The sequence below is a fragment of the Bos mutus genome, chromosome 23 (genome assembly GCF_027580195.1).
Source record: "Bos mutus isolate GX-2022 chromosome 23, NWIPB_WYAK_1.1, whole genome shotgun sequence".
Lineage (NCBI taxonomy): Eukaryota > Metazoa > Chordata > Mammalia > Artiodactyla > Bovidae > Bos > Bos mutus.
Genome location: NC_091639.1, coordinates 27,499,340 through 27,571,428, shown reverse-complemented (window position 1 = coordinate 27,571,428; position 72,089 = coordinate 27,499,340). Strand labels below are relative to the sequence as shown.

The window sequence follows — 72,089 nt, the reverse complement described above, 5'->3', positions numbered from 1 at the left end:
CTCATCCTTTTCATTGTTGTTTTTCAGTCATTAAGTCATGTCCAACTCTTTGTGACCCCATGGACTGCAGCAGGTCATGCTCCCCTGACCTCCACTATATCCTAGAGTTTGCTCAAACTCCTGTCCATTGAGTCAGTGATGCTGTCTAACCATCTTAACCTCAGTCAATCCCTTATCTTTTCGCCTTCACTCTTTCCCAACATTAGGGTCTTTTCCAGTGAATTGGCTCTTTGCATCAGGTGGCCAAAGTATTGGAGCTTCAGCATCAACATCAGTCCTTCCAATGAATATTCAGAGTTGATTTCCTTTAGGATTGACTAGTTTGATCTCCTTTCAATACAAGAGACTCTCAAGAGTCTTCTCCAGTGCCACAATTCAAAAGCAATTCTTTGGCACTCAACCTTCTTTATGGTCCAACTCTCACATCTGTATAAGACTAATAGAATGACTATATAGCTTTGACTATGTTTTGATTGTTGAGCAATAAAAGCTAACATTTGGCACTGTTTTGAACTATTTCTATATGTTAACTCATTTTATCCTTACAAGGTAGGTAAAATTATTATTTCTTGCTTATAAATGTGGAAACTGAGACATAAGGAGATGAAATAATTTGCCCATCTTGGTACAGTTAATAAATAGTAATGATTGCAATTGAACCCAAGATGTTAGATACCAGAGTCACACCCCTTGACTGCCTTCTACACTGTGTAATGAAAGGTGTGATTAAATTATTTAAATCTCACCAGTGAAAATGTGATATTGCTCTGATTTCTTTCATTGATTATGACATAGCAAAGATAAAAATGTTTGTAAATGTAAAATACTAGAAAATTATGTGATATTATTATTATGAAATCATTGAGATATCTAATCCTGTTAGTATGGCTTTTAAAAAATAATTTTGCTATTTCTGGAATACCTTGGTTGAACTTGTTAAATATTTTAAGTAATCATATTGCACATCATTTCAACTGGTATTCATAAGACAAAGCACAGCACCCATCTAATAATTTAATTAACAGTCTATCACATGTACTGAATAAAAGTACAATAGCAAAGTCTCTTTGTTCTTCAAAAGAAGAAACTTCTATAGGAACCCAAGAAAGTGAGACTGTCTGTGGTATCAGAGTTGTAACATTGATTTCTGATGGTTGAGCAGACAGGATCAAGGGCAAGATCTAAAGACAAAGTAACCTAAAAAACAGCACAAAGAAAGATGTACTTTACTAGGTATCAGCATACTACAAAGTCACAGTATTCAAAATAAGATGATATTTTTAAAAAATTGGTCAATTGATCTGCAGGTCCACATGTATATTCATAAATTTAGTTTCTCATGAATATAGCATGTCAAATCTGTGTGGAAAATGTGGCACAAATGTGGCACAAATGATGTTGGGATCAGCAAACTATCAGAAAAAATGTGCAAAAACCCATGTCTGCTAACATATGCTGAATATTAATAAAATTATATATAATTATATTCTTTAAAATGAAGTATATGTATATCTGTATGTATATTTATACATGCATGCATATAGAATATATAAAAATAAATATGGACATATCTATAATCTTGTCACAGGAGGACTTTCTAATCAAGAAGAAAGGCCTTAATAGTTATACAAAATATAATATTATTTAATGTATACACATTTATAATTTATTTATGAATGAAAATCCAGAAAAGCTTAAATAAAAATACTTACAAAATGTAATAGCCAAAGGGTTATTGTACATAAAAAGTGAGTGCAAATTATTTTAAAACTACAAATCATTCTAAAGAAAATTAAGAGCTATTTATGAAAAAAAGCAAGTCATAGGAGAATAAATGAAAATAGCCAGTAAACTGACCTAAAATATTTAACTCACTTGGAATTAGAAAAATATAAATAAATGCATTTGTGACATGTTTCATAATCATCTGTTCATTTTTTGTTCTTTAAAGAGCAATCAAGACCTGTGGGCTTATTGTGGAAAAACAGGCATGACATCCTGTGTATAAACATTAAAAATGTACTTTGATCCAGGAGTTTCAAAAATTTATGTTCCTCCTACTGACAGTATGCCAATACTTCATGATGTCACCTATATGCAGAATCTCAAAAGCAAAACAATTAAATAAAACAAAATGAAAACAGATTTACAGATACAGAGAACAAATGGGTGGTTACCAGAAAGGAAAAAGAGGTACAAATCTCGAGTTAGTTATGCAACAAATAAATCACAGGGATGTAATGAATAGCACAGGGAATAGTCAATACTACTGTAATAACTTTGTATGGAGATATAAGGTTACTAGACATCATGGTGATAATTTCATAACATATGTAAATGTCAAGTCTTTATATAGTCCACCTGAAACTAATATAATATTGTACATCCACTATATTTCAATGAAAATGGGCATCTAATAAATATCTTTGAAATGGAAAAAAGAACAGGTGGAAAACTGAAATGTCTAGGATAAATGTTCTTATTATTTTCCAACATTTATTGATTGATATCTACTATGGTTACAAGCCTGTTATAAGTTTGAGGAGAGACAAAGTAATAGATACAAACCCTTTCTAAGACTTCATAATTTACTTGAAATCCAGCTGAGGCTCCAAGAGAGTGGTATCTCTCAGAGTCAGAGTACAGTGAAATACGAAAAGCAAGTCAATACACAGTGCTGACAATACCTTGGCTGGAGCTCTAGAATTGGGGATAATGTACATGGATCTTTGTTCTTAATTAAAACACCAAATCAGGCTATTGGGAAATGGGAATTCTGGATACAGATCTGCCACTGACTGCAGGCATGAGTTAAAACTCATTTTCCCTCTCCTCAATTTTCCCAGTCGTGGCCAAGTTTCCTTTCCACTCCCAGTAGTGTTTTTCTTAATATGGAGGTGTTTCTTGGAAATGATCCCCATCTGCTCAATTTCAGGATTTCATAGGAGTAGATTTTCTCAACCCCTTCATATATTGCTAATCACTTCAATTGCCCACTGTTAAAGTGAAAAATCCCTCCTAGATATAGCTGATATAAACAAATCGGTATGCTCTTCTTCCAACAGCAGTCATTGTATGGGACTCCACTTTTCTGCACATCCAAAGAAAGACTGCATTTCTTCCATCTGATTTCTCCCGTTAGATACAGATTTCACAATAGACTTTAAGCTATTGGTGTTTTTTTCCCCCTCCACCCATTTTTATGATAAAGTATGTGGAGATATCTTGTCACCTAGTTTGTTATAATTTTTTCACGCATTTTGGTTTTACTATTATTTATTCTATTTAAAAAAAACTGTGTTGCTGGTACCATCTTCCAGAATCCCTCTCCTCAAAGTTTTAAAGTAAATCTTGAGTTATTTTGCCTTACTTCTTATTGCATTCAGTGTTGTCAACTTGTTACTTATCCTTGAATTTCTTTATATATGTCTCTCTTCTGTTCTCAAATCTTTGAATTGGATACTGTTATCTGGTTCTTGAGCCTATAGAAGTACAGATTCTGGTTAATCTTCTTGCCTCTAATGGATACATTCTACTTGAATTCAACATTTTCCTCTGAGGTACACAACACTTAAACCCCTGGTGGCTATATGAAGTCCATCTTGGTACAAATTCTTTAACGTAGACATTCCCTAGGTTCACCAGATTTTCAATTAAAAAAAAAAAAGGCAATAATCTTGGGCATGTAGTTAAATTAGTTCTAAAGAATATGATGATTAAAAATATGTTTGGGGACATTATAGAATATTGATAAAGGGTAGATTTATCCCTTGATTTTAGCTGAAAAACAAATTCTAGTCTTCACGTTTCTCCCCCAACTTTTAACATTAAAAGACTATTCGTGTTTAGTACTTATGCTGTGCTGTGCTGTGCTTAGTCGTCAGTCATGCCTGATTCTTTGCAATCCCATGGACTATAGCTTGCCAGGCCCCACTGTCCATGGGGGCTAGGTGTTCTCACCCTCCACACAGCCAAAAATCTATATATAATTATAACCTGTCCTTTATATCCACTGTTCTTCTGTATCTTGGTTCCTTGTTATTGGTGGTTCTGCCTCCCCAAGTCCAACCAAGCAGGATGGTATAGCACTGTAGTATTTACTATTGAAGAAAGTTGACATGTAAGTGGACCTTGCAGTTCAAATTTGAGGTATTCAAGGGTCAAGTGCATAAGCATCAGATAATATAAAATAAAATGTCTTTTTGAAAGAGAAAAACCTTGGTAGAAGAGAGAAAAAGCCAATAAATATCTCCATGCTCTACTGTAGCTCATGCATTCATCTCTTACTTAGGTTTCCTGTCTGTTAATCAATAATCAGATAATATTTAAAATAAAATGTCTTTTAAGTATTGGTAGAAGAGAGAAAAACCAATAAATTTCTATAGAGCTCATGCATTTATCTCTTACTTAGGTTTCCTGTCTGTTAAAGTAATCAGTGGGATATTTAGTGACAAACTTACCAGACACAAAAGTTTCTATAGAGATCATAGTTACATTGGAAAGTGCTCAGTGGTATAAGTTTAGGTGAACCACCAGACACAAAAGTGGTCCGTCACTGATGCAAATATAGTACCCATGATAAGAAATTAGCAAAAGATATGCCTCTATCAGGGCTTTCCTCTTGGCTCAGATGGTAAAGAATCTACCTGCAATGCAGGAGACCTGGGTTCAATCCCTGAATTGGGAAGATCCCCTGGAAAAGTGATAGGGTACCCATTCCAGTATTCTTGGGCTTCCTTGGTGGTTCAGACGGTAAAAAATCTGCCTGCAATATGGGAGACGTGGGTTCGATCCCTGGGTTGGGAAGATCCCCTGAAGGCGGGCACAGCAACCCACTCAAGTATTCTTGCCTAGAGAATGCCCATGGACAGGGAGGCCTGGCAAGCTAAAGTCCATAGAGTTGCAAAGAGTCGGACATGACTGAGTGACTAAGCACAGCACAGCACAGCATGCCTCTATCAAACCTTTTAGAGAAAATAAGATAGATCCTACCTCATTCCATTGAACACCTAATTAACATCTATGAAGGAAGATAACAATATTGGTTTAGTTATTTATTACAGAGCTTCTAATTGCATTCCGACATCTCTCTGCACTGGGGGCACACATGATTCCTTTGAGTTCAGTTCAGTTCTGTCGCTCAGTCGTGTCCTACTCCTTTGGTCAGAGGTAAATCTTCCTTTTCAAGATCAATCGTCCTCGAATGCCCTCTCAATGCAGCAAATCTTACTTGGTGACAAACATAGCTCAATTTGCTTTTCATACCTAGCACAGCGTTTCTTACATTGACCATACAATTTTGAGCATCGTTCAGGATCCACCAAGGCTAGAATAAAAGAAGAGTAATTGAAATTACTGATTTTTTAATTTAAGGATGTACTATTTGTGATTATAAAAAGCCCTATGTGTACACTGTAACAAATTTACAAAATGCCAAAAAATAAAAAGACACTAAAATATTATATATCTCCATTATACATGTAAAATTGAAATATTCTGAATTAATACATGATTAGATTGCATGACATATATTGGTCTTCAACAAGATTCAAAAGTTTTAGAGCTACATAATATTCCCTTGAAATTATATATAAGATAATTTATCAATTTTTCAGCTACATAACATTTAGAACTTTATGAGGTTATTTTTTAAATTTATTTTTAATTGGAAGATAGTTGTTTTACAATATTTGCTGACTTCTGCCATACAACCATGTCAGGTTATTATAAACAAATTCATATTACATATCTTAATCTTTGCATAATATATGTTTAGGATAATGGTGAAAGAGTTTGATTCTAGAGTTTTTAGTTTATATATTGCCACCAACAGTGTATGTAAATTTTACATCCCCCCCAAAATGGCATCCACTGCAACTTTAATTTATATGCCTTTGGTTATTTGTTTTGTACAATTTTTCTTGCTTTTTCTTTATTTTACTGCTTATATACTTTGCTTATTATATTATTGGTATAATTTTTATTGTTAATGAAAGAAGAGCTGGCTGCACTTGAGTACCTTCTTGTACTCCTTATCCTCTACTGCTTCCTCGTCTTTTTTCTTTCTACTTCTATTCCTCTTCTTTCATTTCTTGAAATATTGCAATGCAGTCTTCAGTGTGATAAATACTTTGCTTACACTGTTTCTTTTAATCTTTTCAAAACCTTATGAAATTAAATTACCATCCGTTTTACAGTTAAGAAAACTAAAGCTTTTACCACAGCTACAAAGGAGCTCCAGGTCCTTAATGGAAAACCTGGCCCATTTAATGGCAAGCTCACTATACAAACTATTATAGTATGCCATGTTCACTATCCCTATAGATTATTTTATGCTTGCACTTCCCCTAAAATACTGGCCATTCCTTCATGTTTTAATCAACATCAGTATTGATTTCATCATTTCACAACTCGTCTCTCCAGCATGGTATCACTCTGGAGCAAACACTCATCTGACATCCTCACAAAGTATTCACTTAGATTAGACACTTTTTATTGCTTCTTTTTTTACTTTAAGGTTTTATCAATAGTCAAACCACACCATTCTGCAAGTGATATGTACTACTTGATGAACTCTTTCCAAGCCACTCACTTTGATATCTTGAATTGCCTTTCCTGTTTTTTTTAATTTGTTTTTATTTATTGATTGATCTATGAAAGGCCAAACATAGAGCATTCTGTCCATTTCAGCTGGCATTTCATAACAAGAACAAAGTTTTATGTCAGGTATTTTACCTTTTCTACAATTGCTATTGATTCTGCTGTATTTCCTTTGCTTTTTGTTAAGGACATTAAAAACCCACTTAAATTCTCTAAGTGGCAATGTGCACAAGCTATTGAGTAGGGAGTTAGTAATAAAATCCAGATTTTCTAAGTTTGAATTCAGTTCTATTTCTAAATACATGCTGCACCTTTTGAAATTCCAGCTCTCTAGTGCCAAATTAACACACTTTGGGGCACATATTTGTATCTCCCTTGTTAGAGTCTGGATTACCTCAGTGGCAACACATATTAAAAAGAGCATGTAATCATCCCTGGAGCTACATATTTTGATGATTCACTTTTAACTGATTCTAAAACCACTGTTGTATTCCTTTACTAATGCATTAACTAATTCAACTAAGATTTTTAAGGTCCTATTTCTTTACCTGCCTTTTTATTCTCATTGCACCTCATTGCCCAGCATACTTTGAGACTATATCCTGGATCATTTTATAGAGTTTGTTATTGGTATCCCAAGAGATATATACCTATTCTTAGTCTATTCATCTTCCCTGGGGTTCAATTTATTGTGAAGTCTTCATTGATAGAAGATTAAATAAATTATTATATTCTTAATAACTTGAATATCAAAACAAATAAACACTCCAAGAAGAAAAAAATCTCACCTTAATCAGCTTATTTTATTTGCATTTTGATTTTCAAATTGAAATAAAGTATTGGTATAGCACTATTCTAAAATAGAAAACTGAGTTTCAATATCATCAAGAGACTTTTTTTTCAAGAGATTTTTTAATCGAAAGATTTTATTAGAAACCTACACTTTCTAATTTATAATTGAATACTTCTATTTTTAGCCTGGCGCAATAACAACAACCATATGATACATACAATCACACCAGAAGCATCTATTACCTGGTAGAACGAAGGTCGCATAACACAGAAAATGAAAAAGATAATAAAAGATCTTCATTTTGTAGAAAGAAGCTACTGAAAGATTTGCTAACAACTAAAACACTTTCTAGAAAGCCAAGAGACATTTACTATTTATAGTTTTCTAGTGGAAGAAAGGCTCTCTTCTTCCGGAAATTGTTTTAATTTTGTGTTCTTATCTCTGCTCCACTGACTAGAGTTGTGGGCAGAATTGAAAACATTTGATATTAATCAGTCTTTAGGGAAGAATCTGTATGTAGAAGATAGTTGTAACATGACATTCTTGTAACCGATGGCGATCAATTAAATATCAAAACAAAGGATCATGCATGGAGTGGGCTTGAGATAAATATTTACCACTTTAGATGTAAAACAAATGAGCACTACTGTCAGTTAAACTTCTGATTATTTTTCAAAATATATTCCAATTACTAACCTGGTATGAAAATTCATCAATATGTTCATATATCCAAAATTCTACCTTATATCCAGCCATCTCATTAGCTTCCCCAAATTACTCATTTACCAAAGTCTAGATATTACATCTCACTTTTGTCACTAATTTTTATTACTTTTTTTTTTTCAGGTGTGACTTGAATATTTATGAAGTGCTGTTTCTTTCTAGAAAGGCTCAATTAGTTTCCACTTATTTTAAAGTTTTTGGCACAGTAAAATAAGAAATATTGAAAAATAACTTGCAATGAATATAATTTCCTACCTCAATTTTCTAAGTTTTGTGTGTTCTGGTTACTATAAACATAAGAATTTCTCCTTGCTTTGCAACCACAGAGTGTATCTTTTGTCTCCAGTTTAAAAAAAAAAAAAAAAAGAATTTAGACAACTTACACCTTCTTCTGTGATGGCCTTCTCCTCAAATATTTGAAAGTTATATTATTTTTTTTGGTAAATAATCTATAGGAATCTTTAAGCATTTAAATACTTTATCTTTTCCCCACCAACTTTAGTCACAACATTAATTTTTCTGTATTTAAAGTAGCTGTGTTGTCATATGGTTTTACTTTTTCTTGCATATATATCTGAGAATAGGATTGCAGAATCAAATGATTACTCCATGTTTAACCATTTTAGGAAATGTTCAACTGTTTTTCAAAGTGTTTGCACAAATTTACTCATCAGTACTGTGTGGAAGTTATAATATCTTCATATCCTCTCCAATATTTGTTAATGTTGTTTGGTTATATCCTGTTTAGTGGGTGGGAAGTGATAACTCATCATGGTATTGATTTGCATGCCCAAGATGGCTATTGAGGTTAAACATATTTCCACGTGCTTTTTGAGCATTTTTATATTGTCTTTGGAGAAATGTCTATCCAACTCCTAGTCCATTTTATAATCGTGCTTTGTGTTTCTTTTTGTCTGTCAGGGGCGGCAACCGAGAGGAGCTACCCCACGTCCCAGGTCAGGGGCAACGGCCAAGAGGAGCTACTCCACGTCCAAGGTCAGGAGGGGAGACCTCGTCCAGGGTAAGGAGCAGCTGCTGCACTTTGCTGGAGCAGCTGTGAAGAGATATCCCACATCCAAGGTAAGAGAAGCCCAAATAAGACGGTAGGTATTGCAAGAAGGCATCAGAGGGCAGACACACTGAAACCATAATCACAGAAAACTAGCCAATCTGATCACATGGACCACAGCCTTGTCTAACTCAATGAAACTAAGCCATGCTGTGTGGGGCCACCTAAGATGGACATGTCATGGTGGAGAGGTCTGACAGAATGTGGTCCGCTGGAGACAGGAATGGCAAACCACTTCAGTATTCTTGCCTTGAGAAACCCATGAACAGTATGAAAAGGCAAAATGATAGGATACTGAAAGAGGAACTCCCCAGGTCAGTAGGTGCCCAATATGCCACTGGAGATTAGTGGAGAAATAACTCCAGAAAGAATGAAGGGATGGAGCCAAAGCAAAAACAAAGCAAAAACAATACCAAATTGTGGATGTGACTGGTGATAGAAGCAAGGTCTGATGCTGTAAAGAACACTATTACATAGGAATCTGGAATGTTAGGTCCATGAATCAAGGCAAATTGTAAGAGGTAAAACAGGAGATGGCAAAGAATGAACGTTGACATTCTAGGAATCAGTGAACTAAAATGGACTGGAATGGGTGAATTTAACTCAGATGACCATTGTATTTACTACAGTGGGTATGAATGCCTTAGAAGAAATGGGGTAGCCATCAAAGTCAACAAAAGAGTCCAAAATGCAGTACTTGGATGCAGTCTCAAAAACAACAGAATGATCTCTGTTCATTTCCAAGGCAAACCATTCAATATCACGGTGATCCAAGCCTATGCCCCAACCAGTAACACTGAAGAAGCTGAAACTGAACGGTTCTATGAAGACCTACAAGACCTTTTAGAACTAACACCCCAAAAATATGTCCTTTTCATTATAGGGGACTGGAATGCAAAAGTAGGAAGTCAAGAAACACCTGGAGTAACAGGCAAATTTGGCCTTGGAATATGGAATGAAGTAGGGCAAAGGCTAATAGAGTTTTGGCAAAGAAACGCACTACTCATAGCAAACACCCTCTTCCAACAACACAAGAGAAGACTCTACACATGGACATCACCAGATGGTCAACACCAAAATCAGATTGATTATATTCTTTGCAGCCAAAGATGGAGAAGCTCTATACCGTCAACAAAAACAAGACCAGGAGCTGACTGTGGCTCAGATCATGAACTCCTTATTGCCAAATTCAGACTTAAATTGAAGAAAGTAGGGAAAACCACTAGACCATTCAGGTATGACCTAAATCAAGTCCCTTATGATTATACAGTGGAAGTGAGAAATAGATTTAAGGGACTAGATCTGATAGATAGAGTGCCTGATGAACTATGGACGGAGGTTCGTGACATTGTACAGGAGATAGGGATCAAGACCATCCCCATGGAAAAGAAATGCAAAAAAGCCAAATGGCTGTCTGGGGAGGCCTTACAAATAGCTGTGAAAAGAAGAGAAGCAAAAAGCAAAGGAGAAGAGGAAAGATATAAGCATATGAATGCTGAGTTCCAAAGGATAGCAAGGAGAGATAAAAAAAAGCCTTCCTCAGCCATCAATGCAAAGAAATAGAGGAAAACAACAGAATGGGAAAGACTAGAGATATCTTCAAGAAAATTAGAGACACCAAGGGAACATTTCATGCAAAGATGGGCTCGATAAAGGACAGAAATTGTATGGACCTAACAGAAGCAGAAGATATTAAGAAGAAGTGGCAAGAATACACAGAAGAACTGTACAAAAAAGATCTTCATGACCCAGAGAATCACGATGGTGTGATCACTCACCTAGAGCCAGATATCCTGGAATGTTAAGTCAAGTGGGCCTTAGAAAGCATCACTACGAACAAAGCTAGTGGAGGTGATGAAATTCCAGTTGAGCTATTCCAAATCCTGAAAGATGATGCTGTGAAAGTGCTGCACTCAATATGCCAGCAAATTTGGAAAACTCAGCAGTGGCCACAGGACTAGAAAAGGTCAGTTTTCATTCCAATCCCAAAGAAAGGTAATGCCAAAGAATGCTCAAACTACCGCACAACTGCACTCATCTCACACGCTAGTAAAGTAATGCTCAAAATTCTCCAAGCCAGGCTTCAGCAATACATGAAATGTGAACTTCCAGATGTTCAAACTGGTTTTAGAAAGGCAGAGGAATCAGAGGTCAAATTGCCAACATCCGCTGGGTCATGGAAAAAGCAAGAGAGTTCCAGAAAAACATCTATTTCTGCATTATTGACTATGCCAAAGCCTTTGACTGTGTGGATCACAATAAACTGTGGAAAATCCTGAAAAAGATGGGAATACCAGACCACCTGACCTGCCTCTTGAGAAACCTATATGCAGATCAGGAAGCAACGGTTAGAAGTGGAAATAGAACAACAGACTGGTTCCAAATAGCAAAAGGAGTGTGTCAAGGTTGTATATTGTCACCCTGCTTATTTAACTTACATGCAGAGTACATCATGAGAAACGCTGGGCTGGAAGAAGCACAAGCTGGAATCAAGATTGCTGGGAGAAATATCAATAACCTCAGATATGCAGATGACACCACCCTTATGGCAGAAAGTGAAGAGGAACTAAAAAGCCTCTTGATGAAAGTGAAAGAGGAGAGTGAAAAAGTTGGCTTAAAGCTCAACATTCAGAAAACGAAGATCATGGCATCCAGTCCCATCAGTTCATGGGAAATAGATGGGGAAACAGTGGAAACAGTGTCAGACTTTATTTTTTGGGGCTCCAAAATCACTGCAGATGGTGATTGCAGCCATGAAATTAAAAGACGCTTACTCCTTGGAAGGAAACTTATGACCAACCTAGACAGCACATTGAAAAGCAGAGACATTACTTTGCCAATAAAGGTCCGTCTAGTCAAGGCTATGGTTTTTCCACTTGTCAGGCATGGATGTGAGAGTTGGACTATAAAGAAAGCTGAGCACTGAAGAATTAAAGCTTTTGAACTGTGGTGTTGGAGAAGACTCTTGAGAGTCCCTTGGACTGCAAGGAGATCCAATCAGTCCATCCTAAAGGAGACCAGTCCTGGGTGTTCATTGGAAGGACTGATGCTGAAGCTGAAACTCCAGTGATTTGGCCACCTCATGCGAAGAGTTGACTCATTAGAAAAGACTCTGATGCTGGGAGGGATTGGGGGCAGGAGGAGAAGGGGACGACAGAGGATGAGATGGCTGGATGGCATCACCGACTCGATGGACATGAGTTTGAGTGAACTCTGGGAGTTGGTGATGGACAGGGAGGCCTGGCGTGCTGCTATTCATGGGGTTGCAAAGAGTTGGACACGATTGAGCGACTGAACTGAACTAAGATACTCTTTGTATGTTCTTTACTATTACGGTTGGGAGATGGCTGGTTTGCAAGGCTACTGGAATGGGCTGGGATGAGTTGGAAGGTAATAGGCCAGTTAAAATGCCACAAAGATATTTAGAGATTTAGCACTTTTTCTTGAATATATGCTCTTTGGATTTTTTCAAGTCTGTGGTTAATTTTCAGAGGTCTTAAAAAAGTTTATGTTGATCGTTTTATGCCAGTGTTTTGTTACTTTTATCAAAGGGGAAATTTTTGCAGTTATTTAGTAATTTCCCATTTTATTGTTTTCCCATTAGAACAACAGAATGGGAAAGACCAGAGATCTTTCAAGAAAATTAGATATACCAAGGGAACATTTTAAGCAAAGATGGGCACAATAAAGTACAGAAATGGTATGGACCTAACAGAAGCAGAAGAGATTAACAAGAGGTGGCAAGAATACACAGAAGAACTATTCAAGCAAGTTCTTCATGACCTAGATAACCACGATGGTATGATCACTCACCTCGAGCCAGACATCATGGAATGCCAAGTCAAATGGGCTTTAGGAAGAATCACTACAAGCAAAGCTAGTGGAAGTGATGGAATTCCAGTTGAGCTATTTCAAATCCTAAAAGATGCTAGAAGTGCTGCACTCAATATGCCAGCAAATCTGGAAAGCTCAGCAGTGGTCACAGGACTAGAAAGTGTCAGTTTTCATTCTAATCCTAAAAAAGGGCAATGCCAATGGATGTTCAAACTACTGCAAGATTGCACTCATCTCACACACTGTCAAAGTAATTCTCAAAGTTCTCCAAGCCAGGCTTCAACAGTATGTGAACCATGAACTTCCAGCTGTTTAAGCTGGATTTAGAAAAGGCAGAGGAAGCAGAGATCAAATTGCCAACCTCCGTTGGATCATAGAAAAGGCAATAGAGTTCCAGAAAAACATCTACTTCCACTTTATTAACTATGCTAAAGCCTTTGACTGTGTGGATCACAACAAACTGTGGAAAATTCTTCAAGTAATGGGAATACCAGACCACCTGACCTATCTCCTGAGAAATCTGTATGCAGGTCAAGAAGCAACAGTTAGAACTGGACACGGAACAACAGACTGGTCCCAAATTGGGAAGGGAGTGTGTCAAGGCTGTATACTGTCACACTGCTTATTTAGCTTATATGCAGAGAACATCATGAGAAATGCCAGGCTGGATGAAGCACAAGCTGTAATCAAGATTTCTAGGAGAAATATCAATAACCTCAGATACGCAAATGATACCACCCTTATGGCAGAAAGTGAAGAGGAACTAAAGAGCTTTTTGAAAATGAGAGAGGAGAGTAAAAAAGCTGGCTTAAAACTCAATATTCAATAACTAAGATCATGGCATCTGGTCCTATCACTTCATGGCAAATAGATGGAGAAACAGTGAAAACAGTGACCAATTTTATTTTATTTTTTTGGCTCAAAAATCATTGCAGATGGTGACTCCAGAAATGAAATTAAAAGATGCTTGCTCCTTGGAAGAAAAGTTATGATCAACTTAGATAGCATATTAAAAAACAGAGGCATTACTTTGCCAGCAAAGGTCTGTGTAGTCAAAGCTATGCTTTTTCCAGTAGTCATGCATGGATGTGAGAGTCGGACCATAAGGAAAGCTGAGCGCCAAAGAATTGATGCTTTTGAACTGTGGTGTTGGAGAAGACTTTTTTTTTTTAAATTTAATTTATTATTTTATTGAAGGATAATTGCTTTACAGAAGTTTGTTGTTTTCTGTCAAACTTCAACATGAATTGCCCATAGGTATACATATATCCTCTCCCTTTGAATCTCCTTTCCATCTCCCTTCCCATCTCACCCCTCTAGGTTGATACAGAGCCCCTGTTTGAGTTTCCTGAGTAAATACAGCAAATTCCCACTTGGCTATCTATTTTACATATGGTAATGTAAGTTTCCATGTTACTCTTTCCATACATCTCACCCTCTCCTCCCCTCTCCCCATGTCCATAAGTCTATTCTCTATGTCTTTTTATCCAATGCTGCCCTGTAAATAAATTCTTCAGAACCATTTTTCTAGATTCCATATATGTGCATTAGAATATGACATTTAACTTTCTCTTTCTGACTCACTTCACTCTGTACAATAGGTTCTAGGTTCATCCACCTCATCAGAACTGACTCAAATGTATTCCTCTTTATGGCTGAGTAATATTTCATTGTGTATATGTACTGCAACTTCTTTATCCATCCATCTGCTGATGGGCATCTAAGTTGCTTCCATGTTCTAGCTATTGCAAATAGTGCTGCAATGAACAATGGGATACATGTGTCTTTTTCAACCCTGGTTTCCTCAGGGTATATGCCTAGGAGTGGGATTGATGGGTCGTATGGTGGTTTTATTCCTAGTTTTTTACAGAATCTCCATACCGTCTTCCATAGTGGCTGTATCAATTTACATTCCCACCAACAATGCAAGAGCATTCCCTTTTCTCCACACCCTCTCCAGCATTTATTGTCTGTAGACTTTTTGATGATGGTTATTCTGACCCGTGTGAAGTGATATCTCACTGTAGTTTCGATTTGCATTTCTCTAATAATGAGCGATGTTGAGCAGCTTTTCATGTGCATGTGTTTGTTAGCCATCTGTATGTCTTCTTTGGAGAAATGTCTGTTCAAGTCTTTTTCCCACTTTTGATTGGGTTGTTTGTTTTCTGGTATTGAGTTGTATGAGCTGCTTGTATATTTTTGAAATTAATCCTTTGTCAGTTGTTTCATTTGCTATTATTTTCTCCCATTCTGAGGGTTGTCTTTTCACCTTGCTTATAGTTTCCTTTGCCATGCAAAAGCTTTTAAGTTTAATCAGGTCCCACTTGTTTACTTTTGCTTTTATTTCTATTACTCTAGGTGCTGGGTCATAGAAGATCTTGCTTTAATTTATGTCACTGAGTGTTCTGCCTATGTTTTCCTCTAAGAGTTTTATAGATTCTGGTCTTATATTTAGGTCTTTAATCCATTTTGAGTTTATCTTTGTGTATGGTGTTAGGATGGAGTAGGCAATGGCAACCCACTCCAGTACTCTTGCCTGGAAAATTCCATGGGCATAGGAGCCTGGTAAGCTGCAGTCCACGAGGTTGCAAAGAATCGGACATGACTGAGCGACTTCACTTTCATTTTTCACTTTCATGCATTGGAGAAGGAAATAGCAACCCACTCCAGTGTTCTTGCCTGGAGAATCTCAGGGATGGGGGAGCCTGGTGGGTTGCCATCTATGCGGTCACACAGAGTTGGACATGACTGAAGCCACTTAGCAGCAACTTAGCAGCATGGTGTTAGGAAATGTTCTAATTTCATTCTTTTACATGTAGCTGTCCAGTTTCCCCAGCACCATTTATTGAAGAGGCTGTCTTTAACCCCATTGTATATTTTTGCCTCCTTTGTCAAAAATAAGGTACCTGTAGGTGCATGGGTTAATTTCTGGGCTTTCTATCTTGTTCCATTGGACTATATTTTTGTTTTTTGTGCCAGTACCATACTGTCTTGATGACTGTAGCTTTGTAGTATAATCTGAAGCCAGGAAGATTGATTCTTCCAGCTCCATTCTTTTCTCAAGACTGTTTTGGCTATTTGGGGTCTTTTGTGTTTCCACATGAGCTGTGAAATTTTTTGTTCTAGTTCTGTGAAAAATGCCATTGGTAATTTGAAAGGGATTGCATTGAATCTGTAGATTGTGTTTGGCAGCATAGTCATTTTCACAATATTGGTTCTTCCTACCCAGGAATATGGAATATCTCTCCATCTGTTTATGTCATCTTTGATTTCTTTCATCAGTGCCTTATAATTTTCTGTGTACAGTTCTTTTGTCTCCTTAGGTAAGTTTATTCCTAGATTTTACTTCTTTTTGTTGCAATGGTGAATGGGATTGATTCCCTAATTTATCTTTCTGATTTTTCATTGCTAGTATATAGAAATGAAAGTGATTTCTGTGTATTGATTTTGTATCCTGCAACTTTGCTAAATTCCTTGATTAGCTCTAGTAATTTTCTGATATTATCTTTAGGGTTTTCTATGTACAGTATCATGTCATCTGCAGACAGTGAGAGCTTTACTTCTTCTTTTCCAATCTGGATTCCTTTTATTTCTTTTTCTTCTCTAATTGCTGTATCTAGGACTTCCAGAACTATGTTGAATAAAAGTGGTGAAAGTGGACACCCTTGTCTTGTTCCTGATCTTAGAGGGAATGCTTTCAGTTTTTCACCATTGAGAATAATGTTTGCTGTAAGGTTATCATATATGGCCTTTACTATGTTAAGGTAGGCTCCTTCTATGTCCATTTTTTGAAGAGTTTTAATCATAAATGCATGTTGAATTTTGTCAAAGACTTTTTCTGCATCCATTGAGATTATCATATGGTTTTATCTTTCAATTTGTTATTATGGGGTATCACATTGATTGATTTGCATATACTGAAGTATCCTTGCATTCCTGGAATAAACCCAACTTGATCATGGTATATGAGCTTTTTGATGTGTTGCTGAATTCTGTTTGCTAAATTTTTTTGAGGATTTTTACATCTATGTTTATCAGTGGCATTGGCCTGTAGTTTTGTTTTTTTGTGTTGTCTTTGTCTGGTTTTGGTATCAGGATGATGGTGGCCTTGAAGAATGAGTTTGGAAGTGTTCCTTCCTCTGCAATTTTTGGAAAAAGTTTTAGAAGGATAGGCATTAGATCTTCTCTAAATGTTTGATAGAATTCTCCTGTGAAGCCATCTGGTCCTGGGCTTTTGTTTTTTGGGAGATTTTTGATCAAAGCTTCAATTTCAGTGCTTGTAATTGGGTTGTTCATAATTTCTATTTCTTCCTGGTTCAGTATTGGAAGATTGAACTTTTCTAAGAATCTGCCTGTTTCTTCCAGGTTATCCATTTTATTGCCATATCGTTGTTCATAATAGTCTCTTATAATCCTTTGAATTCTTGGATTGTCTGTTGTAAGCTCTCCTTTTTCATTTCTAATTTTGTTGATTTGATCCTTCTCTCTTTTTTTCTTGATGAATCTGGCAAAAGGTTTGTCAATTTTATCTTCTCAAAGAATCAGCTTTTAGTTTTATTAATCTTCACTATTGTTTCTTTCAGTTAATTTTCATTTATTTCTACTTGGATTATTATGATTTCTTTCCTTCTACTAATTTTGGGTGTTTTTTTTTTTTCTGTTCTTCTTTGTCCAATTGTTGTAGGTGTAAAGTTAGGTTGTCTATTCAATCTTTTTCTTGTTTCTTGAGGTAAGATTGTATTCCTATACACCTCCCTCTTAGGACTGCTTTTGCTGAATCCTATAGGTTTTGAGTTGTCATATTTTCATTGTCTTTTGTTCCTAGAAATATTTTGATTTCCCTTTTGATTTCTTCAGCAACCTGTTGGTTATTTGGAAATGTGGTGTTTAACCTCCATGTGTTTGTGTTTCTTACATTTTTTTTTCTTCCTGTAAATGATATCTAGTCTTATAGCCTTGTGGTCAGAGAAGCTGCTTGATATGATTTCAATTTTCTTAAATTTACTGAGGTTTGATTTGTGACCCAAGATGTGGTCTATCCTGGAGAATGTTCCATGTGCACTTGAGAAGAAGGTATATTCTTCTTCATTTGAATGGAATGTCATGAAGAGATAAATGAGATCCATCTCATCTAATGTATCATTTAAAGTGTGTTTCCTTATTAACTTTCTGTTTTGATGATCTTTCCATTGGTGTGAGTTGGGTGTTAAAATCTCCTCCTATTATTGTGTTACTGTCAATTTCTCCTTTATGTCTGTTAGTGTTTGTCTTATGTATTGAGGTGCTTCTATGTTGGGTGCATAGATATTTACAATTGTTATGTCTTCCTCTTGGGTTGATTCCTTGATCATTCTGTAGTGTCCTTTCTTATCTTTTGTAATCTTTTTATTTTAAGATCTATTTTGTCTGATATGAGAATTGCTACTCCAGCTTTCTTTTGCTTCCTATTTGCATGGAATATATTTTTTCATCCTCTCACTTTCAGTCTGTATGAGTCTTGAGGTCTAAACTGGGTTTCTTGTAGACAGCATATATATGGGTCTTGTTTTTATATCCATTCAGCCTGTCTGTGTCTTTTGGTTGGAGCATTTAATTCATTTACATTTAAAGTAATTATTGATATACATGTTCCTACTGCCATTTTCTTAATTGTTTGGGGTTAATTTGTAGATCATTTTGCTTCTCTTGTATTTCTTGACTATATAAGTCCATTTATCATTTGTGGTAAAACTGGTTTGGTGGTACTGAATTCTCTTAACTTTTGCTTGTCTGAGAAGCTTTGGATTTCTCCATTGATTTTCAATGAGATCCTTACTGGATACAGTAATATTGGTTGTAGATTTTCCCCTTTCTGTACTTTAAATATATCCTGTCATTCCCTTTTGGCCTGCAGAGTTCCTGCTGAAAGATCAGCTGTTAAGCATATGGGGTTTCTCTTGTATGTTACTTGTTGCTTCTCCCTTGCTGCTTTTAATATTCTTTCTTTGTGTTTAGTCTTTGTTAGTTTGATTAGTATGTGTCTTGGTGTGTTTCTCCTTGGGTTTATCCTGTATGGGACTCTTTGTGCCTTTTGGACTTGATTGACTCTTTCCTTTTCTGTGTTGGGGAAATTTTCAACTATAATCTCTTCAAAAATTTTCTCATACCCTTTCTCTTTCTCTTTTTCTGGAACACCTATTATTTGAATGTCGGTGCATTTGAAATTGTCCCAGAAGTCTCTGAGACTATCCTCAGTTCTTGTCATTCTTTTTACTTTATTCTGCTCTTCAGAAGTTATTTCCACCATTTTATCTTCCAGCTCACTAATTTGTTCTTCTGATTCAGATATTCTGCTGTTGATTCCTTCTAGAGTATTTTTAATTTCAGTAATTGTGTTGTTTGTCTCTGCATGTTTATTCTTTAATCTTTCTAGGTCTTTGTTAATTGATTCTTGCATTTTTTCCATTATGCTTTTTTTTTTTTTTTTAATCATCTTTACTATCATTATTCTGAATTATTTTTCAGTAGTTTGCCTATTTCCTCTTCATTTATTTGGACTTCTGTGTTTCTCATTTTTTCCTTCATTTGTGTCATATTTCTCTGCCTTTTCATTATTTTTTTTTAAACTTACTGTGTTTGGGGTCTCCTTTTTCCAGGCTTCAAGGTTGAATTCTTTCTTCCTTTTGATTTCTGCCCTCTAAGGTTTGCCCGTGGTTTATGTAAGCTTTTTATAGGGTGAGATTTGTGCTGAGTTTTTGTTTGTTTGTTGTTTTTCCTCTGATGTGCAAGGCTGAGTGAGTTGGTCATCCTGTCTGCTGATGACTGGGTTTGTATTTGTGGTTTGTTTGTTGTTTAGACCTGTGCACAGGGTGCTATTGGTAGTTGGGTGATGCCTGGTCTGGTATTACAGTGGTTTCCTTTGTGTGAGTTCTCACTATTTGATACCTCCTAGGGTTGGTTGCTAAAGCTGAAACTCCAATACTTTGGCCACCTCATGTGAATAGTTGACTGATTGGAAAAGACCCTGATGCTGGGAGGGATTAGAAGCAGGAGGAGAAGGGGACGACAGAGGATGAGATGGTTAGAGGGCATCACCGACTCCATGGACATGAGTTTGAGTGAACTCCGGGAGTTGGTGATGGACAGGAAGCCTGGCATGCTGTGATTCATGGGGTCGCAAAGAGTCGGACACAACTAAGCGACTGAACTGAACTGAACTGAGGGTTGGTTCTCTGGTAGTCTAGGGTCTTTGAGTCAGTGCTCCTACTCTAAAGGCTCAGGGCTTGATCTCTGGTCAGGAGCGAAGATTCCACAAATGGTTTGTTATGGCATTGCTGCTGCTAAGTCACTTCAGTCGTGTCCGACTCTGTGCGACCCCATAGATGGCAGCCCACCAGGCTCCCACATCCCTGGGATTCTCTAGGCATTAAGTGAGAGTAAAACAAATATCCAAAAATGTGAAACCAAAGATGAACCCCAGACAAATGGCAGTTACAAAATCAGGCAAATAATAACTAAAATAATGGAATATACAAATACACATGTACATCCATGAGCAAAGTGAAAATGTTACAACAAAAATAAAGTACAATAGATTGACCCTGTGAACAAAGGAAATCAAGAATTATATTTGCCAGTTAAGAACAAAACTAACTAAAAGCACAAACTGGAAAACAAAGCTAAAGCAAGGTGCCAACTGGGGAATAAAGCAATGAAAACAAAACTAACAAATATGTGAGAGGAAAGGAAAGACAGAAAAGAAAGAAAGAATAGATATGCAAAGTTAAACAGAAGTAGATGAAGAAGATTTATGTATATTAAAGATAAACTGCAAGGGGAAAAGAACTGTAGGAAAAGCAAACAAAGGAATAAATGTACAAAAATGATAGGTTTAAAAAATTAAAATTAAAAAAAAGAGAGAGAGAGAGAGAAACAAAATAACACTCCTCAGAACTGTAAAAGCCCAACATAGAGGCAGAGGTTTATAACAACAATAAAAGACGTGATTGAGAAAAAAAGAAAAAGAAAAAAGCTCAGAAGCTTAGTTAGAATTCATAGTGCCAATAAAATCGACAACTACAACAGAGGGGGGAAGAAAAAGAAAAAAAAAAAGAAAAAAAATCCAAAAGAATATACAGAACAAGTCAAAACATAAGAATAATAAATGTTTTTCTTTTTTATGAGTACTTTAAAAAAAAACTTTTAAATAAATGTTTTTCTTGAGTCACTGCTGTCAGAGTCCTTTCCCTCGCTGGGAGTCATAGTCCACTTCACTTCCATAGAATGCCCTCTTACACTGTGCTGATCTCTGGACCTGCTGTGAGAGCAGCTGATTCTGATCTGCTCCTACTCCTCTGTGTTCTCGTCTCCAGTGTCAACAGCTATCAGACCTAGTGCGTTTTCTTTTGTGGGAGCTCTCAATAACCTTTTATATATAACTCAGACACAGATCTGCTTAGTTGATCATGAGCTGGTGGGAAGGTTTTGGGTTTTCTTAGTCACACACCCCTGGGTTACAATTGTGGTTTTATTTCCACCTCTGGATATGGGTTGTTGTCCACTGGGGTTTGCTCCTGAGGCTGCCCTGGAGGACTTAGGTTTGCCCCTGTGAGGGCCAGATGTGGAGGTGGTCCAGCTGCTTAAGTCACAAGGGTTCTGGCAGCACCAGGTATTCAGGGGAGTTGGCAGCTAGGGCAGCAGGAAATATAGTGCTCTAGAAGGGTATGGCAACCATTATTGGCCAATACACTCCAGGACTCTTGCCTGGAGAACCCTCTCCCTGACAGAGAAGCCTGGAAGCCCACAGTCCACAGGGTCGCAAAGAGTCAGACACTACCAAAGCGATCCTCTGTTCATAGGCACAAGACTTTTTTGCCTGTTGCAGCTCTGTCCCAGTGAGAGTTGACCATGAAGCTAGTGCAGCTGCTTGGCTTGCAGGGACCCTGGAAGTGCCAAGCATGCAGGGACACAGACTGCCTCTGCGGAAGGAGTTATGGCCCTATCAGAGTCTTTTTTCAAGCCTCTTGTAGCTGGTGACCAGAAGGCCTCTTTGACCTGTCTTCTCCATAACTTTCCCTGTTCAGGCAGGCCCCCTTGCCTGGGGTCCTACTCTGTTGATCAGCGTGTCAGGCACTTAAAGGAGCACCCTGGGTGGGGTCCTACTTTGTACTTCAGTGCATCAGGCATTTGATGGGCCAGCCTCTTTATTGTTCAGCAGCCAGTGCTGGCATGTGGAGGGAGAGAGGCTATGGTGATGGCTCCACCACCTAGCGTGACTCAGCAGTATCGCCTTGCTTCCATGGCTGCCCGGCTTTCCTCTACAAGCATTTCCCACCACAATCTCCTTCCTCACATCCCCTCGATCCATCTCTCCACAGTCAACAGCAGCCCTCGCCCTTGAATTGCTCCACAATCCCTAAAATCCAGCTCCCAGCCACTGCGCCATCTAGGGTATGTATGGCTGCAGCAAGGACTGTCTGATTCTCATTCCATTTAGGCTGCCACAGACCAGCTGTTTCACGCTCAGCCTTAAATGTTTCTCTTTTGACTCAAACAATTGCCCCGATGTGGGGATTGGACCCTTGCTTCAGTTCCCCCACCCACTGAGGGCAGATCCAGTCCTACTAACACTCCCGTTTTCCCCCCCTAATTCCTTCATCCTACTGAGTTTTGTGTGGGTCTATATTTTCTTTTCTGCTGGTCAGGTACTCTGATTTGCTCTCAGCTGGTGTTCCCCATGCACGTCTGTATCTGAAGGTATATTCCTGATGTATGCGTGGAGAGAGATGTATTCCACATCCACCTACTCTTCCACCATCTTGTTTTTCCTTGGAAAGGACTCTTAAGAGTCCCTTGGACTGCAAAGAGATCAAACCAGTCAATCATAAAGGAAATCAATCTTGAATATTCATTGGAAGGACTGATGCTATAGCTAAAGCTCCAATACTTTGGCCACCTGATGGGAAGAGCTGACTCATTGGAAAGGATCCTGATGCTGGGAAAGATTGAAGGCAGGAGGAAAAGGGGACGATGGAGGATGAGATGGTTGGATGGCATCACTGACTTTATGGAGCTCTAGGAGTTGGTGATGGGCTGGGAAGCCTCGTGTACTGCAGTTCTTGAGGTTGCAAAGAGTTAGACATGACTGAGTGACTGAACTGAACTCAGTTTCATCATTTCAGAATTCCTGGCTGTGATTCATTACGTATTATTTCTTTTTCTTTTTTTTTTACACTTTTGTTTTGTTTGGAAGTTATACACTGGTTAATATTGGTGTACAACAAATTACTCTGAAACTTGATGACTTAAAACAAAAACCATTTTACTATGTTCATCAATTCTGTGGGTCAAAAATTAACACAGGGCATAATAGGAATCACCAATAATCTTGCCTAGAGAATTCCATGGACAGAGGAGCCTGGTGGGCTACAGTCCATGGGGTCACAGAGTTGGACATGACTGAGTGACTAACACACACACACACACACAGAGTAGGAATGGATTGCCTCTTTACTTCTTTGTCTGGGATATTATTATTTGGGAAGGCATGAAGCCTGGGAGAGAGTTCTCACTGACTAGCTTCTTCTTACTCCCCCTTGTAGTTTCCAACTTTTTCTTAACATACCTAAATGTTATTGCTTGAAATTTCAGACTTTTTCCTTCTTAATTTTTCTTTAAGTGATTCCCTTAAGTGATTTTCTCATTGCTTTCAATATATATTTGAAATATCTCAAATCTATATTTGAAGTACATTTTTTCTTTCCTGCATTTCATACATGTTTATAGTAGGAAAATCTAAACTCAAAATGTCAAAGTTTCCTTTAAATCTGTAAATTTTACTGTATTTCCTAATGAATGTGTTGTTCATCAATTTCTTCAAGTAAGAAAGCTGAGATCAGTAACCTCAGTTATGCAGATGAAACCACCCTAATGGCAGAAAGAGTGGAAGAGCTAAAGAGCCTCTTGATGAAGGTGAAAAAGGAGAGTGAAAAAGTTGGCTTAAAACTCAACATCTGAAAAACTAAAATCAGGGCATCTGGTCCCATCACTTCATAGCAAATAGATGGGGAAAAAATGGAAACAGTGGCAGATTTTATTTTCTTGGGTTCCAAAATCACTGTGGACCATGACTGCAGCCATGAAATTAAAAGACGCTTGCTCTATGAAGAAAAGCTATGACAAACCTAGACAGCGTATTAAAAAGCTAAGACACCACTTTGCTGACAAAGGTCCAAATAGATAAAGCTATGGTTTTTCCAGTGTCTATATAACAATGTGTGAGTTGGACCCCAAAGAAGACTGAGGACCAAAGAATTGATGCTTTTGAACTGTGGTGCTGAGAAGACTTCTGAGAATCCCTTGGACAGCAAGGAGATCAAACCAGTTAATCCTACAGGAAATCAACCTGAATATTCCTTGGAAAGACTGATGCTGAAGCTCCAATACTGTGGCCACCTGATGCAAAGAGCTGACTCATTAGAAAAGACCCTGATACTGGGAAAGGTAGAAAGCAGGAGGAGAAGGGGACAACAGAGGATGAGATGGTTGGATGGCACCACTAATTCAATGGACATGAGTTTGAGTAAACTTAGGGAGATAGTGAAGGACAGGGAAGCCTGGAGTGCTGCAGTCCATGCAATTGCAAAGAGTTGGACACAACTGAGTGACTGAACAATAGCAAACAGAAAGTTGAGACTTACCATTTCTTCTTAAATCTCAAATTAACTAAACTGTTTTCATTTGCTCTGACCTTTTTCTTCCAGATGTATGCTCTGCTGTTGCTGCTAAGTCACTTCAGTCATGTCCAACTCTGTGTAACCCCATAGACAGCAGCCCACCAGGCTCCCCCATCACTGGGATTCTCCAGGCAAGAACACTGGAGTGCTTTAGCTACATGTAAAAAATACACTCAGTGGAGACTTGAGATTCTGAATATCAAGCATTTACTGATGGAAAGATTCATAATTCATAAAACAGTGTATGTTAACAGCTTTACAATGTGATAAAATTAATGTGGAATGTGGAAAACTGGAAACACAATAGATTTATTGAAGACAAAGATGAGGACAAACATATTAAATACAGAATTATAAGGTGAATGAATTAAATAAACTCTTATGAACCAGGAGAGAAGACTCATGTATTGGCTCCCTATGTTACTGATTATGAGAAATAGTGGCACAGGATGGCAGAATTAGAAATGATTTTTATCTTTAAGCATTTCTGTGATTTTCCAAATGTTGTTACTATCAGAAAAAAAGTATATCTTCTAATATTTTTAACTTGCTCTTATTCTCATCACATTTTACTCCTTGTGAGTTTTGTTCGTTGCTCTTTCTCACAATTATATTATCATATGATCTTATTACATGACTAAAATGTGTAAGACTTTATGTCCAAGGCCCAAGTGCATTTTTGCTGAAACTGTGGAAAGGTAGCATAAACCATGATTGATAGCTGATACTTAAAAGATCTTGTGAAAATAACTAGGCTATTGCACAGGCCAGAGGTAAAGAGAAGTATTAAGTGTGGAGGGTGTTTGCCATGTGGGTGGAGAAGAACTTCTGCAGGTTTAATGGAGAGGGTGCCACTCTTCTTTATTTCTCTGGTACTAACCTAACATTGAACTCACTAGCTGTCATTATATAGTTGTATATTCCAGAAGTCTAGAAAACATGTGAAAATAGATTTATAGAAGGTAGAAAGTTCATTTTTATTAATAATATTGTTATAATATAGTGTTATATAGTGGAATTATAATTTACACTGCAGTACTAGACAGTGTAGTAAAATTATGATTTACATCTGTACTATTACGTACTATGATGCAAGTCATTATAACTTGCATTGGTAGTATGTAGTGTAGCAGAAGTATAATTTACATCTGTAGTATTAGGTAGTGTAGTAGAAGTATAATTTACATCTGTAGTATTATGTAATGTACTAGAATTATAACTTGCATTGGCAGTATTATACAGTATAGTAGAAGTGTAAGTTACAGTTTTATAAGATTTAGTGATAGCGATGGGTTGAACTGGTGGTACGTATTCCCGTGCAACACAGCAGGGCTCCAAATCGCAGTCAGTATATTTGTATTCCCATTGGCCACATGACATCTTGCAAGCACCACGAACAAGGTAACACTGTCTTTTTCTTTCTTCAATTTGTTTCGTTTTTTCTCTTGTTTTCCTCTGTAAAACTAGGAAAAAGTGTCTTTGATCATGAATCAAGGTTTAACCATCTTGTGTAGGTAGATGGATAACTAGGTAGATAGATAATAATAAAGTTGTTTATAGAGTTAAATAATTTTGATTCTGAAATCATGTCCAGGCAACTATATTAAAAAATATGGATTTTATTGCCTATAAGATTGAGGACAGGAACAGAAGAGGGCAACAGAGAATGAGATGGTTGGATGGCATCATTGAATGAATGGATGTGAGTTTGAGCAAACTCCGGGAGATAGTGAAGGACAGGGAAGGCTGATGTGCTTCAGTCCATGGGGTTGCAAAGAGTTGGATATGACTTAGTGACTGAACAACAAACAACATAAGTACTTATTTACCCAACAATATTTCCTTTGCCATTAGCTTTTTTGTTATTGTAAATAGAATATTCATAAATAATCTGTGCACATTTTCTCAAGAGTAAAGACAAAATGATGTGGATAAAATAGTCTACATACTTTGTGTTCTAAATAGTTGTCCACTCCAACACCTCTCTCCCTTACCACAAGTTACTGGACCAGTAGTAGAAAGCTTGGGCTTCCCAGGTGGCTCAGTGGTAAAGAGTCCACCTGCAATCCAGAAGTAGTGGATTCTATGATTGGGTTGGGAAGATTCCCTGGAGAAGAAAATGCAACCCACTCCAGTATTCTTGCCTGGGAAATCCCATGGACAGAGGAGCCAAATGGGCTACAGTCCATGGGCTTACAAAAAAGTAAACAACAACAATAGAAGCAGAAAGCTTAATTTTGACAAAAACTATAATATCAGTTCCTTAGACTGAATTTAAAAAGACAGAGTATTATGAAGTATATAAGGAGTCATAGTCTCATCAAAAACAGCAATGAACAGATTTAATTGTACCATGTTGGTAACTGGTTTCTTTTATATTCTCAACTCTCAGCTCCACTAATTTCTTCTTCCACACAAAATAATTAGTGAATCACATTGTGAATTCATATAGGATCTCCTAACTATAATTTGGTTTATTTTCCAGAGTAAAGCACTTGTTAAAAAAAAAAAAAACAACACAACAGTTGTCCTTCCCTCTTTTCCCATGTTAAGGAAAATTACCTGCTGGACCACAGGATACGGTCAAGATAAAGGTCAGGAAAATACAAAGTATCTTCATTGTTGATATTGTTCCTTGAGTGAAGTTGAGGCAGAGCTCAAATGACAGAGGTGTGCTATTTTTTGATAAAAGAAAGATGAACTCTTGTTTTTATAGCTTTCTCGGAGTGATTACTATGCTGATTAATTCTGCCATTCAAGATTGAGCAGATATTCATTAAGTATTGTGAAACAGCAAAAGGAAAATAGAGGACTTCTCTTATGACCTCAAAGAACCAAATGTGAACTCATTTTCAGCTATACAAGCCAATAATGAGGTTAAAGCCTTCTTTATTCTTTAATTGAAAGCACATATCAACATTTTCAGCCACATGCTCTTTTGAGTACTTACATGCTAGGCAGTGTTCTAAGCACTTTATAGGGATTAATGAGTTGAATCCTCATAACAATTTCCATGACATAGAAACTTCTCATTTTGCAGCTGAGGAAACTGTGGCACAGAGGGATTGTGTAATTTCCTCAAATCATACATGTGATGATTGGTAGAGTAGAAGTGGACTCTTAAGTAGTGTGGTGCCAGGGTCCACACCACCAAATCCTGATCTTCTTCACTCTCATAACTAAGTAATGAGTATGCACCATGTAAAGTCATATGGCCTGAGATAGATACTATTCATGGATTTTTCTATAAGCAGAAAATATTTCTAGAACACAGTTCTAGTACTGTTACATTAAAAATTATCATAGCTATACTATAAGAATAGTCAGTGTGATTCTTTATATACCATATAATGACTCATCCATAGGAATAGCTCACCCATAGGGGAAAGTAGTGCATTAAAAATGGAAAGAGATACAGAGAACTAATCTTGAGGTCTGGCTCTTCTGTTTACTAACTGTATAATTGGGATAAATATTCACTAGATGAGCCTCAAGACTTTCTCTTTGAAGACTGGATTTGTAGGACCAATCATACTTAGAGGTTTATACTAAGGATTAAATAGGTAACATATGTGAAAAATATTATCTAAATATATTTAAACAGAAACCATTTGGCTAGGTGTGAAAATAAAAAAAATGTATTCTTATAACTGAATGAATTATGGTTTAACTTCCTGGGGCATTGAGGAAAAACAAGTTATTAGGGGATTGTATAATCTGAGTTTTAAAAACAGTAGTCTAGTATCATTACTTTTGTGCTCCATTCTTTATCTCAAAGTTGCTTATATACTTATAATCAAGGCATGAAAAATCATTTCCTTAATATCTCTATAAAACATCAAAAATAACCCTTTAAACAGATGGAGATTTAATAAGACCTATTGTATGTTAGTAGAACAAATTAACAAGTATGAAAAATACAAAAAAAGATTGTAAAGCCGGGTGTTGTTATAATGGTACAGGTAAGAAGATGACCTAGAACCAAATAAACCACTTTGCTTCAGTGTAGCTGTATCCATCTCACCCATACAAAATAAGCTGATCCTGTCAAGTCGGATTCTATCAGGCTGATGCTGGGAAAGATTGAAGGCATGAGGAGACGGAGGATGAGATGGCTGGATGGCATCACTGACTCAATGGACATGAGTTTGAGTAAGCTCTGGGAGTTGGTGATGGACAGGGAAGCCTGGCATGCTGCAGTCCATGGGGTCGCAAAGAGTCGGATATGCCTGACTGATTGACTGAACTAAACTGATCAAATTGGAACATCAGTTAAACTCATAAATTGCATGACTTTTTCTCGCTTTGCTTAAATGTGACATTAGAACCAGTGACATCTGAATCACCCAGAACAAACATAAGGATATGAGTGATTCTCATCTCAATTCTCCTGAGGAAATGACATAGTAGAACAAAACTGGATACATAGGAGACAAGTTAATTTATTGATTTATTGCTTAAAATGGATGTCATAGTGTTTCATATGGGAGCAATTCAGATTCTAGATTTCTATTATTAAATAGCTTTTTAGAGGCAAAGGCAAAGAAAATGAAAGGTGGAAAATGGAAAAGGATGAGATTACAAGTAGTGATTAAGAAAGAGAGAGAGAGAGACGGCAGGGAGGAACTTTTTAAAATAGTGGAGAACTGACCTGAAGTATATGAACCAATTGATGCGTAAGGCTTCATACTTCCATTTACTTGAGTCAGGATTTTGGATTTTTAGAAAATGTTTTAACTTTCTTCCTATGAAGTTAGATGGTCACAGCTAATAATTATATCATTCAGAAATACAGGTAAGGACTCTTGGAGTTATAAGTTCTGGTTCAGAGAAGGTGGTAAGACTTTAGTGATGTTGGACTGAGATATGTCTACCTAGGGAGCTTTCCCAGAAAGACACAGATGTTGGGAATGCTGGAAAAGTATAATGCTGAGAAAGAGTATCAAAAGAAAATACCAAGTGTAATGCTATTCTCTTACAAGTCTCCAGTTAAAATCTTGACACTTTCTACTTTCTGCATAAAGTCTTCATTGGTCTGGCACTGGGTTTTAGGTTTCACGTTTTAGAATTAAGAAAACCAAAATAACATAATGATCTACTTTTACTACAAAATCATGATGCCATTTTCATTCCTCTTCACTATTAGAAGCAATGCACTATTTCAACAGTCCCCTTAAAACTTTGTACAATTAAATGTACCAATGTAAAGCTTTAAAATTAAAAATGAAGAATTCATATGGGATTAATTTTATGTATCAGTACAGGTTAATGGACACTTTTAGCAAGTTTCAAGTTGGAAAGGATCATAAAACTTTTTATAGATGAGGACATTGAGTATTAAATTGTTAAGAAAACCAAAGCATGCATATATATCAGTGGCTGGATCTTCTGCTATGATTTCTACTTCTTTCCACTACAAAAATATCTTATGCAAGCTCTAATCATTACTTATGGTTCCTATCTTTAGAATCCACAAATCCAAGAGGCTCAGCTGCTCTGAAATTTGTAATCTTACTGTACTTTAAAAACACCCATTAAATACAGACTATGTGCAAGGCATTATTCTGTTTCCTAAAGGAAATCAACCCTGAATATTCATTGGAAGGGCTGATGCTGAAGCTGAAGCTCCAATGCTTTGGCCACCTGATGTGAAGACAAACTCACTGGAAAAGACCCTGATGCTGGGAAAGATTGAAGGCTGGAGGAGAAGGGGATGACAGAAGATGAGGTGCTTGTATGGCATCACCAGCTCAATGAGCATGAGCTTGAGCAAGCTCCGGGATATGGTGAAGGACAAGGAAGCCTGGCATGCTGCAGTCCATGGGGTCGCAGAGTCGGACATGACTGAGCCACTGAACAACATTATTCCGTGTAACTTGCATAAACTAATATTAAGCCTTATCAAAGTCCCCTGAAGTAGGTATAATACTTAGCTCCATTTTTATGCACAAGAATACAAACACAGAGGTTGAAGTAACTCCCCCAAAGTCAACCAGCTAGCTGGTTAGGAGTGGAACTGGAATTAAACATCCCTGGAAGAGGAAATTGCAATCCATTTTTCTTGACTGAAAAATCCTATGGACAGAGGAGCCTGGTGGGTCCAAAGGGTCGCAAAGAGTTGGACAAGGGTGAGTGACTGAGTATGCATGCACATTGTAAATCAATAATCTTAACCATTATTATTACTGAATACCCAAATCACCTACAATGGTTGTTTTATAATTCAAAGGAAACTACATAATAATGAAAACCTGTGGTTACCAAGGTAAAAGAAATGATACAATTCATTTGTTCTCACCCTTTATTTTTACAGCTGAAGACTCCTTCTGGAAGCAGAAACTTTGAAAAAAATAAAAACACTCCCCGGGAATTCTACTTTTAGGAGAATCTAGACACTGGTAAATAGTGTAAACTGTTCTTTCCTGTCATCCCAACAAATATCTTTTCTAATCTAACCTGAATCTTCCTTGCTGTTCAAAAGAGTAGAGGAAACTATTGTATATTGTCAATGAGATGAGTCAAAAATAGTATGTCGCACAGAACTCTGGGGCAACTAGTTGCTTTTATTTTATAGTAAGCCTTAATTGGGTGTTAAAGACAATGATATAAACTTTGAAAAGTAAACCAACCTTAAAGATAGCTGTTAGAAGTATAGTCTGGTGAGAAAATATTATTCAATGTCCATTGGCTCCTGAGTTTTGTCTTGATTTTGGTGACAAATTTTATAGTCTAACGAATGTATTCCCAGGGGGCACTAGTGGTAAGGAACTTGCCTGCCAATTCAGGAGACTCGAGTCACGGTTTCGATCCCTGGGTCAGGAAGATCCCCTGGAGCAGGGCATGGCAATCATCTCCAGTATTCTTGCCTGGAGAATCCCATGGACAAAGGAGCCTGGCGGGCTACAGTCCATAGGGTCACACAGAGTCGGACAACTGAAGCGACGAATGTATATTTTGTGCTATCTTATTACTTGTGAATCATTAAAAAAAAATTACACATGAAAGAATTTATGTTGAGAATTTGCTCGCAGTTATACAACACTTTTTTGTAGTGTGAAAGTCTGCCTAATCAATACTACTACTACTACTAGGAGTAGTAGTAAATCTTAGTACAATGGGTGTATTTATCTTAATGATTCGGTTAACAATGACCTCTTTCAGTGTGTGGGCAGATGTCTACCCTCACACTTCCAGAAGTATCCTTGAGCCCAGGGCAACAGTTTTGTGTTATAAACAAAAGGTGAGTGGTAGGAAAAAGGGTGGAAATGTAAGGGGAAAGGGCATTTAAATTTATTGATTAAGGAATAGTGTGTACTCAGTCACTCAGTAGTGTCTGACTCTTTTGTGACCCGTGGACTGTAGCCCACCAGGCTCCTCTGTCCATGGGACTTTTTTAGGCAAGAATACTGGAGTTCTGGGTTGCCATTTCCTCCTCCAGGGGATCTTCCCGACCCAACAATTGAACTTCCATCTGCTGTGTCTCCTACATTGCCCGTGGATTCTTTATCCACTGAGCCATCAAGGGAAATATAAAAGAAAGCCACAGCTAAGTAGGCAAAGCCCATTACTATTTTACCTTTTTATACAGTGACATAAAAATATCAATCTGTAACTATCTCCAGTGACCATAGTTTAGTGGTTGCTTGCTGCTAAGTCACTTCAGTCATGTCCGACTCTGTGCGACCCCATAGACGGCAGCCCACCAGGCTCCCCTGTCCCTGGGATTCTCCAGGTAAGAACACTGGAGTGGGTTGCCATTTCCTTCTCCAATGCATGAAAGTGAAAAGTGAAAGTGAAGTCACTCAGTCGTGTCCGACTCCTAGCGACCCCATGGACTGCGGCCCACCAGGCTCCTCCATCCATGGAATTTTCAAGGCAAGAGTACTGGAGTGGGTTGCCATTGCTTCTCCAGTACTTAATGAAAATATATGTCCTTACTGATGCTTCCCCCTAATATCTTTGTTCGTAACACCGTCACTTAAGTTAGTGGTTTGAGGAAAGAAAGAATTCTATAACTATTCAAATATATTGATTACTTTTGGTATTAATGTATCTATGAGTTATCTTGAGCTAAGGAAATTAATGCGATAATCAAAACATTACATTTTAATTTTGGAAACAGAGTATTGATTATGTGTTACATGTTTTAACTTGCTTCCTCTACTTATGTCTAAGTGAATTTTAACTTATAGATTATAAAGTCACAATAGTTATTAATCATTCATACATATTTTTCATGTGATCCATTTCTGTGTGTCATTTCAAATTTTACTCAGATGAAGTTTATTTTCTCACTGAACACGTTTCTTTACCCTTCACCCAACAGCAATCTTCCCTTTTCTTCAGAAGGATTTTGACTGTGTGTGTATGGGTGTGATATGTGATATTTCAGCCTCATTATCAAGCATTCTTTCAAGTTGTAATCCTCTCACTCTTTTACCCAGAATCACAATTTATTTTTTAAAAAATTTGGTCTCTGCTACTCACATGTCATCTTATCAGAGAATATTTTAAAGGTTTTTTTTTTGTGTGACTAATAATTATAGTGAGCCTTGTGAATATAGTGAAGCAACACTGAAATGTATTTTTGGTGTTCTTTATTTGTCATTATCTGAAATTAGCTAGATTCATTGTCAGCTTTTGTTTTTTTAAGTTATTTATTCTTATGGTTTGGTATAATTATTAACACTGTCATTATTAACTGCCACATCTCATTCAAATATAAATTCCATGAGTGAGGGATTTTGACAATTTTAAAGTGTTGCATAGGGGAGAATACATATTTAACACAGACCTATTGAATGAGGATTGAAATAAAGTTATAACAGCAAATACAGTATTTATTGTTTATCTACCCAGAAAATTTTAGAAAATGGTACTTCTGAGAAAGTGAATGTCAGAATTCTAATCTTAAGGCATCAGAGACCAATTCATAAAGGGTTATTACCCACTTTTCTCCCTTTCTTTGCTTATGGAAAATGATTGAGGGGAATGAATGCTTTGTCTTCTTAAGTTTAAATAAGTAATTATGATTTGTTGAGTGTTAGTTGCTCTGACAGACTCTTTGTGATCCCATGGACTATAGCCCATCAGGCTCCTCTGTCCATGGAATTCTCCAGGCAAGAATACTGGAGTGGATAGCCATCCCCTTTTCCAGGGGGTCTTCCCAATTCAGGGATCTAACCTGGGTCTCCTGCATTGCAGGCAGACTCTACTTTCTGAGTCACCAGGAAAGCCCAATTATGACTTACCACACTAAATATGGCTTGAATAAGGGGCAATGGTGAAAGAAATGTCCTGAAAAGTATATAGATTGTATACATATTGTTTACAACTCCACTATTTTTATTTCATAACTAATCAATTTTTTAGAAACTTTAATCTTAATATAGTTATTTTATGTTTTAGGTCAGGCTGTGCATGGCATGTGGAATCTAGTTTCCTGATCAGGGATCGAATCCATGCTCCTTGCATTCAGAATGAATGATCTTAACCACTAGACAGCCAGGGAAGTCCCTCTATTTTTATTTTTTATATTTAGCCAAAGACTTGGTTCTTACTAGATGCCCCGTAACAGTATTTATTGAATATTTGCTACATATTTGTTACCACCTGAGCACTTTATATTGTCTCAATTAAACACAACAGCAAGCTTATGAGGTAGATACTGCTGTCATCACTGTGCCATGTTTTACTGTTATCATTTCACATGAAGGTAAATGAACATTGGAGGCATTCACTTAATAACTTGTTCAAAGTCACTGTACTAGTAACTGCCATTGCTGACATTAGGCACCAAAGCAGAATGATTCTTGAACCCATGTTCTTATTCACTACACTAGAATCAATGAACTTGTGAATGAACAAATTTCTGAAAGGCAATAATGAGTTCCTCTAATTTCTTTCTGCATATAACAGCACTAAAGCTATTTAAGCTTTAGTAAATGGTAGATGACTGAATCTAAAATTAAAAGGTGAATTCATGCTCAGAAGCAACAGATGGATTATGTGAATCGGTGATTCTCTGAACTTCAAAATGTTTAGAATCAAATGGGATGACTTAAAGAACACACTGTCTTTGGAACCACCAGTGAACTGTCTCATTCTGTGACTCGCCGGTATGGTTCAGAATATTGCACTTTTAAATACATACCCCTGAATTTTTCTGATGCTTATCCTCGTCTGATGCCACTGATTTAGTCACACTCTCCATTTTCGTCAGGCACAAACTTGTCTACACCATTTCTTCCACTTGGACAATGTCCCATCACTTCTCTGGCTCTGATTAAGTGATGCTTGAAATGCAGAACAAAGCACATTTTTCTCCCCACCAAGCCCAGGAGAACTGGATGGGTATATCTAAGCTGTCTGTTAGGTTAGTGCATAGGATGTGTGGACAGACTGAATGAGTTGGAATGTCCCTTTACTACTTTCTGGCTGTGTGAGCCTTGGGCAAAGAGTGTTTCCATTTCTGGTCTCACCTTTCCAATAGGTTTCAACAAAAATTCCAATAAATATGCTCCTTTTATTAAAGAAAGATGTGCTAAAAAAGAAGGAAAACATTACAAATTTCAAAGTCCTGTGGCTGGTGAGATTTCTTAAAGCAAGAAACAATGATAGTATATACCTGAAGCTCACTAGAGTTTGGGATAAGGGACATACATATCTGTATTTATAGTTTACCTGTTTGGTTCATAGTTTAGTTCTAAATCTTAGAAAATCATTGAATCTTTGGTTTATTAACAGGATGATAGCTGAAGAACTTCACTAAGTCATCCAAGGCCTAACAGTCTTCAAGAGTGTTAAGTTTGTTAATGATTCCTGAGTCGTCTGCTGTGTAACGGTTTTGAGTTTTTTTAATCTTTGAATCTCCAGTTTTAATTTAGAAAACTTTGTTACTCTTGTTTTTGAACAAATTACCCAGGGACTTTCATGGCAGTCCAGTGGTTAAGACTCCACACTTCTAATGCAAGGGGGCACAGGTCTGAACCCTGATCCAGGAACTAAGATCCCACATGTTGTGGAGCCTGGCCAACCAACAAACAAACCCAAAAACCTAACTTTCCAGCTTTCATAGCTATCTGTGGAAGCATAATAAAAACTATGTGGGTGAAAGTCCTTGAACAATGTGTCTCTGAGCCACAGGCATTCTACTTTCAAACTTGCAGCCTACAGGTCTCTCTTTGTTCCTTGTAGGCCCTGGCGTGTCTTCTGTTTTCTGCTTGACAGCTAATATGTTCACCTTTGAAGTGGCTAGTCCAGAAATTAGTACTTGTCTTGATTAAATGGGATCACAAGATATATCGACATCCATGTAAACAGTATAATTTAAGTATTTCAGACAAAGTAGCCTAAATAATTTTAAGCACACAAGAGTATATGACATTAATAATCTCTTGTTAAACTAAATAATATCTTTTCTTTCCTAGTTCCTATAGTAGCAAAAGTGGTCAAAATGAGATGATAAGCACAATTAGAGAGTTCCCTTGCTGAATTAATATGTTCCTCCATCTGAAATATGAAGAAAGTGTACAAAGAATAAACAGGTTAGAGACTGCAGAGTATTTTTATTTGTGTAAATAATGGTATTGAAGATTCAAAAGTACATATTTCCATTCAATACGGAAAACATTTTCTTTTTACCCACTCTTGGGTCAATACGATGCAACTCTGTTCCAGACTCTGATGTTCAATCATACTCTGATTTCCAGCATTTATATGCAGCACTGATTTCTCCACTTAATGCAATATCCGTAATCATACTCAGTATCGTCACAAAATGGTTTACATATTCCTTTCACGTCTTGGCATCTCTCAAATCTATACTTTGGTTCAAGTTCATTTTTGGCTGCAATCAAGAAAGACATCTTAGACATCAATCTAATTTTTTATAGGGGGGACTTTTTACTCAGGGTAAAAGAAAACCTTACTAGTCATGAGATCATGTGCATAGGAGATGGAGCATTTGAGAAGTAAAATTGTTTTATAACACAATTTACCAGTTGTTTCTGACAATAAACAAGATAAAAACATTTTACTTATATACACTTTTTACCTTATCTTACAGCTCACATCAGTATTAAACTTCAAGTGGCTCCTAGGGGCTCTTGCTCGCCTATCTTTTTTCCTTACTTTATTATTAAGAGCACATTGACTTTCCCAGACTTCCATTAAGATGGTGTTTATAGTTTTTAAAAAGCCTATAGTTTTCATTTTCATGTTTTCTCACTTTTAAAAACCTATCCTTATTTCTTTACAGTATCATTTGTTCAATACTTTGTCAATTCCAGATCTTACTCTTAATTGAAATTGTTTTCATTATACAGAGCAAATGGATATGTTCTTATTAACAGTCTACATAACACAATTTTGTACTTCACTGTACGTATTTTTCTTGAACATTTGTTGCAATACTTTATTCTTGCAGCCAAAATATAAACCCTTATATGAGAGTTATGGTTTCTTCTGATTCTTTGTTATCTCTTACTTGATATATATATATTCTGGATGACTGTAACACAGTAGGCATGAAAATATTTACTCATACAGTAATTTATTAAAAACTAAAACATGTATAGATGCACATAGAAAAACAGCTTTGTTGCACATTATTTAGTAGAAAATGGAGCCCCCCATAGCCTCTTAGTTTGTTGTGATTCATTTGGGACAACGCAAAGAAAGAAGTTTTGAGATTCCAGATTCACAGCTTTGTATTCATACATTAAATTATATTAAACAGAAGCAAATAGTTTTGGTACTTTTAGATTTTATTTTTCTTAAAAATTCAATTTAAAAAGCCAGTTGTAAAGCAGTGAATGCTTTAGAAGATACTTTGATGGTCAAGCTTATTCTTTTCCTTCAATTTTATCATGGTACTTATTTATCTTGGATAAAGCATCCACTCATCTGCTCTACAGAATGTAATAAACATAGCTACAACACATACATTTTGAACATTAAATACTGCATATGTGTGTGCCAGAAAACATACAGTAGAGTAATTCATTAAAAATCTCCCACCCCTCCAGGTCATCACAGAGCTCCAGACTGGGCTCCCTGTACCACCACAACTTCTAACCAGCTATCCATCTTACCCCGACAGTGTGTGCATGTTGATGCTCCTACCTTTTTGAAAATTTTGCCAGGGTAGTACTTTTTAAACTAATCAATATTCCTGAGACCTCAATATCTTGTCAATCCATCAAATCCATGTTTGTTAAAATACATTAAATTCATTTTCTAGTCCTCGTAACAACCTCACAAAGAATGTATTGTTGTCATGCTCATTTTGTAGATGAGGAAAATGAAAACAGAGTAGTTAAATAGATGACTCAAGGTCAACCTAGAAATAGTGAATTATTTTGCCAGGGTTTGGATTTAGGGTAATTGAGTTTCTTGTGATATCCTGTTCAGTTTTAGAGGTGATCTTTAAACATAGACCAGACCTTAAGGAACCTGGAAAGTTTGAGCAGTGTTCCTTCTTATGAGCTGGAAATTCACTTGGCCAGTCTTGGTCTGTCAGTTATATATTCTAACCATTAAGTATAGTATTTTAAAGGAATTTTTAGAAGAAAGTTAATGTCTTTAAGATGGCTTTTTGTTTGGCTATATCAAGATTAAAAACTTTGGAAACCAGCAAAATATATAAGTTCTAAACTAGTAATAAATACAGCTCTGTGGTTTGAGAAAGATATTGAGAAAAATACTTTTGGATAGAAGAAGTCATTGTAATAAACAAGATAATCTTGGGAAAACAAGAAGAAGGGATATTCAGGGATGAAATGCTAGAGGCCACAGCATCCAAGAGACTATTAAAATGGGGAAGTCAGTTAATGATTGTCAATATAGTGACCAGTTCCAGCCACATGTAGAATTCCAGCAAGATGAAGAATTAGAATAGGCCTTTGGATTTGCTTTTAAGAAGACATTTATAATATTAGCAAGAAGATTTTCAGTTAATTGATACAGGTAACTGTATTGTAGAGAAGAGTATACAAGATTTGACAGAGTGGAGGCTATGAGTCTGGGCTGTTTTTTAAGAATTTTGATCAAGAATAGAAAGAGACAGATTAGAAAATAGCTTAAAGGAAAAAAAGATCTCTTAAAATTTGACTAACTCTACTTTTAACATATCCATAATCCTACCATTCCTCACTGTCTTTTTTTTTGGTTACCACCCTGGACCAAGCTATCATTATATATTACCATATTATTTAAATATCTCCTAATCATGAAAGCACTTCAGAGGTGTCTTTTTAAAACAAAATTCAAAGAATGTTTTTCCTCTGGCTAAAATCCCCTGGCTTTCTCTCAGAATAGAAGGCAAGATCCTTCCTAGTTCCTGCAAGGCTCCGACTAATCTGTATGTGCACTTTCTTTCTGACCAGCTCACCCAGGACTCTCCTTCTAAGTCACTCTTGCCCAGCCACTCTTGCCTCACTGGCATTTCTCACAAATCTCAGGTATCACATCTTTGCCTTTTTCATTTTTTTGCTCTAATTGCAACTTTTTTTTTTTTTTTTTTTTGCATCAGTACAATAATGGTAATTTCATTTTATTTTATTTATTTTATTTTTTAATTTTATTTTATTTTTAAACTTTACAATATTGTATTGGTTTTGTCAAATATCGAAATGAATCTGCCACAGGTATACATAAGAGACCCCTAAAAGATCTTTTTAAATTACTACAGCCCAACAGCATTTTGGGGTCCCTACCTCTGTTTAATTTATTACCTTCTAATATAATTTGCTTATATATTATGTGTACTGTTTGTATTTTTCTCTAACTTTAAAATATACCTTCACAAATCTAGGAATTTTTGTGTTGTTTACTGATATGTTCCAATCTTATCACATGGACCCTGGTGGCTCAGACAGTAAAGCGTCTGTCTACAATGCAGGAGACCCAGGTTCGAGCCCTGGGTTGGGAAGATCCCCTGGAGAAGGAAATGGCAATCCACTCCAGTACTATTGCCTGGAAAATCCCATGGACAGAGGAGCCTGGTAGGCTACAGTCTATGGGGTCGCAAAGAGTCAGAGACAACTCTCACGTTAAGGATCTCATTTCCACCGCTTTGGGTTTCCCTGGTGGCTCAGAGGTTAAAGCATCTGCCTCCAATGCGGGAGACCTGGGTTTGATCCCTGGGTCTGGAAGATCCCCTGGAGAAGGAAATGGTAACCCACTCCAGGATTCTTGCCTGGAGAATCCCATGGACGGAGAAGCCTGGTAGGCTACAGTCCACAGTAGGTTCTCAACTAGTATTTATTGAATTGGTAAAAATAATGAAGGGGTGAGGAAGGCAGAATCTAACTCACTTATAGTCAGTATTATGAGTTGATGTTGATCTTGGGGGCAGATCCCCTGTGCTATTTATTTTTTAACTCTATCAAATTGAATAGTATTTAAAACTCAAGTTTGTAAACAATAAATGAGTGCCTTAAAACAGAAGCTGTAATTTTTTAAATCTTCAAATCTAAAACCCATGACATCATACCTGGGAAGAAACAAGTCATTAATCAGATGCTGTCTAAATAAATTAGATTTTGTTCTTGCCCAAGGACACTGAGGTCAAATAAATTCTGAGATAGATCGGGTTTGAATGCATGATATCAGGACTGTATGGTAATTCTTCTTTTCCTAGTCCTGCCCTTGAATTCGATGTTTTCAACATGATGCTTTTAATTGATTAAGTGTTATTGAGCTACTGAATAATAGCAAAAATATCCGATACCCTGTGGTGTCTATTTCATCAAGACCAATTGAGACAGGACACTAAAAATAAAGGGAAATACATAATGTCATGGAAATTTAGATTCTGGGCCAAAGGAGGGGAAAATGTAAACTTTCAGCTCTTGAGAGCTAACTAATTTAAGATTATTTAGCTGTTTGGTCAATAAATGTAATGAAAGTTACAGTGCATGAGCAAGAAAGTTACCAGAAATCTTCGCATTTATAAGCATTTTTTCCTTTTTGGCTAATAAATTCTGAAGACAATATGAATAATCTGTGACATGTCTTTCTTTTCTGGCTGCAGAACTTCATTAAATTCTAGAGAATTTTCAATTTATATCATATGCAATTAAAAGATTTCTGCAGGGAAGAATATTAATTTCATACTTGATAGTCATGGGTTTACCTTCTTCAAGATTATCACATTTGTTCCTTGTTCTGAAGGCAGAGACTGGCAGCTTGAATATACACTGGATTAAACAAGGAGAGACCAAATGAAAACTTTGGATGGTTTTGGTTTTCTTTATAGTGCATGTTCAGAAATGCCTCAAATGTCTTCTAAGAAACCTCTCACCATCTACCATTTCTTGCTGGTCACTAAAAACTTCAATTCTTATTTGTTCCATATTAATAGTATATTAGGCTTCCCGATTCTATTTTACAGGTCTTGAGGTAATGATGACCCAGTATCTGGTGGTAGATAATACTCAAACTTTCACCTCAAGCATTTAAATTACTAATATCCTTCTTCATGTGACTGGTATATTTACTGTTCAAAAGTTAGGCTAATTTTTTTTCTGGAGTCATCAACGTATCATCATCTCTAGGTCATTTGTAATAGCATTCTTTTTAAAAGAAATCATTAATAGATACTTGTTCTCATAAATATCTAATTTGTTCTCATAAAAGAAAATAGCTACAGGTTTTTATAAACAAAGAGATATTTCATCTCGTAAAATGGGACGTTTACTGGTTGTCTGAAAACACTGCTAATTTTTTTGGTTTCCATTTATATCTTTACATATCTGTGAGAAAGAGTGCTTAATTATAAATGAACGACTCTAAACCATGAGTGATTTTGCCCCCTAAAGGAGATATTTAACAATGTAGTTAGACATTTTTGTTGTCACAATTAAGGGGAAAGGGTGCTATTGGCATCTGATGGATAGAGGCTTGGAGTGGGGAGAAAAATCTTGCTGCTAAAGACAGAGTGCAAGACAGCTGCCACAACAAAGAATTGTCTGGACTAAAATATCAATAAGTGCTAAGGTTGAGAAAGTCTTTTTGAAATGGATGTTGTAAAAATACTTTTGAAGATATTTACACTACAAGGCAACACATTAAACAAAGTCTATTTTAAGTTGTTAAAATGTGAAAGAGTGCAGGTAAGCCTCTAATGTATGCCTAGCAAATAACTATTTCTTAATGGGAGCTTACCTGCAACGCAGGAGCCTGTGGTTCAATTCCTGGTCCGGAAAGATCCGCTGGAGAAGGGATAGGCTACCCACTCCAGTATTCCCTTGTGGCTGGGCTTCCCTTGTGGCTCAGCTGGTAAAGAATCCACTTGCAATGTGGGAGACCTGGGTTTGATCCCTGGGTTGGGAAGATCCCCTGGAGAAGGGAAGGCTACCCACTCCAGTATTCTGGCCTGGAGAATTCCATGGACTGTATAGTCCATGGGGTCACAAAGAGTCAGACACGACTAAGGAGCTTTCACTTTCAATGGGAGCTCATGTTTATTAAAATAATTATTTAAAAAAAATAAATTCAACTTTAAAATAAAATTAAAATTGAAAATTAAACAGTCTCTTGTGGAAGAAATATATCTAGAAATGTTATCTAAATAGGGAAAAATGATTTTTCCATGCATTTTTCAGTAATAGATAATGTTCAGTATGCACATAGACCCTTAGATTTCATATTTGCATTTAGAATATGGGAGGAGACACAATGGTAAACATATCAAGAGAGTAGCTGGGGCCTGGAGCCTCGTAGGCTGCAGTCCATGGGGTTGCTAAGAGTTGGACACGACTGAGCGACTTCACTTTCACTTTTCACTTTCATGAATTGGAGAAAGAAATGGCAACCCACTCCAGTGTTCTTGCCTGGAGAATCCCAGGGACGGGGGAGCCTGATGGGCTGCCGTCTATGGGGTCACACAGAGTCGGACACGACTGAAGCGACTTAGAAGCAGCAGTAGCAGCAAATACTTGCATCCTTCTGAGTCCAAGTCTGGTACATAAGTCTCCACTCAATAGATTTCTTTTTTCTTTAGTTGAATGACCAAAGGATTATTTATTTTAGGAGGAAGGGAAATTTCTCTTTTATTATTCTGTTGTGGTATTGATGATTTCTTTTAAAAAGAATTCTGAATTGATACAATTTACTAAATTGTATTCCTAAAATCATAAAAGAAGAAGAATTTGCATGTTTTGAGTAGAAAATGTATGATATGTATGCATTGTTGAGAGGACCGTGGGGAAACCTACCGTCGGACCTTCAGAGGAGGTAGTGAGAGGAGTCTGGCAGAGCGGAGCTAAAGGTAGAAGATCCCTCCTCCTACCATCTGCTGCCTGTGTCTCCTCAGACAGGCTCACCTCTCAGGATGGAGGAGCTGAATTCACCTGTTAGTCATAGTTTCTGACTTCCTAGGTCAGAATTCTCTTTTATGAAATTATTTTCTTCCCCTCACACTCCCTCTTCATTCTCCAGATACAGATTTTTTCTTCACTATGTAAACAGCTGGGTAGGAACTGGAGTGACTGTGACCTTCCTCTGCTCTTCTGTTTACACTCTCCCATTCTCTCACTCCACCTCTGTCTCTCTCAGGGGACACTTGAGAGATCTGTATCTCAGTGTCTTACCTCACACATTCAGTGGATTTATACTTCTTTCCATGGGATAGTCTATAAACAGCATTTAATAACAAAATAGCAGAACATCTCCATGGAGGCATGTATCTCAGAAATAAGATGGGTCACTACCTCTGACCTAGGGTTTCTTCCAGCATTGTTTATGGCAACTGGCACAGGGCATATAGAAATGTGAATAGTTCTTGAAGAACTTGCATAAAAGAAATCATGCTTGTTTCTGGTACCGAGACATCAAGAGGAAATAAAAGGCACCAGATGCGTGTGTGACATAGAACCACTTCTGAATGGTTCACTATTAAATTTTATTTAATTCTTTGTGCACGATAGTGATACACAGGCCTAGAAGGATGGACAGAAAGGCTGTGAAGGAAGACAGTAACACTGGTCCCTTCTTCTTGGAGCTTGTGTCTCTTTCTTGTCTTCTGTCATCTGTACTTCTGCAAGCAGCAAAGAGATCCAGGTCTTATGCAGTAAGCAATCCTAACTTCAGATATATGGCACTCAGTTTTACATCGACCGTTACCTTTTGCGCACTCTCTCCTCATATCCACACTACCATAGTGTGGAAATCTTTTTCTTGCTGTAAGAAGGAAACAATGACTGAAATTAGCAGTCTAACTATGACACTCATATTTTAAAAGGAGAATATCTGAGAAGCAAAAGAGCATGTGATGTGGGATTCACTCAGTTGTGTCCAACATGGGATTGTGTCATGACCCCGTAGACTGTTTCTTGCCAGGTTCCTCTGTCCATGGAATTCCCCAGGCAAGAATACTGGAGTTGCCATTCCCTTCTCTGGGGTATATTCCCTACCCAGGGATGGAACCTGGCTCTCCTGCATTGCAGGCAGACTCTTTACCATCTGAGCCACCAGGAAAGCCTGCAAAAGAGCATAGAATAGGACAAAAGAAGCCTCCTTCTAATTTATGACTGTGAAAATCTTACTGAGGAAGTTTAAGTGAATGCATTGTCCTTTAATGCAAGGTAAATCCTGGATATCAGAAAGTGTCTTGGACTGCAGTTAGGTGTGCCAACTTCCTTTTTACAAGTGACTGAATAGCAACAGTAGGATAGTTCCAAGTAACCATAAAAGTCCACATGATTTATCTCTTACTCTCACACACATTTAGACTGAACACAATGGAGCAAAGCCCAGTAATTGTGCTTTGTGAATTCTCCTTCTAGAGATTTCTATTGCAGCTTGATTTCACTTTTTTTTTTTTTTTAATGGAAGGAGATGCAATGTTAGACAGTTTGTCTGAATTTCTACAACTCTCTTGTATATCTTGAGACTTACTTCCCCCCCAAAGAAATGAACTTATATATATGTTTAATGTCAGCATTTATTTTTTTAAAAAGAAGAGTGACTAAAAGATGGGTCCATTTTTGGCCATAATATGATTTTAAAAATTATGCTCCAAGCTCCATGGTTTATCTTGTAGTTTGGAGGTTGATTCTCACTAGAAGTTGATTATTTAGGATAGTTGGGAGTACTCAGGGAATTGAGAGATGTTGGACTGATAGCCTCTAATATCCATTCTAACTCAGTCTATTTTAATTTCATATTTTACTTCATTTGCTAACCCACATACTTTCAGAAGGCCTTTATTTTGAAGACTTTTAAAACATTAACATCACTTTTGATAGGTATGCGTCTTAAAATACAATGAGAGTAAGGAGAAATAGCATGGGAGAATCCTAAATTTTAAGGTCAGGCTTAAATATTTACTGTATATTCATGGTATAAAAGCAAATAAATCTTGCCACTAGTTTCTGTCATTCATTAAGGTTTGGTGTCCAATAATTCCTTTAAAGCCCAGGTCTTCCTGTCCAGATATTCTGTCTATATTTCTAACAGTTGGTGGTGAGTCGTGATACTTATTAGTGGGACCATAGACTCAGATTCTTTATTCATATTCTTGGTATAAATAGCTGGTATAAAACCTACCTCTTCTATTAAAAATTAGCTGTCTTCTAACTATTACTTAGGCAATGCAGACTATGACACAATTTACAGTCAAAAAAGTTACTCTGCACAGTTTAAAGACTAACTTCTAAATATCATTATTCACTCAATAATTTTAGGGGAGTTATTATTACCAAGCCCATAAATAATTTGCCAGTGATAGAAACTTGAATTACGCTCATTTTGACAAGATTTGTCACATTTAACCCCGTTGTCCAATATGCCATCCTAAACTGACCACATCCCTTTTTTCCCCTTGTTTTAACTTTTCTAAAAATACTGTTGTTTTCTTTTTCCTGATTCTCACCTCTAAATATGAGTATTCCCCAAGCTTGTGTCCCTGGATCACTGATACTCATCTTTGCAAGCATCCATCTATTCATTCAACTGTTAAGTTCACTTCCTGTCTGACTCTGTGACACCTCCCAGGGCAGGGTTTCTCATCCTAAGAACTATGGACCCTTTGGACACTCCTTTGCTGTGGGATGTGATCCTCTTCAGTGAAGGATATTTAGCAGTATCCTTGGCCTCTACCCATTAGATGCCAGTAGTACCAGTAGTACAAACTAAAAGATCTCCAGACACTGCCTAATGTCTCCTTGGTGGCAAAGCTGCCCCTCATTGAAAACCACTGTTCTACATAGAGAAGAAACCTGTGAACACCAAGCAGGGAAAGGGGAGAGGATGAATCGGGAGATTTGGATTGACACGTATACACTACTTTGTATAAAATAGATAACTAATGAGAACCTGCTGTATGTCACAGGGCTCAGTGCTCTGCAGTGGCAAGGCGGGGTATATGTATATGCAGCAGGATTCACTTTGCTGTAGAGCAGAAACTAACACAGCATTGTAAAGCAACTAAATTCCAATAATAAATAAGTAATAAATCCGTAAGTCCTTGGGGAAAAAAAGGCAAGAAAATCACTGTTCTAGCAATGTAGTGAGAAGCCAAATGTATAGTGTCTCTGTCCTCAGATACACTGTTCAAATACTATCTTCTCTCTGAAATTTCTGTAGATCACTTTCAAAAAAGTCATCTCTCTATTGCTCTCACAAATTACTTCATAGCATCATTCATCTGGCATCTAGAGCATTTTCACATGTTAGGGAATTTCTTTAAACAATATATAAAACTCTACTTAATATTTTAAGCTAAAAACATGCACGACATCTCCTAAAGTATCTATTCAACCCATAATTTGTTTTTGTTTTCACTGACTTGCTATCTTATTTCTTAGACTATCATTAACCTTTTTGAAAACAGAGGGAAAATCATGATTACCATTTTTTGTACAAAGCTATACCATCCTATGTCCAAAGTACACAGCAGACAAAGAAAAGTGATTGTTAGCAATAACAGACTTTTGAACTTGAGCCTTTATAACCTCTAGAAAATGAAGAGGAAGGCTAAGTGACTTCAGTGGAAATTTCTCTGCATGGAAAATGTAAGGATTTTTTTCTAAACACTTTTTCATCTGTAACTGTTGGAGTGGAAATGAATGAGTTTTTGTATCTGAATTTTGAGTGAGAACTTCCACCATCTGAAGGTGATATACAAAAAAACAACTGAGGAACTCTAGAGTCATATATAAGACATTTAATTTTATCCAGTTTAGTTCAGCCACCATATGTTGGTTAACTACAAGGTGAAAGATAACATTCTTATTGCTTTATTATTGTCTAAAAGTATCCAATTTTCACATATACACTTTATAATTTTATTAAGAAAATATGTATCTTGATATATTTCTGTTACTTTTATATTTTTATCACTAACAATAGAATTTCTCTAAAAGTTTGGTACATGTGTGATTAACAATAATAATGGCCTCACTTTGAAACTACAAGAAAAAAATATACAAAAAGTTAATATCACTGATGTTGTAATCTATGCCACTGTGTCTCAAGTGGTATATAATTTCTAAGTCTACAGAACACATAATTTAAAATTCATTGATAAATTAATGAATAATATTAGCCATTATTAGGAGCACCTGATATAGTTGTTATAAGGAAAAATTATGCCAATAAAACATAAAAATACTTGCCATAGTGATCTACTAATTTTAGCTAATGTTGAAATTAAAAGAAGAAATTTAAAAAGATTTATCCCATGTTAAAAGCTATATGAATCTGTGTAGAATTTCCTTTTGGTCCTTTCTAGATATGAAAAAAATTCAGAGATCCTTTTTCTAACAAGTTTTGAATGGAGGTAGAGGGAGTTATTTCCTAGTTAAATTAACAACTGATTGTATTATTTTGTTACTTTCCTGATGTTTTGCTCCTATGTAGAATTTTCTCACTTACAACCTTTAAAAGATAATTTATCAGTTTATTATGTGAAAATTTTTTATGAAATGACAAAAATGAAAATTGTCACGATGGACTTTATAATATTCATAAAGAAAGAATAAGTTAATTCATTTTCGTACGTATCTATTACATTTTCCACTCGTCCTAAAAATGTCAGCTTCTTACTACAAAAGAATATTTTCCTGAGCGAGTGAATTGAGCCTAATTTCAGTGCCAGTAGTATAAACTGGACAGATTTGAGCTTACTCTTTCACTTTAAACTCTTTAAGGAGAAGGGAAAACTCAGTGATCTCTCCATCTCCAAAACTTACTATTTTATTCTGTACAGTTCATACTTACACATTAATTCAGGAGAAGAGAATCTTGTTAGGTACCTGATGTGATGAGATAATCCTTGAGGGGGAAGATCTCATGAAAAATATAGCTCATATACAAGTTATTACACTCAACATTCATGTGATCTTAAGAAAGGCCAACAAGGGACATGATTTGCCTGTAGTATCAAGGACAGAATATTAAGAAAGTCTTTCTAGACTGGAAATAGACTGAAATAGCTTAAAAAGAAGAAAGAGGTAAATAGTTCTCTCCCTTATACCGCAGCAACTACCACTTACCAGTTGATTATGTCAAAGAATATGTTTTCCCGCAAGAATCAACTCTGTTTCAGGATGAAGGTGATGAGACTAATGAATTGATCTTTCAGGCATTTTACACTTTTTATTTTGAAATCATTTTAGATTTATGGAAGAGTTGCAAAGATAAGAGAGACCAACTTCCCTCAGGGTAATGTCTCACTTACCCATGGTACGTTTATCTAAATTAAAAAATTAATATTGCTATTATACTATTAATTAAACTACACATTGTATTCATATTTCACCAGTTTTCCCACTATTGCCTTTTTATGTTCCAGAGTTCAATCCAGAGTACGACATTGCATTATCCTAAAGATCTTTTAATCCTTATATTATTACTATACGTTTAACAAGGAAAAACTGATTCTTCCTCAAATTCATTAGCACATGTATGCCCATAACCATTTCTATGTTACCTGGTAGAATTGTGACCCCAAAGAGTAGAATAAAGAAAAAGAGATGAATCTTCATGGTAGAAAGTTTCTTAGGGAAAAAAAGGGCCAACAGGTCTTCTTTTTCAAGTCAAATGTTTTCAAATAAGGAAACAGAGAAATCTTTTATTTATAGATTCTCCTGGGAAGTGGTTTTAACTACTGAGGCTTCCCAATAGCAAGAACATTTGTATGCTTGATTGACTAGTGCTATGTTCAAAGAACAGGGTCACAAAAATCATTATTAAATTTTTTCATAAAAGTAAAACCTACTTGTGTTACCCTAAATAGACTCTCATGAAAATACAATCTTTAAGGAACTTCAAAGGATATGTGTTTGGATTGCTAAAACAATCCAAAGTAAAAACATTATAGTAATACAAATCCTCTATTACATGTTACATATAAAGCTAAATGTTCTAATACTCTTAGTATTAAATTATGTCTCAATGTCTGAATTACAGGATTTTAGCTAAAAGTCTAAAGGAATTACAGTTAAAAGTTTCTATTGATATCTTTTCTATTAACAGATGAAATCAATGAGAACTAGGGATAGAGGTTGAATGACATTTCGATTCACATAACGTGTAATTATTTAAATTAACATGATCATTCTGGAGTCGCTAATGAGTATGGGAAATTACACAATAGGTTTTTGAGTATGAAATGAATTTCATATAATAAATCATCCGATTTCACAATTTTAGGTTCAATGGTTTTAATTCTGTTTATGGAACTAGAGGTGATTTCTGATCCAATTTGCACACTGCCCAGGTCTATTACTTCATATATGTGAGAAAGAGCTGCAGGTATTACACAGCATCCAGAGCAATTAACTGATTCTATCCTATCACAGTCAAGAGAGTTTCTAGGATACTTGTTCTTAAACTTTAGCTACATCTCAATCCCCTAGAGGGCTTATTAAAAACAGATTGCAAGACCCCACCTCAGCATCTCTGATTTAGTAGGTCTAAAATGGAGACTGACAAATGCATTTCTAACAAGATCCTGATATGCTAATACTGCTAAAAGCCTCCACATATTACTCTAGGAAACTGGATCCATACACTCTACAAAACATCAGAAAAACAAACCAGAGAGTCAGAATCTGTGTCATAGTTTGGTAAAGAATGTGAGGCTGCTTAGAGAGTCTAATCAAATCCTCTCATGTTGCAGTTAAAAAAAAAATCACAGATTTAAAGCATGTGTCCCCTCCCACTAACCTCACCACCACATTAACTGGCCCCTGAATCATAATAAATGATTATAGATAAAGGAATGGCAAGGTTTAGAATATTTAAAAATGAATCTCTAGGAAATTCAAAAACAACAAGAGAGACCAAATGTGAAAGTTTCCATCAGAGACACTTTCAAAAGCCTGACCTATTTTCTACAATAACTCTTAAGTTATTTAAACTTTTCTAACCACTGTCCTGTCAATCTGCTGATAGTAGGGATGAGATGAATAAATTATTACGAGATGTGAAAGACATACAAGATTCCATAGATGAATGATAGGCAGTGGGGAAGGATACTGTATATCAAGGGTCCTCCTTATCCTATTCACTCCTCAGACAGGTCAAAGAAATCCTAAACACTCTTGCTCTGAAAACCACTATCCATTAAATTAAGTGATAAAATGTACCACTTCACATTTGCCTTTCTGTAGCACTCAGTTATATGGCTCCTGATTGTCAGTTTATAGAAGGTGAAGAGCAGAGTATGCATAACTGGGACAGCTACAGGTAGCCCATGGGACAATCTTCTTCTTAAAGAAGGTTTGGTGTGCAGAATAGTAATCAGATTTTTTCCATGCAATTTCATTGAGCAAGGATACAACTTACAAAGCAGACTTTTAACCTATATTTTCTTCTGGCAATTTTAGTGTTTTAGCTTTTTATATTTAGATTTTTGGCATATTATGAGGTAATTTTTATTTGTGGAGTGAGATATGAAATAGCATGGATAAACTGAGCCCAGCAAAAAGACCAACGCAGGGTGAGTGCAGAACACAACTTTAATGAAAATAAATTTTCTATCACTAAACACCCAGTAGGCTGGCCAACATTCAGATCACGGACAACGTCTGGGAGGATGTGGAGCCATGAGAACTCTTGTTCATTTCTGGTGGGAGTGCAAAATGGAAACAGCCACTTTGCGAGACAAACTGGTGGTTTCTTACAAAAATAAACATACTCTTACTGTACCATCCAGTGGACATGCTCCTTGATATTTAGTAAAAGAAGCAGAACATTTATGTCCACGTGAAAACCTTCACACAAATGTCTGCAGTAGCTTATTCATCATTGCCAACATTTAGAAGCAACCAAGATGGCCTTCAGTAGGTAAATGGATAAACTCTGATATATTCAGATAATGGAATTATGTTCAGTGCTTAAAACTAAATTAACAATCAAGCCATGAAAAGATATAGGGGAATTAAACATGTATTACTAAGTGAAAGATACTAGTCTGAAAAGTTATGCACTTAATGGTGCCAACCCAATCGTATGACATTCTGGGAAAAGCAAAACTATGGAAACTAAAAATATAAATAGTTGCTAGTCGTCAAGGCTGTATATTATCACCCTGCTTATTTAACTTACATGCAAGGTACATCATACAAAATGCCAGGCTGGATGAAGCACAAGCTGGAATCAAGAGAAATATCAATAACCTCAGATATGCAGATGACACCACCATTATGGCAGAAAGCGAAAAGGAAAGTGATGAAAGTGAAAGAGGAGAGTGAAAAAGCTGTGTTAAAACTCAGCATTCAAAAACCAAGATCATGGCATCCAGTTCTGTCACTTCATGACAAATAGATGGGGAAACAATGGAAACGGTGACAGACTATTTTTGGGGTTCCAAAATTACTGTAGATGGTGATTGAAGCCATGAAATTAAAAGACGCTTGCACCTTGGAAGAAAAGTTATGACCAACTTAGACAGCATACCCACTCCAGTACTCTTGCCTGGAAAATCCCATGGATGGAGGAGCCTCGTAGGCTACAGACCATGGGGTCACTAAGAGTCGGACACGACTGAGCAACTTCACTTTCACTTTTCACTTTCATGCTTTGGAGAAGGAAATGGCAACCCACTCCAGTATGCTTGACTGGAGAATCACAGGGACAGAGGAGCCTGGTGGGCTGCCGTCTATGGGGTCGCACATAGTCGGACATGACTAAAGCGACTTAGCAGCAGCAGCAGACAGCATATTAAAAAGCAGAGACATTACTTTGCCAACAAAGGTCCATCTAGTCAAGGCTATGGTTTTTCCAGTAGTCCTGAATGGATGTGAGAGTTGGACTGTAAAGAAAGCTGTGTGCCAAAGAATTGATGCTTTTGAACTGTGGTGTTGGAGAAGACTCTTGAGAGTCCCTTGGACTGCAAGGAGATCAAACTAGTCAATCCTAAAGGAAATCAGTCCTGAATATTCATTGGAAGGACTGGTGCTGAAGCTGAAACTCCCATACTTTGGCCACCTGATGCGAAGAGCTGACTCATTGGAAAAGGCCTTGATGCTGGGAAAGATTGAAGGCAAGAGGAGAAGGGGATGACAGAGGATGAAATGGTTGGATGGCATCACTGTCTCAATGGACATGAGTTTGAGCAGGCTCCAGGCATTGATGATGGACAGGGAAACCTGGTGTGCTGCAGTCCATGGGGTCGCAAAGAGGTGGACATGACTGAGTGACTGAGCTGAACTAAACTGAGTGGTTATGGAAGAGGAGAGGGATGAATAGGCATACAAAGGGTTTTTAGTGCAGTGAAACTACTCTTTATGACACTCTAACGGTAGATGTCATTATACATTTGTCAAAACCCATAGAGTGTACAATTCCAAGAGTGGACCCTAAGGTAAAGTATGGAATTAGGGTGAAAATGACATGTCATTGTAGTTTCAACAGTTGTAATAAATGCATCACTCTCCTAGGGGAAGTTAACAATGGGGGTTGCCAGCATATGTGGGAGGAGGTACTATGGGGGAAGTCTCTGTACCTTTCTCTCAATTTTGCTGTGAACTTAAAACTGCCCTGAAAGGCAGTCTATTAAAAAATAAAGTAAATTTTAAAAAAGAGTTTTCTTGTCTTATGGAGAGAAGTGTCATTATCTAGAGGTTTAAAGAAATGCTTGGATATATAAAATCCAAATGAATGGGCACATTAAAAAAAATCAGTAATAGAAAATGAATGAAAACACAGTTAGGACATAAAGCTTTAAAGGTTTAAGTAAATTGAAGACTATTATTAAAGACATTTATTAAAAAAAAAAAAAAACAAAGAGACAAGTAGCTTTACAACGATAGGCACAGACTACAAAGAGAGGAATTTTTCAAAAGATTGCATTTGTCTCTGCAGCCTTACAACTAGTAATCTTATAAAAGATTTAATACAAGTTGTAGCACAAAGAATTATAGTAAATTCTGAGTGATATAATAATATGAATTTGCATTTCCACATCAATCGGGAATCAAAAATCAAAAATCAAAAACCACGACTACAACTTTATTAATAGTCCATATAATGGCATGCATGCCTAGTAAATAATTTCAATAGTGACATTGAGGAAGGTGGTTTCATAGGAATTCCAAGATTTTCAGGCCACTAACCAAAGGTGGATTCAAACCTTTTCATATGAATTATGCTAAATAAGTGAATTTTATCATTATCATATGTGCTTGAATATTCTGATTCTTGTAAAACCAGGCCTGTCCACCCTTGTTTTGCCACCATTTCTAATTAGTAAGAGAGAGTTATTAATAATAATGATTCCTGCTGCTGCTGCTAAGTCGCTTCAGTTGTGTCCGACTCTGTGCGACCCCATAGACGGCAGCCCACCAGGCTCCCCCATCCCTGGGATTCTCCAGGCAAGAACACTGGAGTGGGTTGCCATTTCCTTCTCCAATGCATGAAAGTGAACAGTGAAAGTGAAGTCGCTCAGTCATGTCCAACTCTTCGCGACCCCATGGACTACAGCCTACCAGGCTCCTCCATCCATGGGATTTTCCAGGCAAGAGTACTGGAGTGGGGTGCCATCGCCTTCTCCGAATAATGATTCCTATGTAACCTCAAAACTAAAACTGCCACTAGACATGGAGACTTGAGATATGTCCTATCTCTATTGTTAATATTGAGATTTTGTTAACTTTTCTTCACTAAACCTCAAATGAGGCAGATATAACAGAATGTAAAGAAACAAAAGCATAGATAAATAGTTTCCCTCACATTCTTATTTGACTCTTAAATATTATTATTTATCCTATAAGGTAATTCTCAGGAGATCATACAATCAGACACACTTGGAATCTTCTCAAAATGAGAAACTTGAGCTATGCTTACCTTATCAAAGAAGGCCTCATCTTCTGTCAATTCTTATCATTTGACACCATTGCCCCAAAATCCTCCTGGAAATTATCTTATACTTTGTGTGAATCCATGTCTGTACCTGTATGAATTCTCTGAAGATTCCTTACCTTATACCTTTTCCTTTTCCTGCTCCATAAACTAGGAATTCCTAAATATTTAGTTTTGATCTTTTGTTCTAGCCACCTATACATTCAATCATTTAGTTAATATTTAATTGACCACTTAAAATATGTTGCATACTCTGCTGGCCTCTAGAGAGACCAGGGAACAAAATAGATGCTTTCTGCCTTCATGGAATTTGTTCAGTACCAAATCTCATTCATCCTATGTAATACCTTCCTTGAATACTTTTTAAAAAGTGATTACATATACACACCACTATATATGAAATAGATGACTAATAAGGACCTCCTGTATAGCATAGGGAACTGTATTCAATTCTCTGTAATGGCCTATACAAGAAAAGACTCAAAAAGAGTGGATATATGTGTATATATATATATGTGTATATATTACAGATTCACTTTACTGTACATCTGAAACTAACACATTATAAATCAACTATACCCCAATAAAAATGTTGTAAAAAGGGATTATCTTCTCCTTTGACGGCCAGAGTATTTTAATTAATATTAATTGATTAATACTTTTTGCCTTATAAACAACAGAAATTTATTTCCCACAGTTCTGGAGTCTGGGAAGTCCGAGATCAAGATGCTGGCAGATGTGGTATCTGCTGAGAGCCTGCTTTCTGGTTCATAGAAAGCTTTAGTTGATACATTAGAAGTTGTGTTATAATCAGGACTGCCAGCCAAGCACACAGCCATGATAGTATTCTTAGATTTCGCTAGAAGCTTCAATAAGGGTAAACCCTTTAAGCTAGATTATGCAGTAAGACTGCTACTAACCTTTTCCCTTTAAAGCCATCCTTCAGGCAACACATTCTTGCATTTAGCTTTACCTTATCATATAGGTATGCATATATATATATATTCTATTGTTTTTTCCCAGAATTATGTACATACAAGGAAAATATCAAGATTAGAGATGCTGATGACAAGCTGATAGAATTATGTGATATGAGAAAATATTAAAAACACAACACAAAACAAAAAGTTGCAATTATAACACTTCAAATTTATTATTATTATTACCATAAGCTGCAGAGATTTATCTTCTCTTTCTTCACTCAAATAGTTCCCTTCTATACTACCATTTGGAGTTATTTTTTCTCAAAAGACAGGCTATGTTTCTTGAATTATTTTTATTTTTAGAATTCTATCAATAAACAGAGGAAAAGCGTAACTAAGAAAGTTACAATGACTCCACATTTCAAAGCTCTTGCAACCATTTTCACTAGTTCCAGGGATAACACATACCTTCCATCTCTCATAAACTCTTTCTCCACTCTTGTCTCTTCTGAAAGAATGATTGATATTCATAACCAATCATTGACAGCATGCTTTTCACATTAAACATAGAATTGTCCCCAGAACTTCATTTAACACCATAGTCCGATGATGGAATTTTCTCATTCTATTGTGATTCCCAAGTTCAAAGCTCTAGTCTGCACTCTTGACTCTTTCCTCCAAGTAGGCACAATGTTCATGAATGGTTCAGGTTGAAATGTATGTTATTTAGTCCTTTATTTATTAGAGATTTATGAACAGAAACACGAAGCTGTGAATGAAGTAATGGATGTAATGAAGTAGTGAGAAGACAGTTCATGTTGATCCTCTTTCTCTGAATCGGTCTCTTCAGTTATTTATACGTCTTAGGCTTACATTGTCTAATGCAGCAAAGCGATGTAGAAACAACACAATATACCATCCTAAATTCGTTTTCACCACATTTATTTTTACACTGACCACCAAACATTATACATGCATGTGTCAGATTAAAGAGAGCGTAGTGCTTTTTACTTCCAGCTAAAAAAAAAAAAAAAAGGGTGAATGGAATTAATAATCCAGGTAAGAAATACATGTATTTAAAAAAAGAAGCACAGGCCACAGAGGGGAGAAAAAGAAATTCTCTCATTTTTTCATTGGAATTTTTCTTCTCTGTATCAGAGCAAGTCAAGTAAATCAGAAAATATCTTATTCCTAATATAGATATCACATCTCTACAAATTTTGATTGATTAGGTATTGACTCAATAAGGGATACATGGAAAGCCTGCAATTGATTAATGCCTTTGTCCTCTAGAGCCACTAAATGTGAGTGGTCCAACCAATCTCTAGATTGCCTTAGATACTGTCACCATTTTTGCAATATTATTTCTTCCAGTTCAATAACACGGGTTATCTTTCTATTATTTTGTATCATTTCAATTTCCTTCATCAATGTTTTATAATTTTCAGATTATAGATCTATGACTGCTTTGATTAATTTTATTCCTAGGTATTTTTATTATTTTTGATGTGATATTAGTGATCAGCCTGTTCAAATTGTTTCTTCTTGATTTACACATTGGCACGTTGTCTAGAAATCTGTCCATTTCTTCCAGGTAGTCTAATTTGTTGAAATGTAACTGCTCAGAATATGGTCTTATGACTTTTTTGTATCTCTGTGGTATTGATTAATATCACTGACTCAATGGACATGAGTTTGAGCAAGCTCTGGGAGATAGTGAAGGACAGGGAAGTCTGGCGTGTTACAGTCCATGGGGTGCCAGAGAGTGGGTCAGGACTGAGTGACAGAACAACATTAACAACAATTGATTGATACTGTTGCTTCTTTTAGTTCTTATTTTGTCTGTTTAGGTCCTTTCTCTTCTTGGTGAGCCTGACTAAAGATTTATCTTTTCCAAAAAACAGCTCTGTTTCATTAAGCTTTTCTATTTTTGTGTGTGTGTCTGTGTTAGTCATTTCTTCTCTGATCTTTATTATGTCCTTTCTGCTGACTTAGAGCTTAGTTTGTTTTTCTTTTTTAAATTCTCTTAAATGGTATGTTAGGTTGTTTATTTGAGATTTTTCTTGTTTTCTGAGAAAGGCCTACATTGCTATGACTTTCTCTCTTAGAAATGCGTTTGCTGCATCCCATAGATTTTTAAAAATTGTGTTGGCATTTTCATTTATCTCAAAGTATTTTCTGATTTAAAAAATTTTTTCATTGACCCATTGGTTTTTTTTAGTACTATATTTTTTAGTATCCACATGTTTCAGTTTTTCCTATTTTTCTTTCTGTAATTGATTTCTAGTCTCATGTTATGTGATAGAAAAAATGCTTGATATAATTTCTATCCTTTTAAATTTGTTGAGACGAGTTTTGTGGCTTGGTGTACAGTTTATCTTGGAGAATGTTCCATGTGCACTTACAAAGAATGTATATCTGCTGATGGGGATGGAACGTCCTATAGGTATCTATTAAGTCCAACTATTCTACTGTGTCATTTAAGACCACTACTGCCTTATTAATTTTCTGTCTGGATGATCTATCTATTGATGTAAGTGGGATGTAATGGCCCCTACTATTATTGTGTTATTGCCAATTTCTCCCTTTACATCAGTTCATATTTGCTTTGTACATTTAGCGGGTCGCTAAAGAGTCAGACACGACTGAGCGACTGAACAGAGCTGATGCTGGGTACATACATGATTATGAGTTATCATGCTCCTTTCCCATATTTTATATTTTCAGTGTCATTTTACATCTTCATGTTTGTCTGATAGCTGTTCATTTCAATTATGATGGCTTTTGCAATTTTTATGTCTTTTAATCTTCACACTAGCGTATGAAGTGGTTGATCCTCAGCTCTTACTATACATTTGCCTTTCCTAGTGGTATTTTCCTTTTCCTATAGATTCTTACTTCTTTCTACTTAGAGAAGAAATTTAGGGTAGTTTTAGTGTTGTTGAACTTTTTTAATATTGTCTTTTCTGAGAAGTTCTCTATCTCTTATTCAATTCTAAATAACAATCTTGCTGGATAGAGTATTATAGATAGCAAGTTTTTCCCTTTCAGCTCTTTAAATATATCATGCTACTCCCTTCCATCTGCAAAGTTTCTGCAGAAAAATAAGCTGAAAGCCTTATGGGAGTTCCTTTACGAATGACTCTTTCTTTTTCTTGCTGCCTTTAGAATTTTTTTGTTTGTTTATAAACAATAGACATTTATTTCTCCCTGATTTGGAGGCTATAAGTTTAAGGTGAAGTCACCAGTAGATTTGGTGTCTGGCGAGGAATTCACTTCCTGGTTCATAAATGGCCATTTTCTTGCTGCATCTTCACAAGGAGGAGGAACTTGATTTCTCTCTTTAATTTTTGCCATTTTAATTATGATATGTCTTAGAATGAGTCTATTTGGGATCATCTTGTTTGGGACTCTCTGTGCTTTCTCTACTTGGTTATCTGTTTTCTTCTTTAGGTTTGGAGGTTTTTAAATATAATTGCATCAAATCAAAATCTCTTTTTCTCTCTCTTTTCCTTCTGGGATCCCTATAATGTGAATGTTGGTATGCTTGATGTTATACCAAAGATATCTTGAACAGTTTTCATATTTTTAAAATATGCTTTTCTTTTAGCAAAAGTCTCTGATTGAGTGATTTCCATTATTCTACCTTTCAGATCACTTACACATTCTTCTGTATCATTTAATCAGCTATTTATTCCTTCTAGTGTGTTTTTAAATTTCAATTATTAAATTATTCATTCACAATCAGGTCTTTTGTATATTTTCTAGTCCCTTGTTAAATTTTTCACTATGTTCTTTCACCATCTATTCTTTTTCTTAATTCAGTTAGCATTCTTACTACTAATGTTTTCAACCCTTTACCTGGTAAATTATTTATCTCCGTTTTATGATTTATTTTTCTCTTGCTCTTTCAACTGAGACCAGTTCCTCTGCTTTCTCATTTTGCTTAGCTTTCTCTGTGAATTTAGGTGAAAGAGTTACCTGCAGTGATCCTGAAGGGGTTTCCTTATATGGGAGGATCCCTATTCAGTTTACATGTGCCCAGTGCTTTGTTTGAAGAGGTAGATTTGATATAGGTACAAATCAAATGTTTTCTCAGTGTGTGATGGTAGCTATCACCTTGGCAGGTAGTGGGGCTGGAGATGGAAGGAACAGAGCTGAAGGCAGGTGTGAGGCTTTTCCTCTACTGAGGAAAAGTAGAGGAAAACATAGGGCTTTTCCTCTACTGAGTGGTATTTGTTGCACAATCAGGGGTAAAGTTGGATCTCTAGTTGCTGAGGGTCAGGTCTGAGCTGGCTCCATTTCCTTTAAATATGTGCTCTCTGCTCTCCCAGCACTGAGATTCTTGCCCTAGAGGAGGGAGTGCTAAGCAAGAGGGACTCATGCTTGCTCTTGGCTCATGACGGGACCCAGGCTGCAGCAGCCGCTACAGAAGGGTATCCAAGCTGCCTCCAAGCCACCACCCATGCATGTGCCAGAAACTATTGCCCTTGCCTTGCTCAGATGCAGCCTTGGGTCCAAGTCCTCTTTGTCCCTCACAGACAATCACTCCCCCAAACTCCCCTAGCCCCACCCTGCTGTGAACCCACAGGGCAGGTGAGGCTTGTATCGGTTCTCAGCACGTATCAGTACACAGGTTGCGGTAGACTGGCTGCTGTCCAAGTTCCAAGCTGCCTCTAATGCACTGCCAGAGTACACACCAAGAATGGCTGCCCTCACCCCACCCAGCTGCTAAGTGTGCAAGTCACCTCTTATCCCATGGCCCAGCTCTCTCCCCAGTTGTGGCAGCTCTAGGACTAGTGCAATGCTGTAACGTGGAATAAGTGGCACTGGGGTGTTCACTCATCTCAGGCTGGGGCATATGCCAGAGTGGTCATGAGAAGCCAGGCAGCCACTGGAATAGTTCTCAATCCACCCTCTCCACCCTGGCTCCCAGACAAGTCAGTATGTGCAAGGGATTCTCATGAGTGAAGTCCAGCCTTCCCATGGTCTTTCTGTTAGTCCTAGCAGCCCCCAAACAGCTAAGGAGGCTTGTTTTTCTTCTGTAGAAACTTCAGGCTGGAGTACCCAATAAGGGGTTTGAAATGCTTCCTCCCCAGGGTAAATCTCCTCCTGTGTAATCTCCCTTTTCTTTGGAAACCCCTCCCAGGGACACTCATCACTTGGCCTTTCCTATCCTAGTCCACGTATATCCTTCTCACAGCCTTGCTTATACAGGAGTCCTTCTGCCAGTCTCCAGTTATTTTTCAGCGAGGGCTGTCCCACATGTAGATGGCATTTTTGTGTGTTCACGGGGGGACATAAGTTCCCCTACCTCCTACTCTGCTATCTTGATCCCTGAATTTCTGAAGACTATTTCCTTGGTTCTTCTCTCTCCCTCTATCCACTTATCTATCTATTCATTTATTGATTGATTCAATCAATCTTTATTGAGCTCCTACTATATATTGAGCCAGAGAAGGCAATGGCACCCCACTCCAGTACTCTTGCTTGGAAAATCCCATGGACGGAGGAGCCTGTTAGGCTGCAATCCATGGGGTCGCTAAGAGTCGGACACGACTTTCACTTTTCACTTTCATGCTTTGGAGAAGGAAATGGCAGCCCACTCCAGTGTTCTTGCCTGGAGAATCCCAGGGACAGGAGAGCCTGGTGGGCTGCCATCTATGGGGTTGCACAGGGTCGGACACGACTGAAGTGACTTAGCATATATTGAGCACTGTGGTAAGCTTTAGCAATGACACTCTGGCAAAAAAAAAAAAGAGACCCATGATTGATTAAACTCGACCAAAGACCTTATCACTAAGTCTTTTTCTGAATAATGTCACAAAGTAACTCTCCTTGTTTACCCTCCCACAGAAATTTATCTGTATCACTCGCATGGTGTTCATATCATTCTCGCTTTAGAAGGTATTTTGCTGAATAAAAACCTAAATCATGATTGAGATAAAGATTAAAACAGAAAAAACATTTTTTAAACAATTCTTCAGCACCCAGTCTGGACTTTTGTTGTTCAGCTGCCTCTTCAAATTATCTTAATTATACCTTTCATGGCATTCATTAGAACACCTTAATTACTCTTTCTATATATATCTTTTATGTATGATAGCCAAGGTTATCAGAGTTACAAACAGTGGGCAGCAGTAATTAACAAAAATAAAATCTGCCAGTTGTCAGATAAAAGAAAAACTGAGACAAGTCTTACTCTTAAGCTTCATGGTACTAACAACACATAAAAAAGTAGAAATTTGGAAGCAATGGTTGGAAAATTTCCCGCCTGGAAATACTGAGGACATTTGTCTAGAAAGAGTTTCATCAAAAATAAGACCCTATGACGTAAAATAGGAGCTTCTTTTCCACTTTAAACATGAAATTCAGGGACTTCCCTGGTGGTCTAGTGGTTAAGACTCTGCACTTCCAAGGTAGGGGGCACAGATTCAATCCCTGGTCAGGGAACTTAGATCCCACATGCTGCATGGCATGACAAAAAAAAAAACAACCAAGAAATTCAGCCCTCATAAGCCTAGAAGATAAAAGACAAGAAGAGTTAAGTAACTGGGCTAAAAGCATCCTTAGGATATTTCCTTCCTTCTGTTTGACAGATAGTAATTAAAATATGCAAGATATAATTCTATTTGTTTTTTATTACCTTTCTGTTTTTCCTCTGTACCATATTGTGCATTTTCAATTATTGTAGAGGAATTACGTGTCTCTGAGTGTAGTTTCTCAAGCTTCCGTAGACATGTGACTTTTGACGGTGACAAAGTATTTCCAACAGACCTAGAGCCCACTGTAAAAGAAAAAATAACTTTAGAAGTTAAAAAATAAGTTTCCAAAGTGAAGACATTCATGTACTTATCTTTACTTCATGGTCCTATATACTATAAGAGGCTTTAGAAAATGATAAATAAGTAGCACACACTTCTTTAAAATTGGGTTGAATCAGTAAATGGAAGATTTGGTTATTCCTAAGATACCTTACATAGCTATCAGAAGGAAAAATAAATAAATGTAGACAAAAGGCAGAACAGATAAATTAATGTAGGCAAAAGGTAGAACAGGTGGTAGCTATTACAATCATTGTTATTAACAAGAAAAAGCATCAGTGCATTTTGAAATTTATATAATATACATAATATATATGTATGGAAATAGAGGGAATTTTAGTGAGCATATTCTAATAAGTTTTTATGAAGATGATGAAGGAAAAAATTAGTCATTTAAATTAATTGCAATCTTTGAGTTATATGGGTTATATTTTCAAGCTTGTTTACTTTTCCACTTTTGTGAAGAAATTGTAAGTTAACATTTATTTTTGAGCATTAGAGCAGAGTAGCAATGAGAGAATAGGATACTTCAGAGATATTTGTTGGTGATCATCTCTGATATCAATAGCGACAGATATCTTGGTGTTTCAGGGAAAGCAGCAAGATAAGGAAGAATTCAATTGGAAGAGAGTAGACATGCAGCTAATCTCATTTATGGATATAATAAATGCTATTTGTTGTTGTTCAGTCACCAAATCATGTCTGACTCTGTGATCCCATGGACTGCTGCACATTAAGTTGCTCTGTAGTTTGCTAAAATTCATGTCCATTGAGTTAGTGATTCTATCTAACCATATCATCCTCTGCTGCCCCTGTGTCCTTTTGCCTTCACTCTTTTCCAGCATCAGGGGCTTATCCAATGAATTGGCTCTTCGTATCAGGTGGCCAAGGTATTGGCACTTCGGCTTCAGCATCAGTCCTTCCAACGAATATTCAGGGTTGATTTCCTTTTGGATTGATTGGTTTGATCTCCTTGTAGTCCAAGGGACTCTCAAGAGTCTTCTCCAGCACCACAATTTGAAAGCATCAATTCTTTGGCATGCAGCCTCCTCTAAGGTCCAACTTTCATATCTGTTCCTGACTACTGGAAAAACCATAACTTTGTCTATACACACCTTTGTCATTAAACTTCACATAACCTCTGTTATCAATACTCTAAAAATGTGGGATGAATAATTTCCAAACCTAAATTCATTCCATTTCAATTTTTAAAAGTATATTAGTGTATATTAAATTTAGTAGAATTTAAATATTGAATAGATACACTCTTCAGGGACTGATGAAATCACAGTAAGTATTTTCTTCCAACTATTTACAAACTTAGCGAACTACAGTCTTTATTAGTTCATGTCCTTAAAATTATCCAAATTATTTTCTCATTAGGGGCTGCAAATAAATATAATGTTGTCCTGCTATGGTGTTAATATGATTCTATAACATTAATGATATTTACTTAAAAAATCTTGATATCCCCCTTATTTAAAGCTGACTCCTCCTGGCAATAATATTCATTTTACCTGGTAGAATGAAGACATCAAAGAAGAATGAAATAGAGAAAACGAGAAGGATCTTCATTGCAAATAATTTCTTAGGAGAAAACCGTCCACAGATCTTCTGTCTTAACTCAGGTGTTGTTGAAAGAAGAAAGAAAAGAATCTTTGATTACTGAGGCTTATTAAGGGTAAGAACATATCTATGCTTGGTTGAATAGTACGATGTTCAAAGGTACTGTTGGTAGAAAAAAGCTGATGTTTTGCCACACAAAAATGCAATCTATTATGCTGATTCCTTTTGAGATCACTTTCTTTAAGAAACTTTTAACAGTTACAAGATTATGGGCATAAATTGCTATGTGACCAAGGCTGGAAATAAAACTGCAGTAATCATGTGACATTCCAAAGTATGTTTTGTAAATCACATATACTATTTTAATGTCAGAAAGGTAAAAAATGAGTTTCAATATAATAGGAAATTGAGAACAGAATTTTAGACTGAAATTACCACTGAGAAAATTTAATTTTTTATACATAAATGTACTGGATACCAGAGTGGTCAGGTGACTTCATGATACATATCATTTTATTTAAAGTATATGTGAACATAAATAATGACAGCATAATAATGCGTTTGGAAATTATTTGTACCCTGAAGGAAAGCCAGTCTCCTCAAGCAGGATTTATAAATTTCAATGCATAAACAGCCAAGGTTAAAAAGTGAGATTGCATTTCTCTCTTTTTTTTCTATGTAGCTTGGAGTTATTTCTGAACTCATCCACAAGTTTTCCATGGTTTATTATAGTAGATATTGAAGAAGAGCAGCTGAAATTGTTCCCTAGCTCTCATAAGTAAAGGTTAGGAGCAATGGTCTATTGATTCTGTCTTACCACACCCGAGAAGGGCACTAAGAATCAGTGTAGAAAAGAGTTCTGGCTAGCATTAGTCACCCTTGTTTTATAGCAACAGAAGCTTTTGCTATTAAAATACGTGTAGATATTTAGCATCTCAGCAAAGCTTCCTGAAAAAGTAATAATGAGTTATATCTAAGAATTGTTTCCTTCTGCAACCAATTTCTTCACTCTATAAAACATGAATTAAAAATGAAGAACTATTTTTGGAAGCTAAGGACTTGCTTGGAAGCACATGATTGAGAATTAACATCTGACATAGATTAAGATCACTTAGGCATAAGTCTATGTAAGAATGACTGATTCAACAAAAATTAATCCGACTCCTACCATGTGCCTATCCCTGCTCTAGTTGCTGTAACGTATATGCGGGAAGATAAGAGTGTTTGATTGCTGTGCGTAAGGATAAATACTAGCTGAGTCACTAAAATTCAAATTCAAACTCTATTAAAATAACTTTTTGGTACTTTCTCTGTTATCAGAACTCCTGTAAATAAACATAAGAGCAGAGAAGAAAGGTCTCTCATTGATTTTCTATTTTATTCCTTTCCAAAGATGTTACAAATGTGTAAGATCATTACCTTCCTTCAAGGATCGCAACCAATTAGAAATTTATCTTGGATATTTCTTTTATTAAATCTGGAGAAAAAACCAGAAAAATTATAACAGAACTGCTGATTCACTTAGGATACTTTGTAACCCAAAGTCTAGTCCCATGGAAAATGTGGAAACTACTTATCTTTTTGACCAGGAAAGCATCATTTCATTCTCTCAATCTGAAAGTCCAATATGTTAAACACATTCTACAGAATCTATATCACAAGGTAGAATTAGAGGACTCCTTTCAACATTTATTATTTGGATATGAGAATACATAATATTTAAATTGCTTTTGTTTTACAAATGTGTGAAGAATTTAAAATCATAGACAACTGGATAATTTAGGTATGTTTGGTTCATTGACTGGGAATCTATGACCATCTTGTAGAAATTTTAGATATTTAGGAAAATAAATAAGAAGATCTTCTTACTGCTTTGAGAACTTCAGATTATTTTTCAAAATACATGAAAAAATACATGACAAATCAATAGGAAAAATGCCATTACGGTTATATGAAAATAGTTCTTGTTTGTCTTCTGAGTATATTTTCCCTGTAGCACAAAGTTCAACATTAAAGACTGTATATCACAACATTTCTAGCCTATGGATTTTGTGAATCTAGTAAGATAAGCCTAGATGGCAGGAATTAAGGCAAAAACTAGTACACTGAGTGCATTAATAAGCTTATTTTATTATGCTTCATTTGTCTCTTAACTTCCTAATTCTCCTTTTTAAATTATAGAGAAGTAAATTATTACTGGAGTTAGTGATTTGGGGTCCACAACATTTAGGTTTATTAAAAACCATTCCTTGGATATTAAAACGCACAAGATGTATTTGCTCTCTATGCTATGCTATGCTAAGTCACTTCAGTCGTGTCCCACTCTGTGTGACCCCATAGACGGCAGCCCACCAGGCTTCCCCGTCCCTGGGATTCTCCAGGCAAGAACACTGGAGTGGGTTGTCTTTGCCTTCTCCAATGAGTGAAAGTGAAGTCACTCAGTCGTGTCCGACTCTTAGCGACCCCATGGACTGCAGCCTACCAGGCTCCTCCATCCATGGGATTTTCCAGGCAAGAGTACTGGAGTGGGGTGCCATTGCCTTCTCCGATTTGCTCTCTACTGATTGAGAAATAAGGGGAATTACTTCCTTTGGATCCTGAGACTAACCTTTTTGGGAGTAAAATCTCCCCAATTCCCTTATTTTTAAATGATTTTTTTTATTTTTTTTTTCTTTAATAGAAAATTATTTAATTAGTATACATGTGTTCCCCATCCTGAACCCTCCTCCCTCCTCCCTCCCCACACCATCCCTCTGGGTCGTCCCAGTGCACCAGCCCCAAGCATCCAGCATCGTGCATTGAACCTAGACTGGCATCTCGTTTCATACATGACGTTTCACATGTTTCAATGCCATTCTCCCAAATCTTCCCACCCTCTCCCTCTCCCACAGAGTCCATAAGACTGTTCTATACATCAGTGTCTCTTTTGCTGTCTTGTATACAGGGTTATCATTACCATCTTTCTAAATTCCATATATATGCGTTAGTATACTGTATTTATGTTTTTTTCCTTCTGGCTTACTTCACTCTGTATAATAGGCTCCAGTTTCATCCACCTCATTAGAACTGATTCAAATGTATTCTTTTTAATGGCTGAGTAATACTCCATTGTGTATATGTACCACAGCTTTCTTATCCATTCATCTGCTGATGGGCATCTAGGTTGCTTCCATGTCCTGGCTATTATAAACAGTGCTGCGATGAACATTGGGGTACACGTGTCTCTTTCCCTTCTGGTTTCCTCAGTGTGTATGCCCAGCAGTGGGATTGCTGGATCATAAGGCAGTTCTATTTCCAGTTTTTTAAGGAATCTCCACACTGTTCTTCATAGTGGCTGTACTAGTTTGCATTCCCACCAACAGTGTAAGAGGGTTCCCTTTTCTCCACACCCTCTCCAGCATTTATTATTTGTAGACTTTTGGATCGCAGCCATTCTGACTGGTGTGAAATGGTACCTCATAGTGGTTTTGATTTGCATTTCTCTGATAATGAGTGATGTTGAGCATCTTTTCATGTGTTTGTTAGCCATCTGTATGTCTTCTTTGGAGAAATGTCTATTTAGATCTTTGGCCCATTTTTTGATTGGGTCATTTATTTTTCTGGAGTTGAGCTGTAGGAGTTGCTTGTATATTTTTGAGATTAGTTGTTTGTCGGTTGCTTCATTTGCTATTATTTTCTCCCATTCTGAAGGCTGTCTTTTCACCTTGCTAATAGTTTCCTTTGATGTGCAGAAGCTTTTAAGTTTAATTAGGTCCCATTTGTTTATTTTTACTTTTATTTCCTCAAATAGCCAAAGCGATCTTGAGAAAGAAAAATGGAACTGGAGGAATCAACCTACCTGACTTCAGGCTCTACTACAAAGCCACAGTTATCAAGACAGTATGGTACTGGCACAAAGACAGAAATATTGATCAATGGAACAAAATAGAAAGCCCAGAGATAAATCCACACACATATGGACACTTTATCTTTGACAAAGGAGGCAAGAATATACAATGGATTAAAGACAATCTCTTTAACAAGTGGTGCTGGGAAATCTGGTCAACCACTTGTAAAAGAATGAAACTAGAACACTTTCTAACACCATATACAAAAATAAACTCAAAATGGATTAAAGATCTCAACGTAAGACCAGAAACTATAAAACTCCTAGAGGAGAACATAGGCAAAACACTCTCTGACATGCATCACAGCAGGATCCTCTATGATCCACCTCCCAGAATATTGGATTTTTATTTTTTTTAATCATAATAAAAACGAATTTTCAATTTTTCCAAATACCTTATGGGAAAAAAGTAAGAGGAAAATAGCAAATCCAAACTAAGAAATCAACTGTAAAAGGACAGCTATAAAAAGAGACATGGAAATTTTCAAATTTTAACAAACTGCTTCTTTTTGAACTGTGGGGCCCAAATTATTCCACTACCTCTGTCCAAAACCAAAAAATCTATGAAAAAATTTCCTTCTGAGGACCCTCACTTGGCAGCCTGTCCCAGGGGCTCACTTGAGACCTGGGACATGACCATTCTCTCATGTCCAATTTTTTCCATTGTAGGAAGATGAGAATCCCAGGCTTCTCATAGGAAAGAATTCAAGAGTCTGTCATTTTGATAACTACTAGACTACAGGACCCTTGGAGGACCATCTAAATCCCTTCCACAAATCACATTAAAAAACTGAAAAATAAAAACCATATCATCATCTCAACAGATGCAGAAAAAGGTTTTGACAAATGCAATACCTATTTATGATTTAAAAAAAAACAAAAAACAACTCTCCAGAAAGTGGACATAGAAGGAGCCTACATCAACACAATAAAGGCCATATATGACCAACCCACAGCAGACACATTCTCAACAGTGAAAAACTTAGAGCATTGCCTCAAAGATCAAGAACAAGACAAGGATGTCTACTCTTGCCACACTTATTCAACATAGTTTTGGAAATCCTAGCCATAGCAATCAGAGAAAAAAAGAAAAAGCAAAGGAATCCAAGATGGAAAAGAAGTAAAACTTATTTTATGCAGATGACACAATACTATACATAGGAAATCCTAAAGATGTTACCAGAAAACTACTAGAGCTCATCAATAAATTTGGTAAAGTTGCAGGATAAAAAATTAATACACAGAAATCTCTTGCATCCTATCTTTACCAAAGGCATTTATGAATTTAGTAAATGATTTCCTAGGGAATAATTTCATATATGAGCACTACTAGGCCGCTGAGAGAAAAATAATGGGATAAGTGTCCTTTTCCTTCCAGTAATGCACCGAACTGTTCAGAGACTGCAAACACTCCTCATCTGAGGACATTATTTAGAGCCCACCAAGAGACAGGTGCTATGGTGGCTCAGATGGTAAAAGTGTCTGCTTGCAATGGCGGAGACCTGAGCTTAATCCCTGGGTCGGGAAGATCCCCTGGAGAAGGAAATGGCAACCCACTCCAGTACTCTCACCTGGAAAATTCCATGGATGGAGGAGCCTCGGAGGCTGTTACAGTCCATGGGGTCACAAAGATTCGAACAGACTGAGCGACTTCACTTTCACTTCCAAGAGACAGAAAGCGTATGATATGAGATTTACTTTTGGCATAGCAAACAAAGAGGACATGTTATTCCTGTAGAAAGGCTCTTGATAAGATAAGCTCAGTGTTCTCCTCACTTTGGCTAAACTGTAAATAAGTTTCTTCCTGGCAATAGGCCCCCAGTCTCCCTTTTCTTAAAGCATTTACTTGAGAAAACGCACAATATAAATTCTTTTTCTTTGAGATGTAGATAGTTTCCCAGTCTCATCTTAGTTTTACAACCCCAGAATGTCTTTCTCAAGGACCTTTTCAAGAAATGGATGATATCCAAGGTTTGCTAACCTGTTAGGCTGGTGGTAGAAAAAAGTAGAAAAATGACTATGCACTCAGATATTGAGATTTGGATGGATTTTAGAGTGTTTTCAAGGAAACAGACAATAAAGAATGCAATGTGTGTATTAAGTGATGGTGAGAACATATTCCAAATGATAAGAAGATACTCATGACTTCTCTGTAACTTCATGGGATGTGCTAATGGCAGGGAGGGGAGAACACTTTTTGGATAGATGCTTGAACAGATACAGTGTCATTTGGAGAGAAGAAAGGGCAATTTTGCAAATGGTAAGATAAATCAAAGGAAAGTAACCCCATGAGAAATAAATTCAAGGTAAAAGAAATTGCTTAGATTTGATACAGCAGAACAAATATAATTTAGGTGACCTTGAAGTGATAATGCTTTTCTGTGATCTTCAAACTGGAAACTGTGCTCATAAAGTGAAATCTTCAAGGCTGAACCCCCAAGAACACTCTGTAATATCAAGCACAGATAACACAACCAATTAAAGAGGGAAAGTTCTTACTGAACAACCTATAACATTTCAACCAACCACAAGGCTATTACAGGATAAACTGTTCACTAAAATGCCACATGCCCTTTGATCGAAATCTATGCTCCACTGATACTCTAAGTACTGATAGTCATTAGTGATAGAATTTTATTACATAGTGCAAATAATAAAAGTTATGTCTTTGTGTGAGACAAAAGTGGGGGGAAAGACAATCAAAGCAATCAGGGCACAAAAACACAGAGGAAGACAGAACTATGGTTTGGCTTGAAACCCTTGCTCATTAAACATTTCCTGACTTACAAAATTCATTAATATTTATGTCAGGAGTGAAAAAATGTTGCCTGTAGATTAGGGCAACATTGGAACATTTTTTGTGTGAAGCTAATATTTATCTGAGAATCCTCCTTGTTCCTTTGATCACTGATGTAACTCCTCTTGGTTCAAGGTCACAGAAGCATGCGGAGTGGAGCTGTTCACCAGTGTACGGCCCCAGAATGTTCAGGTTAGAAGAAGAAGAACCAGACATGATTATCTTTTTTTCTTTTCCCTTAACTATATCACTGGGGGTTAAGGAAACGACTTCACTATACTTGTTGCATAAGGAAGCTATTCGTCAAAACCTTTATTTTTTTCATTTAATATTGAGTGCTTTCAGAGGGAGAATGGAAAGCTTTGGTGAAAATTACATTTTCTTTTTAGTTATAGCACAATTTTATGTTCACAGTCCCAGAATATAAAAATGTAAAAAAAAAAAGTTTCCGTGTATGCTCAGTTGTATTTGACTCTTTGTGACTTCAAGGACTGTTGCCCACCAGGCTCCTCTGCCCATGGAATTTTCCAGGCAAGAATGGAAAGAATGCCAAGAATTCCTACTCCAGGGGATCTTCCCGACCAAGGGGTTGAACCCGCGTCCCTTGTGTCTGCTGTATTGGCAAGCAGATTCTTTACCATGAGTGCCACCTGGGAAGCCCCTCCCCTACATAATATATAATTGTCTTTTATACATCTCAGTATTCTCCTTGAATGTGAAGAATTAGCTAGAAAGAAGTCTAATGCCTCTTCCTTGCTCAAAAACTCTTAAAATTAAAAAAAAAAAATACTGTGCATCACTATGTTGAATATTGGGTCTTCTCAGTGCTCAGACAGTAAAGAATCTGTCTATAATGCAGGCTACAGTCAGGTGGGCTACAGTCCATGGGGTCACAAAGTTGGATGCAACTTTCATTTCACTTCTTCACGCTGAGTATTATACTAGACACTTCCCATGTGATCTGACATAACTTTACTGGGTGGTTATTGCCATCTTCATTTAAAGAGAAGGGAAACAGATTCATAAATAGTATATAGTTTAGGTTATGCAAAATGCTATAACAGAGAAACCCAGATGTGTACAATGCCTTAAACATGATAGAAGTTTCTTTCTTTTCCATGTAATGTCAAAATGGGTAACATTGATCTGTAGGGGGTGTATCTTCCAAGCTGTAGATTTTAAGACCCAAGTCCTGTTCTCTGGGTTGGGAAGATTCTTTAGAGTAGGAAATGGCAACCCGCTCCAGTATGCTTGCCTGGAGAATTCTGTGGACAGAGGAGCCTGGTGGGTTATACTTTGTGGGGTCACAAAGAGTCAGACACGACTGAATGACTAACACTTTCACTTTCCTCTTCCATCTTAGGATTCTATTACTTTCCAACATGTGGGTTTCAAGGTGACTGAGCAAAGTGGAAGAGAAACAGACTCTTATACGGGCTATTTTATGGAACAGCCCTAAAAATATTACATACTACTTCCTTTAACCAGAACTCAGTCAGGTGGGCATTTTTAATTCTAAAATAGGCTGAAATATGCCTATTGTGATATCAGAAGGAAGAGAAAATGAATTTGGGAACGGCGAACCAGGCTTAAGCCCAGTTAACTTTTCTGGTCAGCAAGTATCCATTAACATTTTTGTCCCATATGTAAAACAGCCTTGCCGCCTTCCCAAAGGAGACAGCTCAAACTCTCATTTCAACCAAACAGCTGTTGAAGAATACAGCATCTTCTAGTACTGTGCAATCCTTTCTCTCAGATCTAGATATAATGTTAAAATATAAGTTATTTTCCAAGAGATAGGTACAAGAATAATCAAAACAATATCATTTGTAGTAGTGTATCATTGGAAACAAATTTCATGGAGGAGAATGAATAACCTGTGGTCTGTTCAAAATGGCCAGTTAGTGCAAAGAACTCCAGTGACATCCAAAAATATAGATGAATTATAGAAATCTAATATACATGACCTGTATACAAGTCTAACATTTGTGTTACAATATGCTGTGTAAACTATGCTAATATTGCACTGGCAGGTGGTATACATCCT

At 36.7% G+C, this 72,089-nt stretch overlaps 4 protein-coding genes across 6 annotated transcripts; all 4 read right to left on the bottom strand.

Moving 5' to 3' along the window:
- Positions 1-5,189: 5,189 nt before the first annotated feature.
- DEFB114 (defensin beta 114) lies at positions 5,190-7,693 on the bottom strand. The gene is made up of 2 exons (XM_070361299.1): positions 7,627-7,693; positions 5,190-5,326 (listed from the first exon to the last, which is right to left on the bottom strand). Exons 1-2 carry the CDS (start codon positions 7,691-7,693, stop codon positions 5,190-5,192), a joined length of 204 nt encoding a protein of 67 aa, XP_070217400.1.
- Positions 7,694-36,447: 28,754 nt separating this feature from the next.
- Positions 36,448-36,600, bottom strand: LOC138984960 (beta-defensin 110-like). Its single transcript, XM_070360968.1, has one exon. It carries the CDS (start codon positions 36,598-36,600, stop codon positions 36,448-36,450), a length of 153 nt encoding a protein of 50 aa, XP_070217069.1.
- Positions 36,601-43,763: 7,163 nt separating this feature from the next.
- LOC102269299 (beta-defensin 110) lies at positions 43,764-48,726 on the bottom strand. Its single transcript, XM_005905115.1, has 2 exons — positions 48,672-48,726; positions 43,764-43,918 (listed from the first exon to the last, which is right to left on the bottom strand). The coding sequence occupies exons 1-2, from the start codon at positions 48,724-48,726 to the stop codon at positions 43,764-43,766; spliced, it is 210 nt and encodes a 69-aa protein (XP_005905177.1).
- Positions 48,727-55,227: 6,501 nt separating this feature from the next.
- Positions 55,228-68,996, bottom strand: LOC102269582 (beta-defensin 112). Of its 3 annotated transcripts, none has more exons than XM_070360934.1 (4): positions 68,817-68,996; positions 63,311-63,411; positions 61,616-61,756; positions 55,228-55,986 (listed from the first exon to the last, which is right to left on the bottom strand). In XM_070360934.1, exons 1-4 carry the CDS (start codon positions 68,828-68,830, stop codon positions 55,820-55,822), a joined length of 423 nt encoding a protein of 140 aa, XP_070217035.1. In that variant the 5' UTR covers positions 68,831-68,996; the 3' UTR covers positions 55,228-55,819. The 3 variants fall into 3 exon arrangements, 2 of the variants coding, with proteins under 2 accessions (XP_070217035.1, XP_070217036.1); XM_070360935.1 differs by lacking the exon at positions 68,817-68,996 and adding an exon at positions 64,779-64,830; XR_011462186.1 differs by lacking the exon at positions 63,311-63,411.
- Between the last annotated feature and the right edge of the window lie 3,093 nt (positions 68,997-72,089).

Coding starts and splice junctions, on each gene's coding strand:
- LOC102269299 (XM_005905115.1), bottom strand. CDS start 48,726: ATGAAGATTCATCTCTTTTTCTTTATTCTACTCTTTGGGGTCACAATT. Junction 43,919..48,671: donor TGGGGTCACAATTCTACCAG/GTAACATAGAAA, acceptor TCCTTCTTACAG/CAAGAAAAAGATTTCCACAC.
- LOC102269582 (XM_070360934.1), bottom strand. Junction 61,757..63,310: donor TGATGTCTTCATTCTACCAG/GTAAAATGAATA, acceptor TTTCTTTTACAG/TGGGCTCTAGGTCTGTTGGA. Junction 55,987..61,615: donor TACAGAGGAAAAACAGAAAG/GTAATAAAAAAC, acceptor TTTTTTTTTTAG/CTGGAAGTAAAAAGCACTAC.
- DEFB114 (XM_070361299.1), bottom strand. CDS start 7,693: ATGAAGATCTTTTATTATCTTTTTCATTTTCTGTGTTATGCGACCTTC. Junction 5,327..7,626: donor CGTTCTACCAGGTAATAGAT/GCTTCTGGTGTG, acceptor CTTTTATTCTAG/CCTTGGTGGATCCTGAACGA.
- LOC138984960 (XM_070360968.1), bottom strand. CDS start 36,600: ATGTCTTTCTTGATTGCAGCCAAAAATGAACTTGAACCAAAGTATAGA.